Below are 72,089 nucleotides of genomic sequence, written 5' to 3' on the forward strand. Positions count from 1 at the left end.
TAGAGATGTAAGCCCATAATATGTTGAAGTAAACCCACAATATGGAAATGTAAGCCCGTAATATGTAGACGTAAACCCACAATATAGAGATGTAAGCCCACAATATGTAGACGTAAACCCACAATATAGAGATGTAAGCCTTCAAAATGTAGACGTAAACAAACAATATAGAGATTAAAACCTACAATATGTAGACGTAAACCCACTGTATAGAGATGTAAGCCTACAGAATGTAGACTTAAACCCACAACATAGAGAAGTAAGCCCCAAAGATGTAGATGTAAACCCACAATATAGAGATGTAAGCCCACAATATGTAGAAGTAAATCCACAATATGGACATGTAAAACAGCAATACAGACATGTAAGCCCATACAATGTAGAAGTAAACCCACAATATAGAGATGAAAATCTACAATATGTAGACGTAAACCCACAATATAGAGATGTGAACCCACAAAATGTAGACGTATACCCACAATATAGAGATGAAAATCTACAATTGGTAGACGTAAACCCACTGTATAGAGATGAAAATCTACAATATGTAGACGTAAACCCACTGTATAGAGATGAAAACCTACAATATGTAGACGTAAATCCACAATATAGAGATGGAAACCTACAATATGTAGACGTAAATCCACAATATAGAGATGGAAACCTTCAATATGTAGACGTAAATCCACAATATAGAGATGGAAACCTTCAATATGTAGACGTAAATCCACAATATACAGATGGAAACCTACAATATGTAGAAGTAAACACACATTATGGTGATGAAAACCTTCAATATGTAGACGTAAATCCACAATATAGAGATGTAATCCTACAATGTGTAGGCGTAAACCCACTGTATAGAGATGTAAGCCTACAAAATGTAGACGTAAACACACAATGTGGAGATGTAAGCCCGCAATTTGTAGACGTAAACACACTATATAAAGATGTTGGCCCACAATATGTAGGCGTAAACCAACAATATAGAGATGTAAGCCCACAATATGCAGGCGTAAACCAACAATATAGAGATGTAAGCCCACAATATGTAGGCGTAAACCCACAATATAGAGATGTAAGCCCACAATATGTAGGCGTAAACCCACAATATAGAGATGTAAGCCCACAATATGTAGGCGTAAACCAACAATATAGAGATGTAAGCCCACAATATGTAGGCGTAAACCCGCTGTATAGAGATGTAAGCCCACAATATGAAGAAGTAAACCCATAATATGGAGATGAAAACCTACAATATGTAGACAAATCCCCGAGATATAGGGATGAAAACCCACAATATTCAAACTTAAACCCACAATATTCAAATGTAAACCCTCAGTATGCAGATGTAAGCCCATAATATGAAGATGCTAACCCTCAATATAGAGATGAAAACCTATAAACCTACAATATTCAAACGTAAATCCACAGTATGAATGTGTAAACCCACAATATGAAAAAGTTAACCCAAAGTTCATGCTGGAAGTGGGGCAGCGGGGTAGCTCAAGGCGTTAGCTCGTCACGCTGAAGGCCTCGGTCCGATTTCAACATGGGTACAATGTGTGAAGCCCATTTTTCTGGTGTCCCCGCCGTGATTTCACTGGAATGTTGCAAAAGCGACGTAAAACCATACTCACTCACTTACTCGTCGTTCACATAAATTCAAGCAATTGTATCTTAGATCAGACATAAGATCGAGCTGTATGCTTATGTCCAGATGTAGGCGCATGGTAATGCAATCACTTCTGACTTTAAGTTGGATTATTTAAATTCCTAATATAAGAATTGTGCATGGTGAGGCGAAACCAGTTTAGAAGACTTTGCACGATATAGATTCACTTTGGTTGCCGAATCTGTGCCATCAGTTTCAGCTGTGAAGCAACGTTTGTGACTCTGATAGTGATTACTAACGATACAGATAACCTGATCAGGATAAACTTCATAGCAACATGCTTGTGTCATTAAACATCCGAACAACGCTATCATCATATCTGCTGCAGCGCCTCACTTTTGTTCTTACAGCCTTCGTATACAGTTTTGTTGATTTCCACTTCGTGTAGGTTTATACCATTCCTTGACGATTACGATACTTTCTATTTGTAAACGACGAGGTATGAATATCCGATACATTCACCAAGTGTTGATTGTCGAGCGGGAACACCGGCGGTGTCAATCACCGTCTTTAGGTCCAAGACTAAACATATAAAGATGTTCGATTTTTAAAAAAGTGTCTTTGCAGTTGTCTTATGTGGATATTTAATAATTGAGTGAAAGTTAATTCTTATCATTTTTTTAATCACAATTTCTTACCGCATTGTCATACAATCCTAAACGATAAAAATTTCCAAACACGTTTTTAATAAGCGTCAATACACACCGAAGGGGTTAGGATCTCACTACACTTCTTAACTACCGCTCAAATATTATACTCAAAGTATATGACAATAGTATGTCCAATGCTTACCATCAATGTGTTGAATGGGTACACGTCATACCTGTCGTACTCACACAAAGGCATTGGATTGGGAAGGTTGCCATTTGCATTAAAAGCTACACAGTGTTTTGTTTGTTGCAGTGAACGTTAATAACCCATGCGATGACGGTGTCGGACCGGAGCAGTTCGGGGAATCATACCTTGTTGCCTTTCCAAACGTGTGCAACCAATTCATTATGTGTGGAAACGGGATGCCTCAGGGACATTACTTCTGTGGCGAAGGGTTGCTGTTTGACACGACCAGCAATCAGTGCAACACTACGAGTAATGTCGACTGTACTGGTCGCGACATTATTGTTGAGCATCAGGACAAGACTGGCTAGACCAGTACTGTTACGTTTGGAAGCGATGCACTATAGGATGATTTAATGTACGTATTCACATCATATATTGATTACTGGAAGGTACTCATTGCATCCCAACATATTGTAAGGATCTGAGCGTCCGATCCTACTTATTCGAGGGAGTGATGAGACATGTCTCATAATAAAGTGATGAATAGAATTTCTTTGTCACCTAATGTTACCTGTACGTCTACTTCATGGTCAGCTACGTTTGTTGGTTAAAGTGCTCACAGAGCGGACACTTAAAGGCCTCAGGAATCAGTCCTCCATCATGCACTTCGAGTTTGATGTCAGTACCTTCGGTTTGGTGAAATATATGCCTGCTACAATACAGCATCACACTCGATTCAAGTATCGTGACTCAAACCACGTGACGAAACATTCCCAATGCAGTATGCTGCATAACTACTGCATGCATAACACCCTTTGCGATGGTTTTAACGAGTTCAACCTTGCTTTGAATTTGACCGCGCCTTTGGCCTTCACCACGTGCCAAGTAAATGTACAATAACTGGCATTGAATATTTTTTTTGACAATGACATTGGCCTTTGACGGACTCACCACTGACATTTATTAAAGTAACGGGTGAAGGTTTTGGCAGATACATGTACATGCATATTGGAAGATTTTACCTTGGATAAGTTTCCACGAAGACTTTCTCACAGCATTGCCTCATCCTAGAAAAGGTTTAAACCAAGATGGGTGATACAATGCGTCCAAATATTCACTTCCAAGTCCACAGAAGTACAACTTACAACGACATAACCATGTCTATAAACCCCTGAACGCTGACTTTCGCGCCAGCCGCTGTGAATCCTTGTACTTAGGAAGTGTACCTATCAGTGATATTTTTTTATCTCGTGAAATTTTACCTTCCTATGATGCTGTACCAAGAGATTTCCACAATGGGAAGGTTCCCTCAATAAAACCAATAGTTTTTGCATTGCCAATCTATCATTGGTGACGGTCAAATCCGACAAAACTTTAGTAGCCATGTCACAGGATATCCTTTTATCCAGGAGTGTGTTAAGCAGCAGAACATCTTCCAATGTTTAGATGGAGAATTATATTATACCTCAGGCTTTGGTTACAGTTCATATGGCATTTAACACAAAACGCAAAACCGTCGGGGATTTGAATACTTTATTTGTGAATTACGTTTCTCCAGAAACATACATGTACATACCAATGAAGTGACACTATGTGCATCTGTGTACGAGCTAGCACCTGGTGGGGGGTGGGAGGCATCCTCTACATGATGCAGCAGCCATCACATCACCCACCCACACGCTTTTCTGACAACCCTGACTGGTTAAAAACAGATTTATAAGACGTCACCCTGGGATGTGACTCTGTATATAATAAGCTAGACAGTACAGTAGGATGTTTGAAATAAGTATATATTATCATTTGCAATAGATTGTGTTGTTTTATGTACACATACTAAAGAGAAACAACACAGATGCAGTTTATTCTGATTCCTAAAACCCTAGAAACGCTACCAAGTAGCCTGAAGTAGAGGAAAGAAATTGCAAAAGCATCTTAAGTCCTGTGTATCATTCGTACACAGTGGGCAAAGAACTGGTAGAGAAGGATATGCAACCCTTATTAACAACAGGAGCATGACCTGTTGATGGTGTGAAACACGCGGTTAAAGGGGATTAACCCAGGACTTCATCTTATACTCTTTATGGCTTGCTCATGGAAACTTACATTGCTTCCTCCGCAGACAATTCGTGATAATCGACATGGCGACATGAACATCGCAGTAATGATTTGATAAATATTTGGCAGAAATCCTCGCTTTCGTTGCTTTTCTCTTTTTGTACTAATCAGGCAGTCCGGTTAGTACTGAAGTACTTCATCGTTTGATGACGACTTTATACCAAAGCGACTGAACCACTAGTGCCAGTATATGCTTTGTCAAATCACTCGATGAGAGAACCACGTTATTTAACAAGATCTGTTAATTCTAATTAAACATGGACACCGACAACAGAAAGGCACTTTCATGTGTAATTCCTATGACGAACTGACGTAGATGATGACAACCACGATCTAAATACTCATTAGAACATTTACTTTGTGAGAAGTGGCTCCAAATTGAGTTTTAATTTTTGACACTGATCATATAATGAATTCGATAACATAATAAACATGAGTTCTCGTTATTATAACTGATTGTCAGTTTCATAAATTTAGTTTTCGAAATGGCTCAGTTTTAGGACGTCAGATTTTGATGACTCAATAAACGGTAACGATTCGCGGGGATCTCTTGGCTTGTCAACAATAGGTTAAAATAAACAAACATACGACTAAAGTTGGCGACAAAGTTGCCCTTATTACGCAGTTTGTCATGGCATGTGACACAGGCGGGGAAAGACGCGTGTCAAAATAAGCTACTGACCACGTTGCAGCTGGTCTGTCCACTGTCCCGTCCCTTTGTCTACTTGACAAAGCCACCCACATGGGCTGCCGGCATCACTGACGGTTGCTAAAGACGTTTATGACTGAACGAGGAGGTTAAACAGCGAAATGCCGCCTTACGGTGTATACGTCGGGGTTTCATGGTGACTAAAGAGTCATCATTTGTGGAAAAATAACATATCTCTCGAAATACAATAAAAACAAATACGTATATATTCATGCATGAAGATGACACTATTGCAGAATCAACACACAGCTGGTTGAGTTGGATGGCATAAACTGGCATGACATATATTCAATACATGAATAAACAATGAGCGATGTTAACACATGGGGTATCAAACTGAACTTGTCCATAATATCCATTGATTAAGGGCGGTTGATGCTGTCGGCATGTGCGGGTAGCCTTCCGTCAGTGATGTACACTCCATGCTTCAAATCGTACAAGAATGCATACTCCGCTCCGAGGGTCGTTGTGAGGAGTATATATAGGCCACTGGTGTACACTGAACAACAAGCGCAAGGCACCGACATTTGACTGTGGTCTGGCGTGGACATAATGCATGAACAGTCTGGGGTTCAGTTGAATCTGGCATGAAGGCAAGGTTAGGACGGATGATCGATTTAAATACAGTAGAACACATACAGTGACGTGATGTGACAATATGTACAAGACCCTACCTAGCACCTGGTGCTGAAACCTGGATGATACCAAGCATATCTCAGCAAGACACGCTCTGTTACGGCAACCACGTTCTAAAGAGCACCATTTGCAAATTTATTCAACATATGATCTTCGAGCTACCATATAATAAGTGAGGCCTGTGATATCAAAAGACACAAGCACATAAACAGTGTTTACAGATCGTTCCGAATAGCACCAAGATCTCACAACTGTCCCCAATTGAGCAACTCACTGTGCCGCCATTATGAATGTGCGCATGAAGTGATGACATAGTACAAAGTGTAGTCCATTATGAAGGGGCACCTGTCTCACTGCGACATCTGGTGCCCGTAGGGGGAGTGATGCATCGTGTTGTATTCCTGCGCTTTGAGACGTAAACACGCTATACTCGAGCCCACATTGGGCGGGGGAGAGTAAGAATGATTTGCCAGCGCACAACTTGACGAAGTGGTAACTGGGCTGTAACTGGGTGGTGTTGGCCAGGACAGGTAATCGGAGTTCATAGGGGACGGCCGAGGGGTGATTGGTTGTTCAATGGGGGTGTTTTCGGGACTTCGGCCATATATGCTTTGTCTCTGAGCCATCAAATTTCGTTCGTTTCTTCTAAACTTTGCTCGTCGATTCTGAAACCACACCTGAAATGACCAAAACGTGTTTATGACGCAGACATTGAGCGACACGTTCAGACTTGTGACATTTACCAGACATGGAGGAGCATACACTGAACGCAGTGGATATAAGCTAGAATTGTTCTCCTGCATGCTTCAATTAATATGGCAACTTTTGTCGTCATAGAAATTCATTTCCTATACACCTGTTACAACCTGTTTCTGCCATGGATGTCTGCTGCCACCAGTGCAAATGATGTGCAGCATATGCACAGTACATATTGATAACTTGCCTGAACTCTTGCTTCGCTCAAATTGACCCGCCTGGCTAATTCCTCTCGAACAAAGGCATCTGGGTAGTGTGTCCTCTCGAACACTCGCTCAAGCGCCGCAAGCTGGGTGCTGTTGAATGTTGTGCGGTTACGTCGCTGTTTCCGCCGCCGTTTGCCGTCACCGTCATCCTTCTTGTCGTCATCGTTGTCGGCTGTAAGGAAAGATACTCTTTGTTCAACATATCGAGTGATTCATCTTCTCAACACATGACATACAGAGTGATGCACATCCCACAACTATACAAGACATACAGAGTGATGCACATCCCACTACATACATGACATACAGAGTGATACACATCCCACAACATACATGACATACAGAGTGATGCACACCCCACTACATATATTACATACAGAGTGATGCACATCCCACAACTAAACAAGACATACAGAGTGATGCACATCCCACTACATACATGACATAGAGAGTGATGCACATCCCGTAACTATACAAGACATACAGAGTGATGCACATCCCACTACATACATGACATACAGAGTGATGCACATCCCACTACATACATGACATACAGAGTGATGCATATCCCACAACTATACATGACATACAGAGTGATGCACATCCCACAACTATACATGACATAGAGAGTGATGCACATCCCGTAACTATACAAGATATACAGAGTGATGCACATCCCACTATATACATGACATACAGAGTGATGCACATCCCACAACTATACATGACATACAGAGTGATGCATATCCCACAACTATACAGAACATACAGAGTGATGCACATCCCACTACATACATGACATACAGAGTGATGCACATCCCACAACTATACATGACATACAGAGTGATGCATATCCCACAACTATACAGAACATACAGAGTGATGCACATCCCACTACATACATGACATACAGAGTGATGCACTTCCCACAACATACATGACGTACAGAGTGATGCACATACCGTAACTATACACGACATACAGAGTGATGCACATACCACAACTATACATGACATACAGAGTGATGCACATCCCACAACATACATGACATACAGAGTGATGCACATCCCACAACATACATGACATACAGAGTGATGCACATCCCACAACATACAAGACATACAGAGTGATGCACATCCCGTAACTATACAAGACATACAGAGTGATGCACATCCCACTACATACATGACATACAGAGTGATGGGACATCCCACAACTATACAAGACATACAGAGTGATACACATCCCACAACATACATGACGTACAGAGTGATGCACATCCCACAACATACATGACGTACAGAGTGATGCACATACCACAACTATACATGACATACAGAGTGATACACATCCCACAACATACATGACATACAGAGTGATACACATCCCACAACTATACAAGACATACAGAGTGATGCACATACCACAACTATACATGATGTACAGATTGATACACATCCCACAACATACATGACATACAGAGTGATGCACATCCCACTACATACATGACATACAGAGTGATGCACATACCACAACTATACATGACGTACAGAGTGATACACATCCCACAACTATACATGACGTAAAGAGTGATACACATCCCACAACTATACATGACGTACAGAGTGATACACATCCCAAAACTATACATGACGTACAGAGTGATACACATCCCACAACTATACATGACGTAAAGAGTGAATACACATCCCACAACTATACACGACATACAGAGTGATGCACATCCCACTACATACATGACGTACAGAGTGATACACATCCCACAACTATACATGACGTAAAGAGTGATACACATCCCACAACTATACATGACGTACAGAGTGATACACATCCCACAACTATACATGACGTACAGAGTGATACACATCCCACAACTATACATGACGTAAAGAGTGATACACATCCCACAACCATACATGACGTACAGAGTGATACACATCCCACAACTATACATGACGTACAGAGTGATACACATCCCACAACTATACATGACGTAAAGAGTGAATACACATCCCACAACTATACACGACATACAGAGTGATGCACATCCCACTACATACATGACGTACAGAGTGATACACATCCCACAACTATACATGACGTAAAGAGTGATACACATCCCACAACTATACATGACGTAAAGAGTGATACACATCCCACAACTATACATTACGTAAAGAGTGAATACACATCCCACAACTATACAAGACATACAGAGTGATGCACATCCCACTACATACATGACATACAGAGTGATACACATCCCGCAACTATACATGACGTAAAGAGTGAATACACATCCCACAACTATACAAGACATACAGAGTGAATACACATCTCACTACATACATGACATACAGAGTGATGCACATCCCACTACATACATGACGTACAGAGTGATACACATCCCACAACTATACATGAGGTAAAGAGTGATACACATCCCACAACTATACATGACGTAAAGAGTGATACACATCCCACAACTATACATGACGTACAGAGTGATACACATCCCACAACTATACATGATGTACAGAGTGATGCACATCCCACAACATACATGATGTACAGAGTGGTACACATTCACCTATAGCGTGGATAGATCCCACATACACAGTGATAAAGATCCACCCCAGAAACTACGGTCAACGGTGTGATACAGTGATGGTAAATTCGTGGTTTGTCAAGAAAATATTGAAGCGACCGTAAAATGTCCATGAAAGCGCACCCTCCCACACCTCCGTCAAGCAGATAATAATGTGTCCTGTGTTGTCAGTTGTTCTGAATCAGGGCGTCTTGAAGTGTTGGGGTCTATCTCACCCCCATCACCATCAGGGCGTCTTGATGTATTTGGATCATCTCTCCACCATCAGGGCGTTTTGATGTGTTTGGATCATCTCTCTCCGCAATCAGGGCGTCTTGATGTGTTTGGATCATCTCTCTCCACCATCAGGGCGTCTTCATGTATTTGCATCATCTCTCTCCACCATCGGGGCGTCTTGATGTGTTTGGATCATCTCTCTCCACCATCAGGGCGTCTTGATGTATTTGGATCATCTCTCTCCACCATCAGGGCGTTTTGATGTGTTTGGATCATCTCTCTCCGCCATCGGGGCGTCTTGATGTGTTTGTGTCTATCTCTCTCCACCATCAGGGCGTATTTATGTGTTTGGATCATCTCTCTCCGCCATCAGGGCGTCTTGATGTATTTGGATCATCTCTCTCCGCCATCAGGGCGTCTTGATGTGTTTGTGTCTATCTCTCTCCACCATCAGGGCGTCTTGATGTGTTTGGATCATCTCTCTCCGCCATCAGGGCGTCTTGATGTATTTGGATCATCTTTCTCCACCATCAGGGCGTTTTGATGTGTTTGGATCATCTCTCTCCGCCATCAGGGCGTCTTGATGTGTTTGTGTCTATCTCTCTCCGCCATCAGGGCGTCTTGATGTGTTTGGATCATCTCTCTCCGCCATCAGGGCGTCTTGATGTGTTTGGATCATCTCTCTCCGCCATCAGGGCGTCTTGAAGTATTGGGGTTCATCTCTCTTCCGCTATGGACATGGGTTTACGCTGTCCCCGACATCCAAATGACGTCACAGAGCATGTTTAACGAATTCAAGATAGACGGTATGTATCTCCAGCCTCTAGACCCGTCTACTCACAAAGTAACTTATTCATTAAGCATCAATCATTCCTGTGTCTCTCCTTATTTTAGAGGCTGCCCTCTCCAAACATAATGATGCTCTCAGTAGGTGCCGGCTATTGATTGTAGCTTGGTTGAGACCCAAATGACATCAACAAGCAAAACTGAGTACACTCAAGAGGTGTAATTAATGCCCGGCTCTCTTTGATGTGTGTTTCCAAATGCCAAGCTCTTCACCGTCAGTAAGATCTGTTTTCATCAAGGAGCATGGCAAGGGGATTGATGTTTTATACAAACTGTGTACTTGTATTAGACAGACTACGATGAATTATGGCCAATCCAGATTTTTGACATACCTTTTTAAAAGATTTATGACAAAAACCTGACGGCAGTGTTTGCGATGTTATCTAGCAATCCTCAGCGGCCATCTCAATTCGCGCGGACATACGAGTCGCTAACACAGGAAATCTACACTCAGATTACATTAAAAAGCATTTCTGAGCATGCTTTAGTCCCTTGCTTGTATTGATCAATACGATAGTAAGTAAACTATTTATTCTGCGTTAAGTGAGGGGAATCTGGGGAGATGGCTGCTAGCATATCGTCCAGCATCCACAGAACACGGCCCCAAGGAAGCCACACGGTAATGTGCCTTCATTGAACTCATCCGAGAGTGCGCTATGGAGCCTAGATTCCGTCAACTTCTATATGAACAATACCCAGTGAAATTGTCCTACCCGGCTTTTGTAAACGCCGAAGCTCGTTTTGCATAGGTAATACACATAATTTTAATATATTTAAAGAGGAACGGTGGACAATGATACAAACGGCCACCATTGTTTAGATTACAACACGTGTTTAGAGATGCAATCATTATCCCCTTACGAACCCAAAGTTGGACAGGGGATAGAGAAACGGGCTTCGTTCGTACATTTTGTTTAGCGAACATATATCTCTAACTGTGAAATATTTCTTTGCGAATTATATATAGATATCAGTGCAGAACTAGTGCTATTAATATTTCTAAGGCCACACGTTCAAAAGAAGGTATGGTTCGTTGATCGTCTTGAAACTTTGTATTTACATCAGGTATAGCTTTGTAATGGCGTCTTTTCCTGGTCTGGAATTTCTTCTTCTTCTTTTATGTTTCCGAGGTTTACACAGTTTAAATTGAAAAAAGGTAAAACGTATTCGGAGAGAGTCGTACAGCGTCTTCTTCTTCATTTATTGCATACATGCCATAACTGAGTATTGTATAATTACTCTGTAAACACACTTCAATCTCTTTCTACCGTTTGAAATAATGGCATTGTGTCTCCATTCATGGTGCCGAAGTAGACGCGATATGAATTTGCTGTTGCTTGGTACACCTATTGCCGTGATAGTGTTATCATATCTCAAAGTAGTAAACAATATTAACCACAATAACAGTTTTTTTTTTATTTTGTGCTGTTTGTTTCTTCCATCTATTTCCTTGTATATCCCTCATATGTTGTCATAGAATCAAGAGTCAAGAATGTTTATCGTACAGAACACCCTCGTAGGGCAGGCTACAAACTATCTACATATGGAATAAATATAAGCATAGACATGAACAATGATATATATCATGTGGTGGCTGGCAGCGTGTACTTTAATGATGCAGATACTGTATTGATAATACATAATAATCAGTTCTAGATGATGTCTATAAGAGAGGTTCTTTTAATAATAGTGTTCGAAGAAGTATCTGCCTTTCATTCTGATAATTTGGACAGTACAAAAGGAAGCGTTTTTCATCTTCTATCTTATTTAGGTTATCAGTGTTCACTTGGTCACTTTCAATGAGAAATATATTTTAAAATTTTGTTTGAAGAGCTTCATAGAATTTTGAGCAGGGGCATTTTCACTGTTGGGTTTTGGAAGTAGGTGTGCCATCATATATTTGATAGCGGATGTCCAGGACAGTTTTGGTGAGGCCAAGAGAATATCCTCTTAGTACGCAGCGAATAAGAGCCTGTCACATATTCCAGGTCACTCAGGCGCTGGTAATATCTATACAATGACATATATATTTGTAAACTAAGAGGGTACATTCCTAGTCATATGTCGGTTAAATCATCCAATCTTCATTCCCTGTAAATAATATCTACAGATATTTACAGTTTGTATTACGTATACGCGCATGCCCGGCAGAATCCCTATCAACATTGTGATGGGATTTCGGCAGGGAACAGGTTACCATATTAAGCCAGGTGGGCACTAATGTTAGAGTGACCACCTGCACAGGCGGATACACATACGCCTGTGCATCTTGTTTCATCATAACATTCTCCTCCCGTTTACCTCAAACATAGCTTTGAAATTAAAAGAGTTGTCACACTTTCATAAGATTATGGTCTTAAAGCTTATCCTAGCTTATAAATCCACATCAAACTATTTTGAGTAATAGGAAAAAAATAACATTTTCAATATGGCTGAACGGGGAACAAGGCACAACACGCTCACTTGAATACCTCAGATTAATAAAGAAGAAGACCATCATATTATGTAAGTCTTGTATACAGAAGCATTTTCACTGAAACATCCCAAGACACCTTATCACCCTCAACAAGTACTTGAGAGCATTGCAGATGTGTAATCACATAGCAGGAACAGACATTGGTGAGACATTGGGGTTATCTAACACCAGTTTCATGATCACATTTGCCGTATAGGAAAGGATTAAGAACTGAAATAATTATTGCTTTTATGGAGACTTGTGAGTCATCCCGTCAACAGCGAAAGGCGGAATGACATCAATCATTGAGCTTGGTTGTAAATCTTTGCCAGTGTCGTCCTCGCCATCTTGATGCCACACGGTGTGGCGAGCTATTGGCACTTCAATGAACAAGATAAGTTGGCATGTACTTGCAAAAGTCAGAAGCAGCCCTGTCAAATATAATTAAAAACATTTCTTTATTAATACAACTCCTTAGTAAAAAAATAACCTTTGACTCATCTTGACCAAAACCTTTTCAAGGTAGGGCTACACCCCAGAGAAGGCATGCAGTTCAATGATCATGCACGAAAGTAGCCACAAACGTTTTAGTGACCTTGACCTTTTCATGAAATTTCACGACAGGGCCATTTGGAGGGAGTATAAGTATGATTTTTAATGCGAATAATCTTTTGGGAGTAGTAGTAAGATTAATCACAGGTGGCTGGATAAAAAACGTAAAGGCATTCCCGTATCCCGGTGTCGGTAATAATCCCACTCGGAGGATGTTTAGGCACAAGATATCGGCAAGTTATGTGACTACGTCCGTTCTCAAACGGAAACATAGCCACGTTTTATAAAAAATATACTGATTTTGTTGTGGCTTCTAATAATATAAACAAAAAAGTATTACTCAAGATCAAGATTAACGAGAAAACAGCGTTATCACTATCCCCCGACATGAGGCACATAAGAATTTTGTTTGTTCATATTGTAGTGAAAATGAACTATAAAAATGACCCTAAAAACCCTTAAGAAGATATGGGCACTTGTGTAACTAATAACATCAGTGTATCAAATTTCATTTCTCTGAGTTGAATAGTTTTTGAGATGACATATCCCTGGTCTGGTGTAATTCAGAAATGGAGTTTGGCTACTTCTACCCTACTTTAGGTTCACTGCCATTGGATACCTTCAGTTCAGTGAAGAAAAAGATAATGCTCTTAGGTATTTTTCAAAATCCCAATCATCAAATCAGAAAAAAAGGCACCAGTTCACCACTAGACTGATCTGTATAGCAAGTTTCATTCAGAAATATTCAACGGTTTTGGAGTTCTGTCCCGAAAACGGAAAACAACTTGTTTTCATAATGAAATTATTCAACGGTTTTGGAGTTCTGCCCCAGAAATGTTCATCTAGTATTCTTCCCATATGTACTTCTACAACTGATTGTCAACATGCTCCAATAATTGTCGGTAAAAAATGATTGTAAACAGTTTATTTAGTATGTATAATTCACTGTTTATTCACTCAGGTCTTGTGTTGTTGAGTAGGTTGGTCGTGTACAGTGGTAACTCTGCTGATTCCCAAACTCTCGTTTTAATGCATATATTCAACTTGACCGCAACCTGATGCATATTTGCACTGCTTGGACTCAACCAAGTCATTTCAAGGAAGTCAACATGACATGTTCCACCGCCGGGGTACCAGGTCATAGAAATCATGACAAAAAACGTTGAACGAATATATTTCCCGAAAAGCATATTAAATCTCAGTATTGTTGTTATTTTGAAGTTGTATTTCTGTACTAGTTGGTTTGAAATAACTCAGATTCCGAATGACTATCTCCATCCCGAAAGAAACAGTTCTAACAGTTCTAATTACATATTGTACGAATCTAGAGCGGAGGACTCAGTCTGAAGGTTTTGCAACACGTGTCACCTCTAGATGGCATCACATCCGACTACCCGTGAAGGTTTTGCATCACGTGTCACCTCTAGATGGCATCACATCCGACTACCCGTGAAGGTTTTGCATCACGTGTCACCTCTAGATGGCATCACATCCGTCTACCCGTGAAAGTTTTGTAACACGTGTCACCTCTAGATGGCATCACATCCGTCTACCCGTGAAGGTTTTGCAACACGTGTCACCTCTAGATGGCATCACATCCGTCTACCCGTGAAGGTTTTGCAACACGTGTCACCTCTAGATGGCATCACATCCGTCTACCCGTGAAAGTTTTGTAACACGTGTCACCCCTAGATGGCATCACATCCGTCTACCCGTAAAAGTTTTGTAACACGTGTCACCTCTAGATGGCATCACATCCGTCTACCCGTGAAAGTTTTGTAACACGTGTCACCTCTAGATGGCATCACATCCGTCTACCCGTGAAGGTTTTGCAACACGTGTCACCTCTAGATGGCATCACATCCGTCTACCCGTGAAGGTTTTGCAACACGTGTCACCTCTAGATGGCATCACATCCGTCTACCCGTGAAAGTTTTGTAACACGTGTCACCTCTAGATGGCATCACATCCGTCTACCCGTAAAAGTTTTGTAACACGTGTCACCTCTAGATGGCATCACATCCGTCTACCCGTGAAAGTTTTGTAACACGTGTCACCTCTAGATGGCATCACATCCGTCTACCCGTGAAAGTTTTGCATCACGTGTCACCTCTAGATGGCATCAGATCCGTCTATCCGTGAAAGTTTGTAACACGTGTCACTTCTAGATGGCATCCCATTCGCTTACAGGTGGAGGTATTGCCACCTCTAAGTGGCGTCACATGCTCTACTTATGAAGTTGTCACCACTTTATATGGGAGCAATGAGGGACACGCAGACAAGCACCTTCCACCGACGTGCCTCTGTATCTCCATGTATGATGATGATGGTAATTAGAACTCTGTGGCGGGAGCGCATCTTGGTGTTGTAGAGCGGTGCCTCCCTGCCCGGGCGCATACAAGCTGCTGTAGACACACTGGCGCTCTCTCGGATTGAGACATGCATTCATTCATTTAGCAATATGGGAAAAAATCCGTTTCTTTGAAGAGAAAAAAATGAAGTCTCAAAGAGGAGGCGTGATCTATGAAAAAAACATGGGACGCGTAATGAAGTTTATAATAAGGTCGGCGGTCGTGTGTCAGCAAGGACTGGATGAAGCTCGCATCATGGAAATGCACCCTGTTGTGATACCACTTACGTTTGAACCGATCTAGTCACATAGTGCTGCCTGGTATTGTATCAGAACACATACAGGTAATCGAGGTCGTATTCGGGCATCAGATTTTGTTGCAATATAATGGTGAAGTTCAACAAACGTCTGACGTGAAACGGCGAGGTCCTTGTGGAAAGATGTATGTTGCACACTTCTCACAGAAGACGGCGGTCCCCGGCACCGTTGATCGTGGGGAGCAGACGCGGCTTATCGCGTCGTTGTCGGAGCCGTTGATGGCGCTAGCGGAAGCCTGGGCTTAATTGGCCACGTTGTTTAGTATTTGAGGTCAACCCATCACTCATCCCCTGTTCTAAAGTCCCCAAATGTTTAGAAAACACGCCACTTCCTACAAGACGAGGTCAGCCCGTGGACCAAGTGGCCTGATTGCTGATCGTTTTATTTCACTTGCCATAATCACCGTGCTGCTCACATAGCAGCCATTGTTTCAACAAGTGGAACATTTCATAATTGCGTTGTAGACACGTGGGTTGACATGGCAAGCTAATGTTGACTGCTTTGCTAAAATAATATATATGTCCTTGTGTCCGCCGGGTACCCACCAGTTCAGAATATATGCCAAACAATTCAATTACTACCGTCCAATATCAGTGCAACTGCAGTACTTCACAAAAGAGGTAGTTTGACTGATTCACTTAACAGGACTGGCTGGCTGAAGGTGAAGTCGACACAGGAGAATATACATCAAGAACAGGATGCTCTGATCGCTCCACTCTCACTATGCCTGCGCTCAACTGTCACAACAACGCCGCCTGTTTCCTAGTGTCCAAAAGTTTATCATATGAAGAAATGTCAAAGACTCTTGAAAATCACCAATTACGCATCATGGTAGACCATATTAACTTGTGAGTAAATGTATTTTTGGTTTCCTATCTGTTTCTTACTTTCTTGTTCTTTCATTCCTTTCTTGTTACAGAATATACCGTGTACACAACATACTCTCATCTATAGAGTTCACATGCAAAATAACGACAATGCAAGATCAGATAATGGTTTACAATATACAAATAATCAGCACAAACTGCCAAGGTTGAACAACAACAAACATATAGATGTTTTTCAAAATTTGAAAAAAAGAACAGGATGACAGACTGACTGTGAAGTCAACACAGGAGAATATACACCAAGAACAGGCCTGGTTGGCTGACGGTGAAGTCAATACAGGAGAATATACACCAAGAACAGGCCTGGTTGGCTGACGGTGAAGTCAATACAGGAGAATATACATCAAGAACAGGCCTGGCTGGCTGTCTGTGAAGTCAACACAGGAGAATATACACCAAGAACAGGCCTGGTTGGCTGACGGTGAAGTCAATACAGGAGAATATACATCAAGAACAGGCCTGGCGGGCTAACGGTGAAGTAAACACAGGAGAATATACACCTAGAACAGGCCTGGTTGGCTGACGGTGAAGTCAATACAGGAGAATATACACCAAGAAAAGGCCTGGCGGGCTGACGGTGAAGTCAATACAGGAGAATATACACCAAAAACATGCCGGGCGGGCTGACGGTGAAGTAAACACAGGAGAATATACGCCTAGAACAGCTATGGCTGGCTGACGGTGAAGTCAACACAGGAGAATATACATCAAGAACAGGCCTGGCTGACTGTGAAGTCAACACAGGAGAATATACACCTAGAACAGGTATGGCTGGCTGACGGTGCAGTCAACACAGGAAAATATACACCAAGAAATGGCCTGGTTGGCTGACGGTGAAGTCAATACAGGAGAATATACACCAAGAACAGGCCTGGCGGGCTGACGGTGAAGTAAACACAGGAGAATATACACCAAGAACAGGCCTGGTTGGCTGACGGTGAAGTCAATACAGGAGAATATACACCAAGAACAGGCCTGGCGGGCTGACGGTGAAGTAAACACAGGGGAATATACACCAAGAACAGGCCTGGCGGGCTGACGGTGAAGTCAACACAGGAGAATATACACCTAGAACAGGCCTGGTTGGCTGACGGTGAAGTCAATACAGGAGAATATACACCAAGAACAGGCCTGGCGGGCTGACGGTGAAGTCAATACAGGAGAATATACACCAAGAACAGGCCTGGCGGGCTGACGGTGAAGTAAACACAGGAGAATATACACCTAGAACAGCTATGGCTGGCTGACGGTGCAGTCAACACAGGAGAATATACATCAAGAACAGGCCTGGCTGACTGTGAAGTCAACACAGGAGAATATACACCTAGAACAGGTATGGCTGGCTGACGGTGCAGTCAACACAGGAGAATATACACCAAGAACAGGCCTGGCTGACTGTGAAGTCAACACAGGAGAATATACACCAAGAACAGGTATGGCTGGCTGACGGTGCAGTCAACACAGGAAAATATACACCTAGAACAGGCCTGGTTGGCTGACGGTGAAGTCAATACAGGAGAATATACACCAAGAACAGGCCTGGCGGGCTGACGGTGAAGTAAACACAGGGGAATATACACCAAGAACAGGCCTGGCGGGCTGACGGTGAAGTAAACACAGGAGAACATACACCAAGAACAGGCCTGGTTGGCTGACGGTGAAGTCAATACAGGAGAATATACACCAAGAACAGGCCTGGTTGGCTGACGGTGAAGTCAACACAGGAGAATATACACCTAGAACAGGCCTGGTGGGCTGACGATGAAGTCAATAGAGGAGAATATACATCAAGAACAGGCCTGGCTGACTGTGAAGTCAACACAGGAGAATATACACCTAGAACAGGTATGGCGGGCTGACGGTGAAGTCAATACAGGAGAATATACACCAAGAACAGGCCTGGCGGGCTGACGGTGAAGTCAATACAGGAGAATATACACCAAGAACATGCCGGGCGGGCTGACGGTAAAGTAAACACAGGAGAATATACGCCTAGAACAGCTATGGCTGGCTGACGGTGCAGTCAACACAGGAGAATATACATCAAGAACAGGCCTGGCTGACTGTGAAGTCAACACAGGAGAATATACACCTAGAACAGGTATGGCTGGCTGACGGTGCAGTCAACACAGGAGAATATACACCAAGAACAGGCCTGGCTGACTGTGAAGTCAACACAGGAGAATATACACCTAGAACAGGTATGGCTGGCTGACGGTGCAGTCAACACAGGAAAATATACACCAAGAACAGGCCTGGTTGGCTGACGGTGAAGTCAATACAGGAGAATATACACCAAGAACAGGCCTGGCGGGCTGACGGTGAAGTAAACACAGGGGAATATACACCAAGAACAGGCCTGGCGGGCTGACGGTGAAGTAAACACAGGAGAATATACACCAAGAACAGGCCTGGTTGGCTGACGGTGAAGTCAATACAGGAGAATATACACCAAGAACAGGCCTGGCGGGCTGACGGTGAAGTCAATACAGGAGAATATACACCAAGAACAGGCCTGGCGGGCTGACGGTGAAGTAAACACAGGAGAATATACACCTAGAACAGCTATGGCTGGCTGACGGTGCAGTCAACACAGGAGAATATACATCAAGAACAGGCCTGGCTGACTGTGAAGTCAACACAGGAGAATATACACCTAGAACAGGTATGGCTGGCTGACGGTGCAGTCAACACAGGAGAATATACACCAAGAACAGGCCTGGCTGACCGTGAAGTCAACACAGGAGAATATACACCAAGAACAGGTATGGCTGGCTGACGGTGCAGTCAACACAGGAAAATATACACCAAGAACAGGCCTGGTTGGCTGACGGTGAAGTCAATACAGGAGAATATACACCAAGAACAGGCCTGGCGGGCTGACGGTGAAGTAAACACAGGGGAATATACACCAAGAACAGGCCTGGCGGGCTGACGGTGAAGTAAACACAGGAGAACATACACCAAGAACAGGCCTGGTTGGCTGACGGTGAAGTCAATACAGGAGAATATACACCAAGAACAGGCCTGGTTGGCTGACGGTGAAGTCAACACAGGAGAATATACACCTAGAACAGGCCTGGTGGGCTGACGATGAAGTCAATAGAGGAGAATATACATCAAGAACAGGCCTGGCTGACTGTGAAGTCAACACAGGAGAATATACACCTAGAACAGGTATGGCTGGCTGACGGTGCAGTCAACACAGGAAAATATACACCAAGAACAGGCCTGGCGGGCTGACTGTGAAGTCAACACAGGAGAATATACACCAAGAACAGGCCTGGTTGGCTGACGGTGAAGTAAACACAGGGGAATATACACCAAGAACAGGCCTGGTTGGCTGACGGTGAAGTCAATACAGGAGAATATACACCAAGAACAGGCCTGGTTGGCTGACGGTGAAGTAAACACAGGGGAATATACACCAAGAACAGGCCTGGCGGGCTGACGGTGAAGTCAACACAGGAGAATATACACCTAGAACAGGCCTGGTTGGCTGACGGTGAAGTCAATACAGGAGAATATACACCAAGAACAGGCCTGGCGGGCTGACGGTGAAGTCAATACAGGAGAATATACACCAAGAACAGGCCTGGCGGGCTGACGGTGAAGTAAACACAGGAGAATATACACCTAGAACAGCTATGGCTGGCTGACGGTGCAGTCAACACAGGAGAATATACATCAAGAACAGGCCTGGCTGACTGTGAAGTCAACACAGGAGAATATACACCTAGAACAGGTATGGCTGGCTGACGGTGCAGTCAACACAGGAGAATATACACCAAGAACAGGCCTGGCTGACTGTGAAGTCAACACAGGAGAATATACACCAAGAACAGGTATGGCTGGCTGACGGTGCAGTCAACACTGGAAAATATACACCAAGAACAGGCCTAGTTGGCTGACGGTGAAGTCAATACAGGAGAATATACACCAAGAACAGGCCTGGCGGGCTGACGGTGAAGTAAACACAGGGGAATATACACCAAGAACAGGCCTGGCGGGCTGACGGTGAAGTAAACACAGGAGAACATACACCAAGAACAGGCCTGGTTGGCTGACGGTGAAGTCAATACAGGAGAATATACACCAAGAACAGGCCTGGTTGGCTGACGGTGAAGTCAACACAGGAGAATATACACCTAGAACAGGCCTGGTGGGCTGACGATGAAGTCAATAGAGGAGAATATACATCAAGAACAGGCCTGGCTGACTGTGAAGTCAACACAGGAGAATATACACCTAGAACAGGTATGGCTGGCTGACGGTGCAGTCAACACAGGAAAATATACACCAAGAACAGGCCTGGCGGGCTGACTGTGAAGTCAACACAGGAGAATATACATCAAGAACAGGCCTGGCTGGCTGTCTGTGAAGTCAACACAGGAGAATATACACCTAGAACAGGTATGGCTGGCTGACGGTGCAGTCAACACAGGAGAATATACACCAAGAACAGGCCTGGCTGACTGTGAAGTCAACACAGGAGAATATACACCTAGAACAGGTATGGCTGGCTGACGGTGAAGTCAACACAGGAAAATATACACCTAGAACAGGCCTGGTTGGCTGACGGTGAAGTCAACACAGGAGAATATACACCAAGAACAGGCCTGGCTGACTGTGAAGTCAACACAGGAGAATATACACCTAGAACAGGTATGGCTGGCTGACGGTGAAGTCAACACAGGAAAATATACACCTAGAACAGGCCTGGTTGGCTGACGGTGAAGTCAACACAGGAGAATATACACCAAGAACAGGATGACGAACTGACGGTGGTTCAACATTCAGACCATGGGGTTTCCTAGATGAAAATATAGCAGAAATAAAGGTGGAGTGTGCGTCCCGCGTTCACATAAGGAGACAGGCTGCCAGATGGTTCAGATCTAAACACGTCATCTGTCCATATGCATAAAAAAGATCAGACAATACATTGGTGTAAACATAAAACACAAACACCATGCTACTATGCAGAATAAAATAGTGTTACATTTGTTGTCGAATGATCACGCAAATATTTTGCCTCGACGTTATTGCGTAAACAGTAACACTACTGAAGACAATGGGATCAGTTTGCCTTGTCATGACGTGTGAAGGGGGTATACCTTGGTGTGTGTATTAGGAATATACCGACTGCGATTACTTCTTGAACACTGTGCAGGTGGAACCACTGCTTGTACAGGCACTGCTCATATTGGCCGCTTCATACACACTCGTCTGACCCCATGTGTAATGGAAGCGCTTAAATATCGCCTCTTTTATCCAGACAAAGATACAGCAGACGAACTCTGCTACTCGGCCACAGAAAACACATGAGGTTGACAAATGTAGACGGGACCGATACAACTTGTCCAGGATCTTATCATTTGTTTAACTCTCGACCTGGGGGCGAGCACTAATTAATCTAGCGGAATATGAAGAGCCTTATCACCTCTGGAGTACGTGACAAAATTACTCCGCCGTTTATCACCACTGCCATTGGAGCGGTGGAGTTCCTGAAGAGGTAATATCAATCTTATTGTTTCCATCTTGATGCGATGTGCGAACAACGAATTTGTTTGAGAGATAAGAGCAGGACTGACTGACAATTAGAGAACCAAAAAAGTCGTGGCACCTTCGACTATACGAGCCGACGTAGTTTGACGTCTGGCATGAGTGCGATTAGATGAAGATAGTATACAGTGAAAGCTATCGGTCTCTAGAGGCAGCCATGACACTGTGCCAAGCCGTGACTCCAACTACTCTAGTGTCTAAGCTCAGCCCGAGAACACAACGTCCTTCTCTCCCTTACACAGCAAGTTACGTCTTCCCTGCTGCATTGAGACGGCTGGGGACGTCATACTACTCGCGACATGCCTGACTACCCTTGGTCCACAACATATCACGCACTAAAACGCCTGGAAAAGTGATTGTACAGTTGATGTAAGTTACCTCGTCGGATTCAATGCAATAAGTGGTTTGGAATTTCTGAACTGCTTCTTAACAAAGAGTGAACAAATTTCAGTCGTCATAAACACGCCTTTTCAGCGGCGAAGCTCCACTGTACGATAGCACATTTAAATCACTGAGATTACGCCCGCCCCTTAGCCACAAATTCCGAGGCTTATCACCCAACAAGTCTCATTTCAAAAGCACCGTAATTAGTTGGCAGAAATATATGACCACCATCTGGACCAGAGTTTTTAGTAAAGGAAGTCGGTATGGGGATCTGAGGAAAGTCACTATTCGGATTTACAAAGGGAAGATTATGCGATATGTCTGTCTGAATACTAGCCGATAGCCTAGTAGCCCAGTAGCATGGGGCCCGTTTGTATGTTCTCTCAGCAATAATGTCCGCTTGTGTGTTCTCTCAGCAATAATGTCCGCTTTTGTGTTCTCTCAGCAATAATGTCCGTTTGTATGTTCTCTCAGCAATAATGTCCGCTTGCGTGTTTTCTAAGCAATAATGTCCTCCGTTTGTATGTTCTCTCAGCAATAATGTCCGCTTGTGTGTTCTCTCAGCAATAATGTCCGCTTATGTGTTCTCTCAGCGATAGAAAACTCTCAGATATAATGGCAGCTGATACATTACACTCTGGGCAAGGATGTCAGTAAGCAAAACGCTCTGAGCAAAGGTGTCAGTAAGCACCACACTCTGAGCAATGTCAGTAAGCACCACAATCTAAGCAATGATGTCAGTAAGCACCACACTCTGAGCAATGATGTCAGTAAGCACAACGCTCTGAGCAATGATGTCAGTAAGCACAACGCTCTGAGCAATGATGTCAGTAAGCACCGCACTCTGAGCAATGATGTCAGTAAGCACCACACTCTGAGCAATGGTGTCAGTTAGCACCACACTCTGAGCAATGGTGTCAGTTAGCACCACACTCTGAGCAATGATGTCAGTTAGCACCACACTCTGAGCAATGATGTCAGTTAGCACAACGCTCTGAGCAATGATGTCAGTTAGCACCACACTCTGAGCAATGATGTCAGTTAGCACCACACTCTGAGCAATGGTGTCAGTTAGCACCACACTCTGAGCAATGGTGTCAGTTAGCACCACACTCTGAGCAATGATGTCAGTAAGCACAACGCTCTGAGCAATGATGTCAGTAAGCACCACATTCTGAGTAATGATGTCAGTAAGCACCACATTCTGAGCAATGATGTCAGTAAGCACCACACTCTGAGAAATGATGTCAGTAAGCACCACATCTGAGCAATGATGTCAGTAAGCACCACATCTGAGCAATGATGTCGGCTGGTCAGGGTGTTGTGTCGCCCTGTAGTGACAAGGGACACCTTGTGACATAAGATAAGACTCCGTTTGGTTGAAAACATCAGGCCAATATTTCAAGTAGACTTTTTTTCTTGTTTTTATGTTCTTTATCCTATTTTTTTCTCCCTCGGAGGAAGTTGCAAGTTTGCATGAAGGTTTAGAGGAGTGGACTATGCATCATTACGTGTGACCTATATAAATCACTGTGATAGTGTCGCTCTAACTTCACTTTTTCTTCTCACTTCCGACGTGTGAGAAACACTTGTCCTATAAACATTACCGCGTATGTTTATCAAAGCAGGTATCGCTCGCCTGCTCCTACAGTTATTAATGACTCGTTCATTCTGTCCCGTAAATGTTCAATTTATGACCAGTTAGGTAAATGAAATGATTTATAACCTTTCTGCTATCCTCCACAAAGCACAGAGGAAATATAAGTTGTTGACTCCAGAATGCGTTCTACAGTTATCAGTTTTCAAAAGTGTTCGGATGTGCTTGAATGTGCTTAAATGAAATGCAACTTCAGTAAATAAGTATTCGGAGGAAATGTTACCCTGTTTAATTTGACAAACACTGATGTCTTTATCATGCTTGAAATTTTGTTGTGATGAGTCAGGTTCACTTGTAGCGACGTTGTCGAGTCAACAGTTGAGAACTGAGAGAAGGTATTTAATTCCTACCTTACATGTACAGGTAGCCTAGCTTGGCATCAGTGAGCGGCACTCGCCCCATCTTGCCATGGTACAGGCGAGGGAAGCAGCTTCACGCATCGCTGTCTGCGAGCCGTGGATGAGGCACGCTGTTTGTTCAGAGGCCGTTAGTGGCCAGTGATATGTGTAATATATCTTTAGAACGGTCATCACCAAAAGGCGGGACCATGTAAGTCAAAAGGCATCTGTTTGCAATTCTTGATTAGAGATACATAATTGGTATTGTCTTTGTTGTGCAATGCAATTCATTCCCTGGTGTACTTAGAAGTACGCGCATTCTGTCTTTACATAAACATCGATAGGGTTAAACCCCTTTACTTTACGCAGGCGTTAGAATTAAATACATGTTTATGACAAGTTTGTGATTCTATATATTCTTTTGTAGACAGAATGACTGGTTGTACTATACTCGGAGATCACCAAGAAGACAAACAACAAGATCAGTACTTCAAGAACACGCAGTGACAGGTCGTCTTGTCACTCAAACTTGCATCCCCCGCATCACTGACGCAAGCTGGTAATTTACTGACTAATATTTATGTGAATACCACATCATTACTCGTAATGTGAGGCATGCACAATTGGCATTTCCCATATGCAAGAGTGTGTGAGGGAGGGGGAGCGTTGACCACTTGGCCCATCTGGATGAGGGATGGCTGACCAGTGGCAGGGGGTCGTGGCTACAGGGTCTGTTAAGTAAACATTGAGTAACAATGAGTTGAACAGGAGGGTGGTGGTGGTGGTGGTGGTGGTGGTGTGTGTGTGTGTGTGTGTGTGTGTGCGTGTGCGTGTGTGTGTGTGTGTGCGTGTGCGTGTGTGTGTGCGTGTGCGTGTGTGTGTGTGTGTGTGTGTGTGTGTGGACAAATAGTCAGTATGCATTAAACTACATGATAATGAAGTGATTTTCCATTAGTGATTATGTTGCGCGGAATTGCACTAGTTAATAAAAACTAAAGTACCAAGGGTCATTTCTTCAAATGTCAAAGCGAAAAGGTCGATTTAGCGTGGAGGAAAGTTTAGATACAGCGATATCAGCGTGGAGAAAAGCACGGGGAACAGACTGGATATGACGTATTGTGTTCCTTACATGTTGAGGCATCTGTCTATTACATGTTACATTTTCATTCATAAAAATAATTTAGGACTGACTACCCTCGTACAACAATTACAAAGAACAATGTCTTAACGCCTTGAATCCAGCAGATACAACCACACGAAGTTTGCAAATATTTAAAGTATAAAAATGTTTCATGTCGCCACACAATAAGGAATAATAGAGTCATTCTCTTTCGCTCTAAAACAGAAGAAAGTCCTCTGTCGCCCCATCTGAAGGAATTATGAAGAAGGTTTCATATCGCTCTACAAAAAACAATTATATAGAACGTCTGTCACTACTCAACAGCAAATCATTTCGCGCACTCTTAAATATTTCCATGCATTGCAGTCTAAGTTAGTGTCATACTGTATTCACTAGGTGACCAGTTTTAGAATAGGAAATAGCAGGGGCAACTCTCCACTTCCCAGTGTGGTACCATGCAGTAGGGGGAGCGAGCTGCAGGCTGCGGGGTCCTGTGTGAGAACATGAAGTTGACAACATGATCTCCCCTGCTCAGCCGATAGGTCTCAGCGAGTGTCGAATATTGAGTTACGTTTTTAATTAACTTGTGAGGAAATGATCGCCTTGTGTCATCTCTACATCTTAATGTCCACAAATGAAATCTCTCACACCATATGCCTTCATGTGGTATGTGCGCTGTATGACCATCCTAAATAACTACGAGGGTTGATAGATACGTTCTCAGTCTCACATAGAAAGAGGTGCGTACTGGTGAAATGGTTTGTTGTGGACATGACATGATGCCATCTAGGCATATCCGCATGTGTTGAGCACATTGTTTCGCTGTGACAAGTCAGTGAAATGCTAGGGGTATTTGAGCTTTGGAAAATGGACAAATTTTAAGAATGTGCAGTGATCAAGACAAAAGGCAAAGGGATCAACCATTTGACATGAGTTTTCATAGATTATAATATATTGTCCGCGAAATGATCAAGAGATTACGCAATATAGTGATGACCGACCAGCGGCTGTGAGACTCGGAAAATTATGCCTTACAGAACAGTGTTATCCGTGAAAGACTAGCCCATGCATGAAGATGAACCGACTATCGTATTGAATCCCGCAACGGGTAACTTATATTGGGTAACGGTTCAGATTTCATATGTATATGGTCATTATTTGGGTCATGATCAAAGACGTGTTCAAGATTCACCATGAGTACAACATCCCACTAAAGTAGCAAGGGCACACCTTTGAAACTTAACAAGCAGCGTGAAATCTATGAGCTGTAAATGGTGCACTCTGTTATAACCCGGTCCCCCTCCCCTATTCAACCCTGTTGCAGACATCCACCGGCAGAATGATGATGTAGTGCCCTTGCGGGGTCGTCCACGTCCACAACGTTTACGTGCTGAGCGGCTGACACAGACTCTCTACGCGGGCGATCGCGACGTTCAAATGGCGGCGTGGCACGGCGAGTACGTTGTGGCCGACGTTGCGGCGTCGCTATGACGTTAAGGGAATAGATTTCTCGCGAGGGGCGTGTTAAAAAGCGGTGTTGGCACACTATTAATTAAGTGCACCGTCTGAATGCGAGGCAGAAATGGGCCGGGAAAAGAGATTGGAAAGATGGTCGTGCCGCACGGAGAGCGTGGAAATTGCTTTCAATCATCTGGCGAGCGACACAACTGTTTACACTCTAATATTTCTGAGCCGGGACCACATTACAGAACTTCGTCATTGACATGGCAAGGGTAATCATATGTGCTGCCTAAACAGGATTCAATGTATTCAGAATTCGAAACAAAACCATTACCAAGCATGACTCCCCATCTAGTCAACTATACGAATTCGTTTCCTGACGTATTGAACATACTGGTCCAGTATACTGAAGTGGAAAGATTGATAGCGAGCTCGTGTAACACTGATTGGTTTCCAGGCAGTTCCTTAGGTCCGTGTTGGCTGCCAGTCATGGTCTAGCCTGTCCTTAAGGTCCGTGTTGGCTACCAGTCATAGTCTAGCCTGTCCTTAAGGTCCGTGTTGGAGGCCAGTCATGGTCTACCCTGTCCTTAAGGTCCGTGTTGGAGGCCAGTCATGGTCTAGCATGTCCTTAAGGTCCGTGTTGGCTGCCAGTCATGATCTAGCCTGTCCTTAAGGTCCGTGTTGGAGGACAGTCATGGTCTAGCCTGTCCTTAAGGTCCGTGTTGGAGGACAGTCATGGTCTAGCATGTCCTTAAGGTCCGTGATGGAGGACAGTCATGGTCTAACCTGTCCTTAAGGTCTGTGTTGGAGGACAGTCATGGTCTAGCCTGTCCTTAAGTTCCGTGTTGGAGGCCAGTCATGGTCTAGCCTGACCTTAAGGTCCGTGTTGGAGGACAGTCATGGTCTACCCTGTCCTTAAGGTCCGTGTTGGAGGACAGTCATGGTCTAGCCTGTCCTTAAGGTTCGTGTTGGAGGACAGTCATGGTCTAGCGTGTCCTTAAGGTCCGTGTTGGCTGCCAGTCATAGTCTACCCTGTCCTTGAGGTCCGTGTTTGCGGTTAGAGCGAGTCCAGTCTGCCCCTACGGCCCATGTTAGTGGTCAGTCTGGACCAAGTCTACCCTTACGGTCTATGCGAGTAGCCAGTCAGGATCTACTCTGTCCCTACGGTCTCTGATGTCTGGTGTGTTTGTCCTGGCGATGTCTCGACATGCACGGTAATACGCCATGTACATCGGGGAGTAAGAGGGCTGTTGCACCGTGTTCCTGCTCGTGTTGCCTTATTTAGGCAGTCTCTTACGAATCTAAATAGTCCATATACAAAATGTTTGTAAGCTTAATACCTAGACATTAGATGCGTATTTCATTGGAAATAAGATCTACCGAAAATACGTGACGCAGACAGCCTCGTCCCCGTTGAAAAGCATGTTTGATACAGTATGTTGTGGCAAGGTGCCTCCACGCGAATAATCATATGCAACATACACGTATCACTGACACTGCACTTGTCACTTGAGTCTGTGAGATCTCGGGAGCGTCAAACGTGAATGAAGACGGTTTGCTTAAAAGTTTGGAGCCTTTCCTGACATGGCGACGGAGCCGGGGTGTCACAGTAGGAACAACTTCAGACATTTCCCTTTGGCACGGTGGGAATTCGCTGAAAAAGTACTTGGGAACATGTCAGCTGCCAAGCAGATTATTTGGCAAATTCCTCTGTCAAGCGGATATGTGTATCAGGAAAAATGGTAAGAAGGCGAACAACAAGAGTACAGTTATAATGTCTAGCCCATCTTAGATGTGTACAACATTACTGAAGACATATCTACATTCATCTAGGGCATCGCTGGAGGGAATTTGTATCTCACACAGGGAGGTTCTTTATTCTAAACAGACAAACTATGACAAAATGAGTACATTTGACGGAGAGGGCGGGTTGCATGATGTGCGGAACTCTCGGAAAACGTTTGGCAAATAGAAGTGTGTACATGCTGTACTGGTTTGATAGTACCTTTCAGTGTGTATGTGGGATGTGGCTGTGATGGATATTCTGTCCTATTAATATTTCATATTATAATACTTAGTTACTTTGTAGTGGATTCAAGTGTATCACTACTATTTTCACCTTTTTCGCTGTAACTCTACTTGCGCGACTACAAGTTGTGTTGCTACTTCACAAAATACAACCAAGACACAATTTCTTTTTATTGTGCTCATAAAAGACTCCATGCTAAAACAACACGTACTGAACAAGTTCTGTATTGTATAGGACATGAAAAATTGCCGGGAAAAGCAAAACAAACAATGGATATGTTTTGACATCTGGGGGCCGGAAGATGCACAATTTGTCAAGTTAATTCCGCAGCAAATGAAACATATGTGTAGAAGTGACAGGCGCGAAGCCGGGCCGCCCCTGGTGCACATGGGCCGCTCACATCACATTGCTAGGAATTCCTATTGTTTCACAGGGAATCTTGTATACATATGCGTGTAAGAGGCAGACATACTGAGGTTTGTTACACGAATGGACAACAATTTGTCATGCCTAAACTTATTTCATCGTTAAGCACATTCGACCTTTACCGATTCGGTGAAATATTATTAATATCCAAACATTATTTCATCGTTAAGCACATCCGACTTTTACCGATCCGGTGAATTAATAACAATAATCATTTCATCGTTAAGCACATCCGATCTTTACCGATGCGGTGAATTAATAACAAACATTATGTCACTGATTCTATCAGTGGTCAAATAAGAAATCATTGCAAAAGACATAAACTCTAAAGAGCTCACTGACTGGCTACATATGGAAGGTCACTAGTAACTAGTTACATTTGTGTATGAGAGGAGTAGCTCACTAACTGGCTATATTTGGATGTCACTAGTAACTAGTTACATTTGTGTATGAGAGGAGTAGCTCACTAACTGGCTATATTTGGATGTCACTAGTAACTAGTTACATTTGTTTTTTAGAGGAGTTGCCCACTAACTGGCTATATTTGGATGTCACTAGTAACTAGTTACATTTGTGTATGAGAGGAGTAGCTCACTAACTGGCTATATTTGGATGTCACTAATAACTAGTTACATTTGTTTTTTAGAGGAGTTGCCCACTAACTGGCTATATTTGGATGTCACTAGTAACTAGTTACATTTGTGTATGAGAGGAGTAGCTCACTAACTGGCTATATTTGGATGTCACTAGTAACTAGTTACATTTGTGTATGAGAGGAGTAGCTCACTAACTGGCTATATTTGGATGTCACTAGTAACTAGTTACATTTGTGTATGAGAGGAGTAGCTCACTAACTGGCTATATTTGGATGTCACTAGTAACTAGTTACATTTGTTTTTTTAGAGGAGTTGCCCACTAACTGGCTATATTTGGATGTCACTAGTAACTAGTTACATTTGTGTTTGAGAGGAGTATATGCAACATACTTCTACCAACGGCGTTGGCGATTCTCAGGCAGTTGTTTGAGCAGGGTACCGTTGTACAAACCAACCTTAGCGCTACGACTGTCGTAAGTCTATGTTAAGGCATGGGAGTTACGATCACCTTAGCACTAAGATCGCTCTGTACAACGACACCCAGATAAGCATTATACTTGCCATAAATGGTCTGACCTATCAGAAGGTAACCATAACAGATGATGAACCTGGAGCGTTTCTGATCAGGAGTCAGAAGCTTTGGAACCCATCATGTTCAAATCTTTGTCATGCCAAGTCCATTCCTTTGAATGTTATCAACTCGATCGTGAGAGATGCCTACTGTATTGGCTATGTGACGAGTGGTGAGTGGTGAGTGGTGGAGTTTTAAGTGGTAGCAGTTGAAAGTGTCTCTGATCTTGTATCATCTTCGATGCTCTCTCTTACCCTCTTGTCCTCCACTGCCCATCTCCACTGCCCACTGAGGCATAAGAGAGAGCGTCATCCCTTAAAGTTCACACCATGTCTGCATGGATGGAAGATGAGATACTTGGTGACAGCACGGTAGCCATTTTTATTCATTTTCATCTACTACGAATACCTAGTCACTTTGACCCTTGCAGATATATGCTGCCTGGTTGTATACATGGTTGGAATGCAGCCTGTGAGCACAGACAGTATTATACTTATTACATGCAAACTGTTGAGAGTGTACTATACATCCTGCGTGGTTTGGCTCAGAACTCTTAAGCCACAACTCGGAGGTCCGATTGTATTGTTGAGTGGTAGAAAATGATTGGGCACTGGAAGGAAAAACAACTCCACCTCTGATAACCCAACACCCCGATGTTTCCACCTCTGATAACCCCACACCCTGATAATCCCACCTCTGATAACCCCACACCATAACAGCCCCACCTCTGATAACCCAACACCCTGATAATCCCACCTCTGATAACCCCACACCCTAACAACCCCACCTCTGATAACCCTACACCCTCATAATCCCACTCTATGACACTATAATCCTACTATGACAAACCCAACTCACACAACCGCACTGTTTCGGAACTGACTGCGTCGCAAAATTCAGGCAATAATCTGGTAATCTGCAATCCCTGGTAAAACCACTCTCTCGACAACCCAACACTTAAAAATCATCATGGCGAGGTAATTCTATAACCTTGATTCCTCTCACTTCAACTATCATATCCTACCTACCCATCCAATCAAACACACTACCCTTACCTCTACCTACAAACACACTACCCTTACCTCTACCTACAAACACACTACCCTTACCTCATACCTCAAACAGACTATACTTACCTCATACCTCAAACAAACTATCTTTCCCTCATACCTCAAACAAACTATCTTTCCCTCATACCTCAAGCACATTATCTTTCCCTCATACCTCAAACACACTATCTTTCCCTCATACCTCAAACACACTATCTTTCCCTCATACCTCAAACACACTATCTTTCCCTCATACCTCAAACACACTATCTTTCCCTTATACCTCAAACACACTATATTTCCCTCATACCTCAAACACACTATCGTTACCCCATACCTCAAACACACTATCTTTTCTTCATACCTCGAACACACTATCTTTACCCCAAACCTCAAACACACTATCTTTCCCTCACACCTCAAACACACTATCTTTCCCTCATACCTCAAACACACTATCGTTACCCCATACCCCAAACACACTATCTTTTCCTCATACCTCAAACACACTATCGTTACCCCATACCTCAAACACACTATCTTTCCCTCATACCTCAAACTCGTTACGGTATGGCTGAAATATTGCCGATGTGACGTAAAGCATAAACTCACTCACTCATACCTCAAACACACTATCTTTCACTCATACCTCAAACACACTATCCTTATCTCATACCGTAAACAAACTATCCTTACCTCATACCTCAAACAAACAATCTTTCCTTCAAATCCTCAAATAAACTATTCTTACCTCAAATCCTCAAATAAACTATTCTTACATCATACCTCAAGCGAACTATACTTACCTCATACCTCAAACAATCTATCCTTACGTCACAAATGAAAACACATTACGCCTTCTGCTTACCCTATTCCCCTCCATTCAAACAAGCTAACCATCACTGATTTGGTGGTCGGTGCATATAATCTTCACCGCTGTTTTGCCGAATGGAATCTGTTTCGTCGCATATGGAGACTGGTTATTCTCTGGCATTGACGTTTTATATGTATCCCTAACCTGAAACACACAAACTTTACCCCTTACGTCAATACTACTACCCTCGCGCACCCCTGCACCGCACCCTCCCTATTCCTCGCCCACACTACATCCCCTTAGTCTGGCCCCACAGCACGCGGCCGAGGTAGTATTCTAGTCGAGACACATTTTTCCGCCACATTTCCAAATGAACCTGGAGCCGTCAGTGGTGAAGTGCCGTATGTTACTGGGCAGGCAGTGTACACCTTAGGGGAGTAGTGAGGCGTCGGGGTGCAACGCAACTGAACACCTGTCTCCTTTATTGTCAGTATAATATGGTAAACGCTGAACATAGTCGTAAGTGAAAAGCTGATTACATATCATCATATATCGTGTATATATATATAGTAATAATTAAATAAGTGGAGTAAGATTGAATACAGTTTTAATTGGCAAGCGCTTTCAACTCGTACCACAACGAGTCTCATCAGGCCATAACTGAATAACGGACATGCAGCTGTATTGACAGTAGCGGGTGACCCCGCCTAGATGAACCCTACGAAGCTGACCGTCGTTCATTTCCCGATGAACGTCAGTATGTCACGTGATTACGTTGTCAATCAAGCGGAGACATACAGTACTACTTTAGGGAATTCCTCAATGTCTTAAAATAACAATAAAAAACAGGGGAAACTGACGACATCAATTCAGGTTATGAATGATGCAGGCTTTGAGGCCAGACACATCATGTATATGTCTGGTCACCGAAATGAAACGTCCATTCGAAGCTATAACAGAGAATGCTCGACTTACCAAAATAAATCACAGAGCTCCACACTGTCGTGTATTGCTTCGGGAAATCCAAACGCGCCGCCTCAAGCGGTAATCCCCGTCATCAGCAGCCGTAGTAAGACTCAAACACACAACCAAAGTTCACAGAACGTTAATTTCAATCCATTTTCAAAATCAGCCGGGTCTGGATTTCGGAATTTGCTCACGTGAGGCACTGTCTTCATCAGCTGATGAACGTCAACAAATACAACTTCAATCCTTAAGTAAAATATAGTTATGTAACGTGATAACATTTATGAGAACTATGACGCCCCAATACCAAGGTGACAATGGACAAATAACTTACGCCTTTAAGCCTCCGTTACACTATCAAAAACTTTGATAAGAAACTTGGTCAAAGAAAACTTGGACCAAGTTTTCTAGGTTCAAGTTGGACTGGTTACATTCATCAGGCCGTCAAAGTTTTGGTGTGAATCATCTTGCCAAGGTGGATGCAACTGACGAAGAATTGTTTGCCGTTGTCATATGTATTTTGTCTATTGTCATGTTGAGAAGGCGGCGTCGGGGTAGGCAAAGGCATATTTGTTCCCGAGAATGGCTGCTTTTTGTTGAAACAAATCAATTAATTCTTCCCACATCTCGTCAGTCCAAAGTAGTTGAGTCATTTTTACTTGACTATATGCACTTCCGGTTGAAAAAGGGTAAATGTTCCTTGCAGTCTGATTGGCTAAAATAAATCAACTTTGATCAAAGTTTGACGAGAAATAGGATCGGTTTCTATTCCATCAACTATCATACACTATCATAAACCTGGTCTAAATGGACTTTGACCAAGTGTTTTATCAAAGTTTTTGATAGTGTAACGGGGGCTTTACATTTAACTTGTAAGGCGTGTATTTATGAATGAAATTGTTGCTCCTTAAGAAACAAGGTAGGTTAATGATCAAAATTTAGCTTATATAGCGGGAAAACTGAAAAGTTGCCGTTTCCACATGCTTCTAAATGTTCACTGAGTGGAATCGTGCGGTTGTGTTGCTGCTTTATTTGTAAACGGTGAAGATTCATGCTTCTCTTTAATTTAAGTTCTGTCTTTCCGATATACTTTTCATTGCATCCACTACAAACAATCAAGTAAAGAACATTTCTAGTATCACAAGTCATATTTTGTTTAACAGTAAATTTAGTGTCCTTTGTAATTTGGACTGAACAACCTTCAATTAACTTGCTGCAAGTAAGGCAACGTTTGTCACCACACTTAGAAACCTGTGGAGTGATGACAACAGAATCAAATTTAGAACTTGTCAAAATCTTTCTAAGATTTTTGGGTTGTCTTTTGCTGTTGATAATTTTGTATTTGCTCAAAATCTTCTCCATTTCAATACTTTGATTCAAAAGGGGCAGATATCGTTGAACCATGGACAATGTTTTTTTCATGATAAGGGTTGAAGGTAGATACTAGAGTTAAATTATTCCCCATATTGTTTTCTTCAGTCTTTCCTCTCAGTTTTAGTTGCTTGATACTTAGCGTCTTCTGTTTGCTATCTTCAATTAGCTTTGCGGATAATTTTGATGCAGTAGGAAACTCTTAAGTTCAGCAAGGCGGGTAGTTTTAACATCATTCCCGGTAACAATGGTACAAATACGTCTTGCGAGACAGTGAGGGATATTTCATTTTGTATGATACGGGTGACATGTTCCAAAATCCATGTATTGGTGCGTATCAGTATCTTTATAAAAGATATCAGTTTGTACAAATCTCCCAGATTTTAAATTGATTCTTACATCGAGAAAGGTTAAACTGGGTTCGCTTTTTCCATAGTGAAATTGAGTGACGCATAAAGTGAATTTAGAATTTCATGAACAGCTGTAAGCTGACTTTCACTGGTTTTTAATATGATAAAACAGTCGTCTAAAAACCTTTTCCATGAATATTCAATTTGTTCTTTCATAGATTCACCAAGAGTATCCTCACCTTATCATAAAACTTATTCTCTAAAAATCCCAAAACAAGGGTTGGATGAGTTGGGGCTACCTTAGTACCCATGGCTACTCCTTTCTTTTGGGAATAATAAGATCCATGAAAATAAAACATGTTATTGGTAATAACCAACTTCAATACATCAATGATAAACTCATCCGAAAATCTATCTGGTATTTCATGGCGGTGTTCTTTCAGCCAGTATCTGTCCGTTATTCAGTTATATATATTTATTCCAGATATGTCCAAGAGCACAATCTCTTGCCTTTGTTATCGGTACCACAAACATGGTACATCACATGACAGACCAAGATCAACTCGACCCATTACATACAACTGCTGCCCATCATTTGGGGCAAAATATATACATATATACATATCAACGACATATTTGGTGGTGGCAGCTTAACTATGTGGGTGGTAACCAAGTGGGTCCTGAACTGGTAGCTAGGCAAAACATGTCGTTTGGTGATATTGACTGATGTGAGCGCTGGTATTTCATTCCACTTTGCTGCTATCCGAAAACAAGTGTTCAGTCGTATCTTTGCCTGTGACGCTGAGATTACATGTCTTACAGTCTACATATCCTATTTAGAATCATGTTAAATATACATAGGCTAGAATGGATTGATATGGTTATAGAATTGTAAGAAGTAGGGCTCAGTTAGGTGCATGGAGTCTTCGTGCTCGCTAATTTAGTACATGAGTTTATATGTGCGGTTATCACACTTACCTACCACTGAGTCAAAACAATCTCTGTATATGAAAAGAAATGGATATCTAATCAATAGTATGACACTATGTACACTCTTTGCCTTATTTTACAAATGGCGACTGAACAATATCGCAGTATCGCCATGTCTATGTATCGCCTTATCGCCATGTTCTATTATGATATCGCCATATTGCCATATCGTGTGGGACTATCGCCACATCGTTTCGTCTCTCGCTACATCGTTTCGTCTTATCCCTTCTACTCGCTGTCGTTTGTGGCTGTGTCGTAATATCTTACTATCGCTGTGTAATGATATCGTGAGGATATCTCGGGGCGCTTTGGCGATGGCCTTGCTCGGGGAGCTTTGGTGATGGCCTCTCTCGCCACCATATATTTTATTAATTCTGTACAGACTCATCAAAACACGACCATCGATTTCTAAAGTCTGCACACACCAGTACATCAAACTTCAGTCAAGTCGTGGTGCTACACAACCTACCAACATGTCATCCCTTTAGTTTGAAAAACAACTTCCTGAAACATGTTTGTTTTAATAATACCAGCCGGGTGGATGTCGCTCAGTGTCCTACGTTACACCTTCAGCTCTGGTGAACGGCGAGATACATCTAAAAGACGTGATTAACTGTAAACTAAAATCATTTGAAGTCAATCTACTGTACACAGAGTAACACTGATGCACACCTTACTGACACAGTAAGGCTTTAATGATAATTTGTTATCGATGTAATTTACACTACAAACACAGCGACATTGGTTTAACAATATTCCCTTACACAGACCTTAATGGAAATGTGTATTTGCAGTTGCGCTTTTTAAGGCTTTAGGTAAAATAAACAGGGCGAAGTAGGGCCGGAGTAGAGTGGTGCCCTGCACGTGTCCCGGCAAGTACTCACCACGCGTGGGGAAAGCTGAGACAGTTAATGAAAAACAGATGCGTTAATTTCCCCGATACGTCGTGCGATAGGCGCATGTATTGGACATGTGTTTATGCAGACGAGACGCATGCTGTTTTCGCCCTGGATGATATGTTTAAATTGAGACCTCTCAGGCCGAGAAAACTCAGACAAGCAAACATACTGTATCACCAATATACATCGTGCAATTAGTTTACACAATAACATGATACCCTTGACTTCCTCATAATACGTTATCGTCATTGTTATATATGATTATAGTTATATACTAAATATTATATACCATTATACTATCTATCTCTAACTATCTCTAAAACGAACTGGCACTGCAGCAATACAATACCCCGTGTCGCGTCTAAAGATGTTTTTAAATCTACCTATATAAACCGTTATGTCATGTTTGCAGTACGTTACTTGTCACGTGGAACATACTTTAGAGTAACCCATGCGTCATGGTGACAACATATTTCAAAGTAACCCAAAAGTCGCGGTGACAACATACTTCAAAACTAATCACTGATCGTGGTGTGGTGGCAGCATACTTCAAAGTAAATAATGTGTGTTGATGGCAGCATACTTCAAAGTAGCCCACGTGTTGTGTTGGCAGCATACCTCAAAGTAGCCCGTACGTCGTTGTGGCAGCATGCTTCAAAGTCCTCCGTGTCGTGGTGGCAGCATACTTCAAAGTAGCCCATGGGTCGTGGTGGCAGCATACTTCAAAGTAGCCCATGGGTCGTGGTGGCAGCATACTTTAAAGTAGCGCATGTGTCGTGGTGACAGCATACTTCAAAGTAGCCCATTGGTAGTGATGGCAGCATACTTCAAAGAAGCCCATGCGTTTCGGTGACAACATACTTTAAAGTAGCCAAATGTGTCCCATGTGTCGTGGTGGCAGCATGCTTCAAAGTAGCGCATGTGACGTGTTGGCAGCATACTTCAAAGTAGCCCATGGGTAGTCATGGCAGTACACTTTAAAGTAGCACTTGTGTCGTGGCGACAACATACTACAAAGCCGCCCATGCTGTGGTGACAACAACCTTCAATGTACCCAATGAGTAGTTGAGGCAGCATACTTCAAAGTAGCCTATGTGTCGTGGTGACAACATACTTCAAAGTAGCCCATGTGCCGTGGTTACAACATACTTTCAAGGTAGCCCATGTGTCGTGGTGGCAGCATACTTCACAGTTGCCCATGTGTCGTGGTGTCAACATACCTCTTTCTCTGAGGTGTCCGCGTATCGCGGTATACCGAAGCTACGTCAAAGAGAAATTGTCAATATTTCTGGCACGTCTGGAAGCGATTATGTTTGATGGAGATGGTGATGCAATGCTAATGATTTATACCCGGGATTTACACAGACGATAAATACCAGACAGAAAAAGAGGGCTAAAATGCAAGTACACGTAAACAGTAATATAGCAGTCTCTATACGTATCTAGGCCTGGCCCTCTCGGCGACGGGCTAATGTCTCTATTACTGCGTCTAACGGTTTCTAAATAGCCTCTAATGATGTTTCCATCTGTGTTTGTTTTGGTGCTTATTCCGCGAACACACATCTACATGTTGCGTGGAGTCGTTTACAAACATCGACAATTTGATCTGGAAAAAGAGAAAATAATGACACGGGTTGGAGCGTAAGCCACGGCGGAGAGAAGGCGTGCATGTGGACGTGAATGTCGCCTCTACACACATCCAGTCAGTGTTAAACACAGCTCGAACACAATTGCATGCTGCTGGAAATATAGAGAAAGATGAATTACTTAATTTCATCATCAGTACAATTGAAGTGGACCTAAACGACGGGAGGCCCGGGGAACATACCTAGAAAGTGTATATCATATTAGAGTTGTGCGCTGTCTTGCCCCTTTAGTGTCAAGTTCAACTTGTGCAAGACAGTGTTGTCCTTGGACTGATGCACCCATGTCAGAGGTTCCCCTTGCGTCTAGACGTCGTTGGGAGAAAGGATAGGTCACAGCTAAAAAAACAGGGTATGTCACACAGGGTATGTCACACTAATTACACGCAGAATACATCACACAATATACATACACACGTGTATATAACTCCATCTACATACACACAATATACATACACACGTGTATATAACTCCATTTACATACACACAATATACATACACACGTGCATATAACTCCATTTATGAACACACAATATACATACACACGTGTATATAACTCCATTTACATACACACAATATACATACACACTTGTATATAACTCCATTTACATACACACAATATACATACACACGTGTATATAACTCTATTTACATACACACAATATACATACACACGTGTATATAACTCTATTTACACAAACACACAATATACATACACACGTGTATATAACTCCATTTACATACAAACAATATACATACACACGTGTATATAACTCCATTTACATACACACAATATACATACACACTTGTATATAACTCCATTTACATACACACAAAATACATACACACGTGCATATAACTCCATTTACACACACACGATATACATACACACGTGTATATACGTGTATATAACTCCATTTTAATACACACAATATACATACACTCCAGTTACACACACAATATACATACACACGTGTATATAACTCCATTTACATACACACAATATACATACACACGTGTATATAACTCCATTTATGAACACACAATATACATACACACGTGTATATAACTCCATTTACATACACACAATATACATACACACGTGTATATAACTCCATTTACATACACACAATATACATACTCACTTGTATATAACTCCATTTACACACACACAATATACATACACACGTGTATATAACCCCAATTACATACACACAATATACATACACACGTGTATTAACCCCATTTACATACACACAGAGTACATCACATTTTTATTGGTAATATGGTGCATAATTTAATCTAAAACCCGACCTGATGCATAGATGAATATCTAAAATAGACCAACATGACGAATCTGCCTTGAAGAGGCGGTACATAATGTTGATAAGGGCCGATATGGACATAGTTGAATACATACAAAAGACCGATATGATACATCGTTGAAAAAATTCGATAGACCGATATCACGCATAAATGAATATATAAGATTTCTACGCAATAAATCGCAAAGAACAATGAAGAACGAAGCGTGGTCAATTTCACGATAAAACATTGTTATATCATGACGTCATTTCTAGAGACTGAGCTCGCAATTTGATGACGTCATATACTAGTATTGGACGCTATATTTGAGAGGGGAGTGTCTGGTAAGTTGTTTCCTATAGATATAGCTGGACTATGCATATAAACATACTGGCCGTTGAACGATTGCACCAACAGTGGGAGAGATATGACAACCGGTATTAGGAGAAAAGGTACAGATAATCGACGTGAGGATTGTGAGAATCTGCGGGATATACCAAACATAACCCTTCTGTTCGTAAAACAGATTCTATTCAGGGAGTCATCATTATTAAATCTGAGTAAATATTTTTAAAGCTTGTACATTTTATCAACATCCTTAAAGAGGCGGTCCATATGTTGATAAAAACCGATATAATACATAGATGAATATATACAGTAGACCTAAGGAACATAGTTGAAGGTATACAGTAGACCGATATGAACATCGTTGAAGGTAATACAGTAGACCGATATGAACATAGTTGAAGGTATACAGTAGACTGATATGAACATAGTTGAAGGAATACAGTAGACCGATATGAACACAGTTGAAGGTATATAGTAGACCGATATGAACATAGTTGAAGGAATACAGTAGACCGATATGAACATAGTTGATGGAATACAGTAGACCGATATGAACATAGTTGAAGGTATATAGTAGACCGATATGAACATAGTTGAAGGAATACAGTAGACCGATATGAACATAGTTGATGGAATACAGTAGACCGATATGAACATAGTTGAAGGTATATAGTAGACCGATATGAACATTGTTGAAGGTATATAGTAGACCGATGTGAACATAGTTGAAGGAATATAGTAGACCGATATGAACATAGTTGAAGGAATACAGTAGACTGATATGAACATAGTTGAAGGAATATAGTAGACCGATATGAACATAGTTGAAGGTATACAGTAGACCGATATGAACATAGTTGAAGGTATATAGTAGACCGATGTGAACATAGTTGAAGGAATATAGTATACCGATGTGAACATAGTTGAAGGTATATAGTAGACTGATGTGAACATAGTTGAAGGAATATAGTAGACCGATGTGAACATAGTTGAAGGTATACAGTAGACCGATATGAACATAGTTGAAGGAATACAGTAGACTGATATGAACATAGTGTAAGGTATAAAGTAAACTGATATGAACATAGTTGAAGGAATACAGTAGACCGATGTGAACATAGTTGAAGGTTTACAGTAGACTGATATGAACATAGTTTAAGGTATAAAGTAGACTGATGTGAACATAGTTGAAGGAATACAGTAGACCGATATGAACATAGTTGAAGGAATACAGTAGACCGATGTGAACATAGTTGAAGGTATACAGTAGACTGATATGAACATAGTTGAGGGTATACAGTAGACCAATATGAACATAGTTGAAGATGACAAAGGTAGAATGATGCGGAGATGACAGCAAGGCTCTATACACGTCTTGGTATTCTGCTTCACGCGAGCTCATAGATGAATATGATGCAATTCTATCACAAACTTTTTCACCTTTTGTTTTATTAACATGTATCAACATATGTCATCCAAGAATGAAACAATCTGGGTAAGTTGGCAAAACGGGGAGGGGCAGACTTGGAACCAGTGTCACTCCCACAGTGTCAGATGGGATTTATGTGCTATTGAAGGATACCAGGTATTCATTCATTACTACTCATAGGTAGGTTTAAGTACATATCACAATGTTTCTTCTTGCGATTGTGTTCTGAGTAACCGATAGACAGTTTACCGAGTATGCAAAGTCCACTCATGTCCACAATGCCATGTACCAATACAACCTGCTGTATATTATATATCCAGTAGTGGCCATAGGTACTTGATTTCCTATACATATAAGCAATGATATATAATAGATTCAAAAACGTAATTATAGTAAAAATATTCACAACATCGTTTGCTATATATAGATAGATCGCAGGAAATGAAGGACGAAGCCTGGTTTATTTCACGATAACGTCATGACGTCATTTCTGGAGATTCGAACATGCGCTCGCAACATGAAGACATCGTATATATAGAATATTATATAAGTGTTCATGTCATACTATTTTAACGACATGAGTGTCTAAAACATAGTATGACATGAACACCCATATAATGTTCTATTTAATACCGTCTAAATGTAGAGACGAATTTTAGCGTTTACCAAAAAGGAAAGCAAGTCGCAACAGCAGCAGAACCACAATTTGTCGAATGACGTCAACAATCTCAAGCCATGACGTCGTTTCCGACCTCACGTCACAATAAGATTCGAATGACGTCAACAATGCCGTCCGGATGACGAAAACAATTCACTGCTGTCTCGTGACGTGAAATGACCCTAGGGCACATACTAATTTTCTGAACCCCGACATGCTTGCCCTCGTTGGTAATAAATTGGACGACGTTATTTTGGAGATGGAAGTATCTACCGAGTGGTTCCCCATAGATGTACGTGCGCAATAATAAGGGCAATAGCAAAAGGACAACATCCAATAGTGGGAGAGATATGACAATCGGTATTGGGAGAAAGGGTACAGATAATCCACTTGAAAATTGTGACAATATCTGGGAAATACCAAATAGTAGGTAGGCATGAACCAATTTTAAAGCAAAACTCCCAACCGAAGGCAAATAACGAAACCAAAGACAGTGCATAGCATATGAATGATCTGCTGATACTTGCGGGTACGTATATCACCTGAACTCGGAGTCCAGCCAGCCCGGGAGAACATGGTAGAACTTGGGCATCAGAGTGACTCCAGCAGGGGCGACAACCTTGTTCCATGTAGGCAATATCCTAAGCGACAAAATCCTCGTCTTCCTTTGGCCCGGAACTTTTGTGAGTGGTTCGTGAGCACGGCCACATATCTCCCCGAGTCTGGCTGTCACCGTTGTAGCATGGCATATTAATCACTGCCTCGGAGATCACAGATAATCGGCAGGAATTTGAACTATTATTGAGAGGAGACTAGATGGCCAAGATTTCTCAACACGATCTTCTATTATGAGATTTGCATTCTAAGCAAATTCTCCATCTCAATATTTTAAGTACATTGTCCCATGTTTGCCAACGGGCGTGTGTGAACAAAAAGGACAAATCATTTTGTTTCCACATTTAAAGTGGGCCGTGTGTTTTCTTGGTGAAAAATTACTATTTGTAGAGCAGTAACTAATAATCATCATCTGCACAAAGTTTCAGACTGTCCTTGGAACAAATGAAAACCCTCATGCAAAAACAAATCTGGACAATCACTAAGTTGGTGCACATCAAATCAATGAGTCCGAACTTGGGGTTCTTATAAAACTACAATTAAAACCCTCACTTTTCTCAATTCCATACCGTGAATAAATCCCACAATTGACATTACGCCCTACACATCTTCATAAACTTTCAGATCTCTGTGTATTATCTTTCCTGGAAGAAGGTTCTGAACTATTTGAATAATTTGTGTTTTTGTTTATTTTAAAGCCATGAGCAAATCACAATGGGAACATGATGGTGGAAATAAGGAGGGGCGGGCAAAGGGATACAGGGCGAACTTGGGAGTTTTATGATTATCATAAGAAGTTTCAATATGTCAGCGTGTTCTATTGAGGTATTACTTGTCACGTAAACATTCTCTAAACTGATGGCGGAGTTTGGGGGATGTTCAGGCGGACTTTGGCGGATGTTCAGGCGGAGTTTGGGGGATATTCAGTCGGAGTTAGGGGGATATTCAGGCGGAGTTAGGGGGATGTTCAGGCGGAGTTTCGATGGGTCAGTGTGCCCCAGCAGAAGGCGATTTCATCATCTACCACGTTAGGAGACTGACAATTATTTGGACGCAAATGTGGGAAAATTGCCGACAACCGATGAGCAAAAGAAGAAAGGCGCATAAACAGTAAAATCTCGACCCTCTCTTCTAAACATATCTTTGACAGAAAAGTGACAGCCATGAAATCTCTCTTCATTATAAACTGAGAAAAATCAAAGGGCGAACGACGTCATAATGGCGATTGATAAAAGGTGTTTAAAGTGACATAAAAACACACAAGAAGTTGTCAAGAAAGTTGTCATTCATCATAAATTATTTTGTGATTATGCCTGTTGAGCGATGAGCTGTCTTTAGACTCTCGGGTCAGAAAGGCTTTTGTCCATTGTAGAGATAGGTTCCTCCATCATCGCCTAGACTGTGTAGTGGGCTGACAGACAGAGCACATCCCTGTCACGGACAGGCACGAGGTGGTCACGGACAGGCACGAGGTGGACTTGTCCGTGCTTCTTGAATGACGCTACATTGACGACATAACACATGACCAGGCAGTAAATAGAGAGGAGCATGATAACTCTCACTGATAAAAATAACGTATACTGGTTACAGAAAGTATAAGCAGAAGATGGTGGCGACAACTTCAGTTTTTGCACACATATATATGTGTAGTATTGGTATGTTAATGTCACCCCAACTCACTGCGTCTACAGTTTGTTTGAGGTCAGTTCAATACTATAAAAATAACGTTACAGGTATATTCGTCTTTGAAAACTTTCTTATGCGTATATTTGCAATCATGACATAGCCTGTACTATGGAGGTGTCAATGTGCACCTTGTCTGGGCCCAGTCGACGTCTATATATGATCAACGTCTATGTTCCGCTGTGTGACACGATCCAGCTAGTCAGTGTGTACTACAGTATGGGGTACGCAGTTAAACATAGTGTGTACATAGCACGAGCTCCAATAATGATGCCACCACATCCAGCAATACAAGAATCGGATCGGCGATAAGGAGTTAATCTTACCCTCGGAGGGTGACCGGGTACACGACGGACTAATGAAGCGAGGTGGCTCTCATCACATTCTGTGATGGATCAGACACGCATAGTTGGACCTGACTGTCTCTGCATGTTGGCCTTGCTGCTACATACTTAGTCATGGTCGTTGACAAACTAGAAGGGTGAATATATCTACGCCATGGGAGCGTTGTTAGCTTCACAAGGCAAGGTCCAAAGATTGAACTACGTCCCAGATAGGCTATACAAGGCCGCTTCATGCCACCTCAAACTACAGTGAGTCAATAGACAAAGAGGACTGGTTAGACGTCAAAAGAAAAACACTGTAAGTAATTTCACTGTAAGTATGGAACAGACTCCAAATACAAATCAGAATGCCAGGATGAGAGTTATTAAACGGGCAGAAATAGCACTAAATCAGTCACTTCCAAATGCATTCCAAATGTTGTCATCATCGCAACAGCGGGGGTCTTCCTTCCTCCGTCCAGGCACCTCCTTGGAAAGGGGGTGGTGGTAATGTGGGGTCAGGGGCGAGGAGCGTTGGGTGTGGGACACGTTGACTAGGGGATGGAGAATGTAGTGCACACTTTCCCCGACATGGACATGACAGCACTAGATATCACATAGGCCTAGTGAAACATTTTGACGTCCTGTAACTTCAAGTAAAAGTATTACGACGCACTGTCACTGGCGGTTCATAATACAGATTACCCATCCAAAGCCGATATCCGAAACGTTATTTGTTGTAACAAATGAAACAAATATGTTATTTGTAAGAGCATTTTCAACATACATACGTTCATGTCATCTCTCGTTTTGAGGAACTTTATTATTCCACGATACGTCTCAGTGTAACCTGGAAGTCACACTACTAAATGAAATGTGCATACATCCTTCGAGGTACAAACAGGGGAATGAACAACTAATAAGCATTGCCTTTCACATTGTGCGAGTCTATAAAAGTATGGACGTCCATACAATGTTTAGCCCTCACTCTATGACGGAGAGGCAATGTCGATCAGGGGTCGCGCGTCTATATTATCAGGAGGATGACCGATCTGGCCCAGCGCTATCAGGGCCGGCCCCCGCCAAGGTGACCACTTGTAGCCGTTTGGCTAGCTAATTGAAAGAGACAGACATATGGCCAGTGGCTTGAGTAACCAATCCGCCCTGAACATACGGCAGTGGCCATCCCGTCCACGCCAACAGCCTCTCTTTGTGGGCAGTGCTCGGATGAATGCAAATATGCTAGTCTTCGCTACAAGTAGATCGGAGAGAACTTGACCATCATTATTATAGTTTAAAGAACATTAAACGTTCTTATCTGGGAGCGGGGCTTACCAATGCTATATGTATCAGAGCTTGGAGATACAACAGTTCCAGTTGCCCCATTGAACCTTGGGGAACGGGTCATTTTAGTAGGTAGTCAGCTTGTTTTGCGTACAGCTTCGAAAGACGATAGCATCTGGCGGTATATTTTTTCTTGTCAACTATCTCCCAATGTCAGTCATGAGCATGGCGGTTGACAGGAGGCAGGCAGGTGGGTAAACATGCGATGTTGTTTACACGCGGAACAAGCTGCTGTAATTTCATAATTAACATGGAATTATAGCTTCGGTAAACACGTCTTCGTGTTTTGTGCTTTCTAAAAACTTGTCGAATGTAGGCAGTCGTAAGAATGGCAGTAGCAGATACAACGCTGACTATGTGTAGGGTAGTTTCTGGTAATATGCATCCATCATGGGTGTCCTCCAACACAGTGCTGCTGAGTGGGTTGTACCACAACACACGTCAGTATACAGGACTTGGACCACGACCCGTCAACGGATATTTGCACATTCAGCATTTACTCGGAAAACATTCGGCAAAAATTAATACTATTTGGTATATTAATTGTTTTATATATATGTTTGGTATACAATTGTTTTGATACTCGTGTAATTCCCGCGTAAAACCTGTTTAAGTACCGCTCAAAAACGTTTCAAATGACATAAAATGTAAATCATCACTAAATCCTATTATCTTTGAGTGTGGGCAAGTGCAGCACGGGAGATGAGTGCGTCGTGACTAAATACAGGTACTTCCACGCTATCACGACAACGTTGGTGGAATTGTCGTTGATGAAGATAGCGCGCTAAGCCGTTATACAACCGTTATTCAGGTATACGTGACATACAGCACCCTTTGACATCTCATTACTAGCCCGTCTGTATCCAAACACTGTACATAGGCACACATGGACACATAAATAAATCAAAGTAAATATATTAATAGCTGTTAGGGCGCAATAGTCATACCCAGTGGATATCGCTAGATTTTTTATGAAGCACTGACAGGGAATATAATTTGATATTCTATGAAATTACAATTTCCAAATATATCAAACACATGGGCTTGGTTTTGTTGCCATACTGATTAGTACAATAAGATATTTTATATTTAATTGAATACATGGAAAATGTGCCAACGTTTTCATTTGTGAGTAAATGCTCATTCAATTCAATTCATATTCAAAGAATTAGTTTGCGATTTTCTTTCAAATCATACAGAAATCGGGAAAATGATATTTAAAAATGAATAATAGTCAACCCCCAAAAATGAATCTCATAATGTAAGAAAACTGATGTATCAATGGCACCAATTTCAGAAGAAGTTGGTCTGAAAGTCACGCGCCGATCTGTGGAGCATCTCGTGAACTGTTTAGCGGCAACTAGATAGCAGAGTATCGTCCCCAGCTGATACCCAAGAGTATAATTAATTTGAAAAGTAAACCGTTCTTGTTAAGAAGTCCGATCAAACAGTGAGCAAAAGGGCTTATCAGGTAATAAAGCAACTGATTGTGCGTCCCACAGGGACGATATCAGGGGCAGATACACATGCCGGCCAATTTACTCAGTTGAGCGACACTGCCAAATTCATATGCAATCGATCTTGAAAGAAATTTGTTGCATTTATGGTGCCGTTTAACTGATAACACATTCGTTATGTTTGTAAGCTAGTGGGTACCGCGGAACAGATTAACACAGATTTGGAGCTCAACATTTGCCAGAAACTTTATGAAATTATTTGAAATAGGCCAATTATATACTTGCTTAAAATAGACGTCTGTTAGTAATAAAACCATTATTACAATTAAAACATTTATGCAGATATACTCTTTGTTCCTAAGGTGGGTCTGCCTGATATAGTGTGTACATTCCGGCACGTGGTATCAAACGTCGTTGTTTCACACGGGAATAAGGAGAGCACGTGGTCATGTACTTCATGTTACAACAGTGTCAGATATGACATCGGTTCTCAACACGCATTCATTACACTCCTAAAATATACATGCATGTCATTGAAACTCAATACGAACAGATTTAAACAAGCTTAGCTAATACGTTAATTACCCATTGCTTTTGTAAAGTGATATCTTTATTACTCTGAGGGGGCGGACCTCTGTAAACTCAATTACCATTCAAAACAACCAACACAAACATGAGACGGTCTGTTTCTCCTTAAAAGAAAATACACATATGTGAAATATAACCTCCCAACACAGTGAACGCAAACTAGTCCTCGAGAAATTATTACACAATTGTTGAAGAGCATTCACTTATCTCCTGTTATAATCATGTTATTTGGAAAAATATATAGGTTCTTTCAAGTTACGTGACAATTTAACATCACAAGTCCTGTACTTATATGGAACCAAACATTTGATCGAAATGTGATTGATGTCTCATACAGACAATATATGTTTAATACTTTACATTATATATGGGGGCTTGTCAAGTTGGGAATTGTATATTTTTCATCATTAATTGATTACAATATTTTAACTTTCAACCCTTTTGATGTGTTGAGACAATTTATCTTCCAACAAAACAATAACTCCCCTATGTTGCCCCCTCCCCCCTTGGTTGCCCTTGTCGTTCCTAATCTGCATCATGTACAGAGCAGGATTCTGTCGCATTTATTTTCTCCCCAAATATCCTTGCACACAAAATTGTCAAAACTAGTTATAGTGTATTGCTACAATCAAAACAGTCTGTGTGCGATATAAGAAAATATCAACAAATTGAAAGCTTCGAAATCCACCATGAAAATAAACACGAACTTGATATATCTCTCAGATATACGCTTGTTATGCTATCATTTAGATATTTAAGAAATGTTATGAAATTTTACATGACTCGACGGGTGAAGTTTCTCACCTTAATGCTGAGATAAAACCCCTTCAAAGTAGGGGTATTTTTATAATAAACAAACAAGCATGCACACTTTGACCTAACATAAACGCGATGACAGCGATGAGAGTTTTCTACAATTCCTGGAGTTATATCCGTTTGGATAAACTGACACTGTCGCCGACTGGGCAGCAGCAGTGCTGTTTACACATACCCATAAATCATATAAGAAAAATCTCTTTCAAGAAATATAGAAAATAAATGGGAAAAGTTCAAACGATACGAAGGTTAGTTTTCGCATAGTCAGATTTTATCGCTGGAGTATCTCATTTCCAGCAGCACGATTGATTCGTAATTTATTTTCTTTCCTTATCACCCTCATTAATGAAGCTCTTGATACGCTCACGGAACTCACTCAATTTATTTCTTGCCTGACCCTGGTAGAGTTTCATTCGGTTTAATAGCCGTAAAATCTTAAGAAAAAGAATCGCTATGTTTTCTTCTTCCGGCCTGCAAATTAGTGCGAAGGATCTTAATTATATTATAGACTTGATGACCAGCCGTAACAAATGTGATCCACAAGCAAAGAATAACTTGCGCCAAGCCGAGTGGAAAGTGTGAACACATTAGCGCTAATTTGTGAAGAGAGTACTTGTGAAAATTCTCACAAACAGATCACGGGAAACTAACGCAGCGGCCTTCCCATCTATGTTTTATATAAGCTCTTGTCTGTGATCTCCCGAGTTCATTTGGGTTGCCGAGTGTTGAGTGTAGTCTCCGACATATGGTCTGCGTGAAATAGGGGTGTATACACTATGGGATAAGAAACAAGGGTAATGTCAACTTACAGCTATTGTTCCTCTCTGGCTGGTGGTGATGACCCTCAGGACTGCTGCCCGGGGGGTGGGGAATGTTGCCATTTAAGGTCGGGGAACACCCCTGTGGGGTGGGTAGTCCGTGCTGTGAGGGATCGGTGTTAGCAAACATTGCACAATTTTCACTTGGTAATTCTTCCAAGTCCAACAAATGGCTGACACTGAAGTTGGCTTTGTTGTTGTGTAATGCTGCCGCAGTGTAGTGGTGAACTTTGTCAAAATTACTGCCAAACTGGTGATCCGGAGTTGGAGCTATACCGTAACTACTCATCTTCCACCCTTCCTTCCTTCCTTACTTCTTCCCTCGATCTCTCACACTGCGTGTTCTGAATTCTCGCGGCGCACCTGCTGCTGACCACTGACCGCCCCTATGTGGAAGATACTGACCACTTGCAGCCTAGCCAATGGTGCAACAGTTGATGTCCCTTTATACACAAGGGAGTAGACGAGTAAACACGAGTGCCAACATACAGTCCTCTAGCTAGAATGCACTCCCCGACGGAAAGTGGGGACGAAATGAATCTGCTGTAAACTGATCTGGTCCTTGTAAGAAACAGGCATAGTTTTTTGCCAGTTATTCCCCGCTTGTTGAGCGACAGGCGCCAGGATTCCGCCGTGCCATTGAGAACAGCTAAGGGGGTGGTACCATTTCTGGGTCCCACGATTTTGGTTGGTAGGATATTGTTTACGCCGTGCTCCCCCCAGCAAGAGTGGGAGAGATGAGCACTTGACTGATGGGTTTTGACATGGAAACGTTCTCCAGGCAATTCCACATCATATCCTACCATGCGCCTATCTCCAAATTCCTGATGATGTCAGGGCAGATTCCAGCATCTCTCATTCTAATTAACTCGCCTGTGTTACTTGCTACATACGATGGCACAAGCGAAAAAGGTTGTTAAACACGATTTATGAAGTAAGTAAGACATCGTATATAAAGATGATTTAGTTATGAATAAGGACCTTCGTATGTTCTAACATTGGTCTCCATCGTACGTGGAGATGGTGCGTCCCCTTTCCCCACTCAACTAAGGTGGTTACATTTCAAGATGGGGATGAAAATCTTCACTACCTACTCTATCTCACAAAAGAAGGTTATTACACCTGTGGAGCATATGGACCAATACCTTAGTTGTTCGTCATTATATGTGTTGCTACTGCACGCTTTCTAATGTTTAGGCGCTGTTGTTGATCAGAAAAAACGAAATCTTAATCCGGGTCGAAACCTTGTATGACAGGATCGACTGTATAAGCTTTTGTTAGTTAATGAAGACTACGTTGTATTTCTTTACTTTCCTTTACGGGTATATTCTGCTAGATGTCAACAAACTATATGTCTGGTGTGCCTTTTCTATTTGTAACATACGAGTAATCTGGGGACCCTCTGCACAGGAGAGGGAGGGGGCTGTGTTCTGATCTGTTCAACCTTTGCTCGAGGATGAACTACTCATCATGTCCACAGTGAAGATATCATATATCACAATAGGTTTTTCGAACTTTATTGACTATTCATTTGACGCAACATAACTTCATGTGATAGGTTTCCCTTAGCTTCTGAGCGTGTGCTTGCTAGTTTCCCATACATCACCTCTCTGTCTGCCCGATGTCAAAGTTACCAGCATCTCAATACAACGGCCCAATAAACACTTCTATCTTCATGTACTGAACACTGAAAATAAACACATATATCTTCCTATATTGAGCGCTGACAATAAACATATATATCTTCCTATACAGACCCCTGACACTAAAGATTATATGTTCCTACACAGACCACAGACAATAAACATGTATATCTCCTATACAGACCACTGACACTAAACACGTATATCTCCTATACAGACCACTGACACTAAACATATATATCTTCCTATACAGACTGAGTCCAACAAGAAAGCAGCTGGTTACCGAGAACACGGACACCCGTGAGTCTATGAAGTCAGTCTACCCGTTCATTTTCAAATAAATGACATGTTTTATTTATGAAGCCTTTATTTCTGTATGACAGAAATCAGTTTCAGAAATACTTTGCATGAACAAAGTGGGTGGGTGTTTGTGATACTACACAAGATCATGTTTTCTCAAACAGAATCAATTTAAAGATATGAACACGGTGAAAATAGTATTTCATTCTGAAGTGCTTGTGGCGTGGGGTAAATAATGAAACGTGCTTGACGCCAAACCTTACTTGTGTTTACTTACTGCTTGGAAGATTTGCAATTTCAGGTGTTTCATAAAGACGATGGTAAATTGTGGAGCAGGGAGGTTAAAACTATGTTACAAAACTTTCAGGAATGTTCTTTGTCAACTAGTAAGAGCAGCTAAATAGTTCGTTATAATTGTTACATATTATCAATGGACTGTGATAAGTGACATATTTTATCTGACGATATAAGTCTTGAAGAAATATACATTGCATTAAAGTCTGTTTACTATGGAAAGACCACCGGCTATATACCACAAGACGCACGTATTGTTCTTCTATACATGGATTGATATTCAATGTTATTTTGGTGAAAAGGTGATTATTCACATCCCAATATTTGTTTGTTGTTAGTTTGTACTGAAATGAGGCTGAAATATTGTGTATAAATAACGACACAAAGCTGAATAACAATGCCTATTACGAACGTGCACTCAACAATTGATAACGCATTCGTGCTTCAGATGTTGCTTCAAGAAATGACCAAATGTATATATATTTCTTAAAATGGAAGAGGGCGATATGACCTTTTTGCATTTTGATCAAACAAAAGCTATGCGATAAGAACACTTTGTATCCACCGACAAGTGGAGTGGGCACGGTCTCATTTTGAGTCATGAACATTTTACTTTTCATGTAGCTTTGTTACAGAAGTAGCAGTTCATCAAATAGAATTGTTGTGAAGGAAATATTACCTCTAATCAAACTGCTTTTATCTTCTGATCATTCCCATTTTTGAGTGTCTATTGGAGTTGCAAAGACCGTATTTTGTAATGTGGGGCATGGAAGTAAATATTGGTGAGTGTCTATTGGAGTGGCAGAGACCATATTTTGTGATGTGGGGCATAAAAGCAAATATTGGTGAATGTCTATTGGGGTTGCAGAGACCGTATTTTGTGATGTGGGGCATAAAAGCAAATATTGGTGAATGTCTATTGGGGTTGCAGAGACCGTATTTTTTTATGTGGGGCATAAAAGCAAATATTGGCGAGTGTCTATTGGGGTTGCAGAGACCGTATTTTGTGATGTGGGGCATAAAAGCAAATATTGGTGAATGTCTATTGGGGTTGCAGAGACCGTATTTTTTTATGTGGGGCATAAAAGCAAATATTGGTGAATGTCTATTGGGGTTGCAGAGACCGTATTTTTTTATGTGGGGCATGAAAGCAAATATTGATGATTGTCTATTGGAGTTGCAGAGACCGTATTTGGTGATGTGGGGCATAAAAGCAAATATTGGTGAGTGTCTATTGGAGTTGCAGAGACCGTATTTTGTGATGTGGGGCATAAAAGCAAATATTGGTGAGTGTCTATTGGGGTTGCAGAGACAGAAACATATATTGAACAACCAGACATAATAAGACAAAAAATAAAATAAATAACATATAAATACTCTGTATATTAAACTAAATATCAAAAAAGAAATAAGGGCTAAATGTTCCCCCTGTAAGTGCAGCTATTACTATGCGACATACATATGAAGGTACGTACTATTTCCCGGAAGCCGTCAATACTAAATACAGAATATCTGCTTCTCACAATAACAACAGAAGCGTTTTCTGTTATTGAGAAAACCTGACAAAGTGCTTCATTCGAGACAGTGACTGTGGGCGGAGTTACAGACAGGAACCGGTGGGCAGCTGGCTGCAGTGGAACACAGAGGTGGAACCAAATACCATATTAAAGAGCAGCAATTGAATAACTGAGGTGGACTTCAATCGGTATTTGGAATCCTTCTTATCCGCTGCACGAAACAATAAAATTCTGCTACAGTCTAAGAAAATAAACATAGGAAGAAGAAAGGCTAATGTTATCTGCTGAGGACGCAACAAGATAAGTACGGGGGAGGCCTGAGGGCGTGGGGGTAGAGTGGACAGGCACGGAGGATGGAGCTCGGAGGTAATTAGGGAAGACCTGCAAGATGGGCGATCAGGGCCACGTGGCGTTGACGCCGCTCTGGCGGGTGGGTGAGAGAGGGGTCGGGAGAGGGAGGGAGAGTGGCGGGGCCAGGAGGGCTGGGTCTTAATAGGTATCAACTTCAGAAACTATGATTTTTACCTTGAAGAGAAACGAAATATTACTCCGAAAAACTCCCAAGAAGAAAACATAAACACAGAAAAAAAATATTTACAAACAGTTTATATGCTTCGTCGACAGGTTTTCGCAACAATACGAAATGTTTTGATGTTTTAGATGTGAATGATTGGCGAACAAAAGATCAGAATCGTTGCAAATATGGACTCACGGAATGCGGATCCTTGTAGCCTTAGAAACACAATTGAGCGAGTTGACCGCTCACAACGCTTGGCCACCAATGCTCAAACACTCTGCGAACTTTCTGTCGTGAAAATTCAAATCTCTTCGAAAATGTTGTGATATTTGTGGTCGTTTGCTTGAAAGGATGATAATATCATAAAATATGGTGCTTTTTTACATTTACGTGTCAGGTTTTGAGATACATGCAGTGCATATAAACTTGTTAGAAAGTGAGATGAATGTGGCACACATTTATATGTGATGACGTCAGATCGATGTAGCGCATATATACACGCAAGGATATGAGATAATGAAGCGCACATATGAATTCCAGGAAGTTAGTTAGTGATTGTGGTTTTACGCCGCTTTCAAGAATACTCCTGTAATACCACGACGGGGGACACCAGAAATGGGCTTCACATATTGTACCCATGTGAGGGAATCGAACCCGGGTCTTCAGAGTGACGAGACAACGCTTTAGCTAGACTAGACCCCACCATCAGTGCTAGGAAGTGAGATGAATGTAGCGCATATATACAAGCCAGGAAGTGAGATGAATGTAGCACATATATACAAGCCAGGAAGTGAGATGAATGTAGCGCATACATACAAGCCAGTAAGTGAGATGAATGTAGAGCATATATACTAGCCAGGACGTGTGAAGAATGCAGAGCATATATACCAGCCAGAAAGTGAGATGAATGTAGCGCACATATGCAAGCCAGGAAGTGAGATGAATCTAGTACATATAAATGCTAGGAAGTGAGATGAATGTAGGACATATAAAGCTAGGCAGTGAGATCAATGTAGCACATATAAAGTTAGGAAGTGAGATAATTGTAGCACATATATACAAGCTAGGAAGTGAGATGAATGTAGCACATATATACAAACCAGGAAGTGAGATGAATGTAGCACATATATACAAACTAGGAAGTGAGATGAATGTAGCACATATAAAGGTAGGAAGTGAGATCAATGTAGCGCATTTATACAGGTCAGGAAGTGAGATGAATGTAGCACATATATACAAGCTAGGAAGTGAGATGAAAGTAGCTTATACATACAAGCCAGGAAGTGAGATGAATGTAGCACATATATACAAGCCAGGAAGTGAGATGAATGTAGCACATGTATACAAGCCAGGAAGTGAGATGAATGTAGCACATATATACAAGCCAGGAAGTGAGATGAATGTAGCACATATATACAAGCCAGGAAGTCAGACGAATGCAGCACATAAATACAAGCCAGGAATTGAGATGAATGTAGCACATATATACAAGAAGAAAGTGAGATGAATGTAGCACATAGATACAAGCCAGGAAGTGAAATGAATGTAGCGAATAAATACAAGTTAGGAAGTGAGATGAATGCAGAGCATATATACAAGCCAGGAAGTGAGAAGAATGCAGAGCATATATACAAGCCAGAAAGTGAGATGAATGTAGCGCACATATGCAAGCCAGAAAGTGAGATGAATGTAGCGCAAATATACAGGTGAGGAAGTGAGATAATTGTAGCACATATATACAAGCTAGGAAGTGAGATGAATGTAGTGCACATATATACAAGCCAGGAAGTGAGACGAATGCAGTACATAAATAAAAGCCAGGAATTGAAACGAATGTAGCACATATATACAAGCCAGGAAGTGAGATGAATGTAGCAAATTTATACAAGCCAGGAAGTGAGATGAATGTAGCACATATATACAAGCCAGAAAGTGAGATTAATATTGCACAAATATAAATGCTAGGAAGTGAGATGAATGTAGCACACATATACAAGCTAGGAAGTGAGATGAATGTAGCACATATATACAAGCCAGAAAGTGAGATGAATGTACCACATATATACAAGCCAGGAAGTGAGATGAATGTAGCACATATATAAATGCTAGAAAGTGAGATGAATGCAGAGCATATATACAAGACAAAAAGTGAGATGAATGTAGCACATATATACAAGCCAGGAAGTGAGGTGAATGTAGCGCAAATATACAGGTGAGGAAGTGAGATAATTGTAGCACATATATATACAAGCTATGAAGTGAGATGAATGTAGTGCACATATATACAAGCTAGGAAGTGAGATGAATGTAGCACATATATACAAGCTAGAAAGTGAGATGAATGTAGCACATATAAAGCTAGGAAGTGAGATCAATGTAGCGCATTTATACAGGTCAGGAAGTGAGATAATTGTAGCACATATATACAAGCTAGGAAGTGAGATGAAAGTAGCATATACATACAAGCCAGGAAGTGAGATGAATGTAGCACATATATACAAGCCAGGAAGTGAGATGAATGTAGCACATGTATACAAAAAAAGGAAGTGAGATGAATGTAGCACATATATACAAGCCAGGAAGTCAGACGAATGCAGCACATAAATACAAGCCAGGAATTGAGATGAATGTAGCACATATAAATGCTAGGAAGTGAGATGAATGTAGCACATATATACAAGCCAGGAAGTGTGATGAATGTAGCACATATAAATGCTAGGAAGTGAGATGAATGTAGCACATATATACAAGCTAGGAAGTGAGATGAATGTAGCGCATTTATACAAGTTAGGAAGTGAGATGAATGTAGCACATAGATACAAGTTAGGAAGTGAGATGAATGTAGCACAAGTATACAAAAAAGGGAGTGAGATGAATGTAGCACATATATACAAGTTAGGAAGTGAGATGAAAGTAGCACATAGATACAAGCCAGGAAGTAAGATGAATGTAGAGCACATACTATACAAGCTTGGAAGTGAGATGAATGTAGCACATATATACAAGTTAGGAAGTGAGATAAATGTAGCACATAGATACAAGCTAGGAAGTGAGATGAATGTAGAGCACATAATATACAAGCTTGGAAGTGAGATGAATGTAGCACATATATACAAGCCAGGAAGTGAGACGAATGCAGTACATAAATAAAAGCCAGGAATTGAAACAAATGTAGCACATATATACAAACCAGGAAGTGAGATGAATGTAGCAAATTTATACAAGCCAGGAAGTGAGATGAATGTAGCACATATATACAAGCCAGAAAGTGAGATTAATATTGCACAAATATAAATGCTAGGAAGTGAGATGAATGTAGCACACATATACAAGCTAGGAAGTGAGATGAATGTAGCACATATATACAAGCCAGAAAGTGAGATGAATGCAGAACATATATACAAGCCAGGAAGTGAGATGAATGTAGCACATATATACAAGCCAGAAAGTGAGATTAATATTGCACAAATATAAATGCTAGGAAGTGAGATGAATGTAGCACATATATACAAGCTAGGAACTGAGATGAATGTAGCACATATATACAAGCTAGAAAGTGAGATGAATGTAGCACATAGTACAAGTTAGGAAGTGAGATGAAAGTAGCACATATATACAAGCGAGGAAGTGAGATGAATGTAGCACATATATACAAGCCAGAAAGTGAGATTAATATTGCACATATATAAATGCTAGAAAGTGAGATGAATGCAGAGCATATATACAAGACAAAAAGTGAGATGAATGTAGCACATATATACAAGCGAGGAAGTGAGATGAATGCAGCACATGTATACAAAAAAGGAAAAGAGATAAATGTAGCATTTATATACAAGCCAGGAAGTCAGTCGAATGCAGCACATAAATACCAGCCAGGAAGTCAGACGAATGTAGAACATATATACAAGCTAGAAAGTGAGATGAATGTAGCACATAGTACAAGTTAGAAAGTGAGATGAAAGTAGCACATATATACAAGCGAGGAAGTGAGATGAATGCAGCACATGTATACAAAAAAGGAAAAGAGATAAATGTAGCATTTATATACAAGCCAGGAAGTCAGTCGAATGCAGCACATAAATACCAGCCAGGAAGTCAGACGAATGTAGAACATATATACAAGAAGAAAGTGAGATGAATGTAGCACATATGTAAATGCTAGGAAGTGAGATGAATGTAGCACATATATACAAGCCAGAAAGTGAGATGAATGTAGCAAAAGTATACAAGCCAGGAATTGAGATGAATGTAGCACATATATACAAGCCAGGAAGTGAGATGAATGTAGCAAATGTATACAAACCAGGAAGTGAGATGAATGTAGCACATATATACAAGCCAGGAAGTGAGATGAATGTAGCACATATATAAATGCTAGGAAGTGAGATGAATGTAGAGCACATATATACAAGCCAGGAAGTGAGATGAATGTAGCACATATATACAAGCCAGGAAGTCAGACGAATGCAGCACATAGATACAAGCCAGGAAGTGAGATGAATGTAGCACATATATACAAGAAGAAAGTGAGATGAATGTAGCACATGTATACAAGCCAGGAAGTGAAATGAATGTACCACATGTATACAAGCCAGGAAGTGAGATGAATGTAGCACATATATACAAGCCAGGAAGTGAGATGAATGTAGCACATAGATACAAGCGAGGATGTGAGATGAATGTTGCACATATATACAAGCGATGAAGTGAGATGAAAGTAGCACATATATACAAGAAGAAAGTGAGATGAATGTAGCACATGTATACAAGCCAGGAAGTGAGATGAATGTAGCACATATATACAAGAAGAAAGTGAGATGAATGAAGCACATGTATACAAGCCAGGAAGTGAAATGAATGTACCACATGTATACAAGCCAGGAAGTGAGATGAATGTAGCACATATATACAAGCCAGAAAGTGAGATGAATGTAGCACATATATACAAGCCAGGAAGTGAGATGAATGTAGCGCATACATACAAGCCAGTAAGCGAGAAGAATGCAGAGCATATATACAAGCCAGAACGTGAGATGAATGTAGTGCACATATGCAAGCCAGGAAGTGAGATGAATGTAGTACATATAAATGCTAGGAAGTAAGATGAATGTAGCACATATAAAGATAGGAAGTGAGATCAATGTAGCGCATTTATGCAGGTCAGGAAGTGAATTAATTTTAGCACATATATACAAGCTAGGAAGTGAGATGAATGTAGCGCATTTATACAAGCTAGGAAGTGAGATGAATGTAGCACATATATACAAGTTAGGAAGTGAGATGAATGTAGCACATAGATACAAGTTAGGAAGTGAGATGAATGTAGCACATACATACAAGCCAGGAAGTGAGATGAATCTAGCACACATAGAAGCTAGGAAGTGAGATGAATGTAGCACATATATACAAGCCAGGAAGTGAGATGGATTTAGCACATATATATATGCTAGGAAGTGAGATGGATGTAGCATATATATGCAAGCCAGGAAGTGAGATGAATGTAGCACATATGTAAATGCTAGGAAGTGAGATAAAGTAAAGTGCGCAGGCACTGTCCAAGTTATGTCGTTGAAGGAGGCACGAATCACCGTCGGCTCCTTCTCCTATATGTCCAGCCAGCCCTCCAGAGACTGCTATATTGAAACGTCTTGAATCGACAACATCCTATACTGGGAAGGAGTATGGTTTTACGCCGATAGCAGAAACAAACAGGCAGCCTCGTCAGTGCTCGTGTAGAAAGCTCTAGAATTTCAGGATTATCAGCATGTGAACAAATTAACTGTATACCAGAGACTACAAGGCCAGCTCGCTCTCAGTTGTAATTATCCTGAAGAGAAGGATTGATGAAAGTAGATCATAGACCTTTAGATCATAAATAGCATCATACTCGGCTGCAGTCGTCACTTGGCATATCTGGTCAGCCGGAGAACGTGTCACAGCACATGAGATAGATATACCTGGAATGTCTTCCTCAAGAGTTTTCTTGAGGCCAACTTTCACCAAACCGACACCAAATCTGACTGAAAATCATCAGAATGGAGCTATGCATCAGTGACTCTCTAATACTCTCTAATAAAACATTTAGTCAGCAGAAGACTCATCAGAAAATGGCAAGACATCCTCTAATAACAAAGACTGGACTGTCCCTGGGCCTGAAAATCCAATATAATTTGTGACTGGTCAACGTTTTGGTTGTGTTTTGGAGACTGGACACAAGAACAGTTGAAGAGCTTAGAGCTAAAAGGGGCCAAAATGCACTTTGACCCTTTTTGCTTATTATTGCATAAATAGCATCTATGAGTTCTTGTATACCTGTAGAAAAAATATTGTATGTTTTCATTTATGCGTTTTTGAAATATAGCTACTTAAAATTGTATAAAAGGGCCAAAGTCAAGTTCCAAAAGGGCAAAAGTCACTTTGCCAGATTTTGTCCCTTTTAGCTCTCATTTCCGTGTGTGGTTGAGAATGGTTGTCTGAGAGAGGTTTTGAAAGTTTGGACACCTTATTATTATCTTTCAACTATTTCAACAAAGTTGGCCTAAGTTTAAATCACTTAAAAGTACTTCAATAGTATGTGTTTGTACTTTCAGTAGTAGTTTATCAATCTCACATGTTAAATAACATAGCCCTTAGGGTAAAAAAGGGCCAAAATACAGACATTGGTCCCTTCCACCCTTACACAAATTAAAAACGTAAGTTTATTTCCTTTTTTGAATGTTTTTTTTTATAACAACACTATATCTCTGCTGTCAGAATGCTTTAATATCTTGGAATTTATCGGTAAAAAAAAGTTCATTACCATACATAATATTATGTGTTTTCATCACTTTTCTCAAAACAGTCTCCACATGACATTGACCCTTATGCCTCTAAACTCTTCAGTTTTTGGTTAAAATGTGGCAAATGTCAAATGTCAAAACGCATTGACATTCTGTGATGTCTGTGGATATGCTGCCCAAGACCCAGATCAAGCAGAGGTGAGGTCTGTTACGTCATTCGGACTGCTTTACGCCAAAGGTTCATAACAGCAGAAGCATTGCGTCTCAGAGCTGCTGATATCACTCCAGGCGTCCAGTTGTGATACCATCTCTATAAGTATGTCACAGAACTGCACGTCATGCATAGTGTCGAAATCAGTGTGTTTTGAAAGTCAGGGAACGGGGCCGGTTATTCCTGGCTCAGTGATGGTATTGGGATGCTTCAGCTTGATTCACAAAACCCTACTTTATCTTGTCAATGGAAATCCCAGGTATTCGCTATAGGGACGAGATTCTTCGGCAACTTGTTCTCACTGCTGTGACTGCCATTGGACCTTGCGCCACACTCCAAGATGATAATGCTAGACCTCGCCGGACCCGTGTGGCCATCAGCTTCGTCATCCGAAATGGGATCGTCAGAACGCAGTGGCCTGCCTACTCCCCAGAACTGGCAACGGTCTGCATGCAAATCACCCTCCCTAATGTCAACCCACAACAACTCATCCAGTACCTGCAAGTTGAGTAGCCAGCAATACCTCGGGCAACTAACTGTAAGGACTCTTGTCAGGTCCACGAGAGAGCGGTGCTGAGACTGGGTCCATCCTAGGGGCTGTCATACACTTTATTGACACCGCTTGTCATTCTTGAGACTTTTTATGAATGACACTACGGGTTTTGAAGGCGATATTCGGATTACCTTGTTCATAGATGTGACCACCTGATGTCAAGACTTGATCGCTATTGGATGAATTCTAGTAAGATGATCATTTTCTATCGATTGTATTTTGTCTTTTTGTATCCCATACCTGAGTATTCCGATACTTGTTTGAAAGAGTATAGTTTGAACTAATATCAACGAGTGTACTGAGTAAACTACTTGAGCGTGTCCTTCAGAACTGCATTCATATAAATGATCCTGTTGACAATCCAAATTCGTTGCGATCTTCTCAAAGTGTAAGAATATATGGTTAACTTCCTTTTCTTGAAAAGGAGGGACCATATTGACATGTCTCACATCAAAGGAATTGTTATCACGTTGGGAGGAATTATGTGTGCTTGCAATTCCAATCTTTTAAGGTGAGCTCTCTCTCTCTCTCTCTCTCTGAAATCATAATGCTTTAATATCATTTATTTCTTTAACTCCTATTTCTCTCTCCTCTTTCTCCTTTTGCAATTCTAATTCTGTTATTTTCAATTTTAGCTGTCTTGTCTCTCTTTCTCTCTTTGAAATTTTTATTCCAGCTTCTTCAATTAAAAACTTTCTGACTATTCTTTCATACGCAATCACTCAAAAGTTTCCCCTTAACCAAAAATAAACAAATTTCTTAATTTCACCTTTCTAATTGCAGTCTTGGCATCAAGATGTTATAACACAGCTTCAGATTTCATCAAAACCTGATTTGCTCCACATATTTTACCTTGAAAGGCAAGTAAAGTCAACATAGCAACTTTGCAGATTTTAATACTTTAGAACTTACTTAATCATCAACGTTTGACCCAAATTACATTTGAAAAACGGAAATAGCGTAAAACAACGATAAAAAACGACAGGCGAATTTGCCCCCAAACGAAAAAAACGCCACCGAGGGGATTCCACCTACTGGGGTTAAAACGGGTTCCCGGTGTTTGACGCGCTGCAAAATTTCAACGATCAGGACGCCCAATCTGCTTTCTTCTGCCTCGGGATTTTCAATACTCTACGTCTTTTTTCAACCTGTCATGCGCCTTCCGTTATTGACAGACTGAGTACTGTTTAACAGTGCCCGCTAGGACTCATTAGCAGCTGTGAGCTGGCTAACGCAACTGAGCGTGACAAGAGACGTGAGGACAGAGGAATAAGCTTTGAGGCAATATCCATTGTTGTCACTGATATGTTCACTGAGTAGATATGTTTAGCCTCATAGCTAGTTCAACGACTGCTTGGTAGTCAACTGGGTCGACGATGATGCCAGATTCCGGGTACCACCATGATACTGAGGCCCCAGGACACACCATCTGGAAGGTTCCACTATCGGCTGAACAAGTTTCTTCACCCCAACATCTATCGTCTGAATGAAGTCATTTACATTGACGTGGAAGTAAATATTATTATATTCTTAATGATTGATGATCACTATATATTGTGTATATGTTATGTATTATACTTCATGTAAATAATGTAAAACTCCTTTAACTGTGCAATATATTCCCAAGTATAGAGCAATAATAAATCAAGAACAAAAAATGATTTGTGTAAATTTTGTTTTCTATTGTACCAGTTGTCAGGCAGTTGTTGACGACAGGACTAGTCGATTCGGATTTCAGGGAATATACTGTACAACAAAAGTTCCTGTGACATTGAATATTAAGATTTAGTGCAAAGTTATGTTTTTAACCAAATCTGAAACTATTTCGGTTTGCAACAGGTAAAAGACTCCTGTAAGTGTTCAAATGGTTTAATTTGTCATACTGACATTCAGAAAATGCGTGATTTCATAAATTATTTTTATAAAACACGCCAAAATGTCAACTGACAAATCAATAGCGTGTGTGTCCACCTCTGGTTGCGATGCAAGCAACACATCTACGTCTCATGGAATGGACCAGGTGTCGCACAAAGTCGTGTGGGATATCTGTCCATATCTGCTGCAGCATGTTTCGAAGTTCCTAGAGTGTCTGTGGAACACGTGGTTGACGTCGAAGGCGCCGATCCATCCCACATGTGCTCGATTGGTGAGAGATCAGGGGAGCGAGCCGGCCAGGGGATGACATTCACGTTGTTTTGTTGAAGTGAATCCTGAGCAAGTCGAGCAATATGAGGCCAGGCGTTGTAATGTTGAAAGGTAACGCCTGGGCCATGACGACGCAAAAACGGTAGAACAACCGGGCGGTAGCGGTAGCGCTGTTCATTAAGATTTCTCTCTACCACTATCAAACGGGTCCTCTGTCTTGCTGTACTCCCACCCCATACCATAACGCTGCCGTCCCCGAACCGATCTTCTTCCATGACACAATGATTGACGTAACGTTCACCTCGACGTCGGTACACTCGAATCCGTCCATCGCTGTGGCTGAGGTGAAAACGAGACTCGTCAGTGAATAGAAGTTGTCCCCACAGCATGGCCGTCTAGCGTAGACGCTGCACCACTGTAGACGTGCTTGATGGTGGTTTCCTGTCAAAATGGGACGTCTGGCGGGTCTTCTGGCGACAATCCCTGCACATCTGAGGCGACGGTTTGTTAAGATATTCGTCGAAGGCCAGGGATGCTTCTGGCAGTCACTGGTGCTGGCTGGAATCGATTTCGTAGGTATGTTGTTCGAATCCAGTTGTCTTGTCGATTATTGGTTACGCGTGGCCTGGCACTCCGAGGATGGTCTCTGACTTCATTCGTCTATTGCCAACGTTGCCATAAACACCAAATGGTGTTTCTGTGGACGTTAAATTGTCTTGCAACATCACGTTGACTCGATCCTGCTTCAGGCATACCAATGGCTCATCTTCGGCGTGGCATTTCGTAATGTTGAATAATTGAGTAATTGTGTTGTTTTTCTGAGTGGTTGTTGTCAGCACGATGCTAAACAATACATATGGACTTTCGTTAACGCACATTTTTTTATACCCATTCTTGGATAGTGAAATGCATAGGGCTTGCATAAAAGTCCACTTTTGCATGGAATGCATGCTCTTCTGGAGTAGTTGCGTTTTTGTGACTTGATTCCATTCATGTACTACAATATTGAAAACCAAACTTTACTTGTTTGAAAAATACACTAAAATATTGGTGTCACAGGAACTTTTGTTGTTGAGTTTATATCACACACCTGATGTGCCCTCAACCATAAAAGTTGTTGTTTTAAACTGTCTGACAAATGGGAGATGACCCCAATACGCATATCTGAACACTGATTAGTTACAAGTCATCTAGGAAGATATCGATATAACAAAGGGCACACGTTATCTAATTTCTTCAACATGAACAAAAAGACAAAAAGATCTGTGGAACCTCATCGGATGCCGTCACTGGAAATACCCCTGATGGTTATAGCTTAATAAAAAAGTACCCCCTTTTGGATTTCTCATTGCGTGGAAAAGATTTGGTTTTAGATTGATTTGGATCCCATTTCTGTGTTTCAAAGATTGATATTTAATCATGTTAGATAATAATGTCATGTATAATAGTACACATTTGAATTATTTGAGGCTGTAAATGAAACTGCATTTTGCCATTGCATGTGGTTATTGTATGCTATCGACTATCGGATGTAAACTAAGCAAGAAGATAAAGTCATCTATATCCCCAACGTTTCAAATATGTACTCAGGTCGAACATTGTATATGTCATATACACCATTATACCCTAACATGTTTGTTAGTACAACTGACATTGTATGTGTCATATACACCATTATACCCTAACATGTTTGTTAGTACAACTGACATTGTATATGTCATATACACCATTATACCCTAACATGTTTGTTAGTACAACTGACATTGTATGTGTCATATACACCATTATACCCTAACATGTTTGTTAGTACAACTGACATTGTATGTGTCATATACACCATTATACCCTAACATGTTTGTTAGTACAACTGACATTGTATGTGTCATATACACCATTATACCCTAACATGTTTGTTAGTACAACTGACATTGTATGTGTCATATACACCCTTATACCCTGACATGTTTGTTAGTACAACTGACATTGTATGTGTCATATACACCATTATACCCTAACATGTTTGTTAGTACAACTGACATTGTATGTGTCATATACACCCTTATACCCTGACATGTTTGTTAGTACAACTGACATTGTATGTGTCATATACACCATTATACCCTAACATGTTTGTTAGTACAACTGACATTGTATGTGTCATATACACCATTATACCCTAACATGTTTGTTAGTACAACTGACATTGTATGTGTCATATACACCCTTATACCCTGACATGTTTGTTAGTACAACTGACATTGTATGTGTCATATACACCATTATACCCTAACATGTTTGTTAGTACAACTTACATTGTATGTGTCATATACACCATTATACCCTAACATGTTTGTTAGTACAACTGACATTGTATGTGTCATATACACCATTATACCCTAACTTGTTTGTTAGTACAACTGACATTGTATGTGTCATATACACCATTATACCCTAACTTGTTTGTTGGTACAACTGACATTGTATGTGTCATATACACCATTATACCCTAACATGTTTGTTAGTACAACTGACATTGTATGTGTCATATACACCATTATACCCTAACTTGTTTGTTAGTACAACTGACATTGTATGTGTCATATACACCATTATACCCTAACTTGTTTGTTAGTACAACTGACATTGTATGTGTCATATACACCATTATACCCTAACATGTTTGTTAGTACAACTGACATTGTATGTGTCATATACACCATTATACCCTAACTTGTTTGTTGGTACAACTGACATTGTATGTGTCATATACACCCTTATACCCTAACATGTTTGTTAGTACAACTGACATTGTATGTGTCATATACACCATTATACCCTAACATGTTTGTTAGTACAACTGACATTGTATGTGTCATATACACCATTAAAAACCCACCTCAATAGTAAAACCCAACCAGTTCAGCACTTTAATTATACAAAGAAATGAGAAGTTATGCCCTGGAAACGATCCCTACCCTCGTATGTAGTCTAGCGTTTTGACATGGAAATGCACAAAATAATCTTTAAATTCTTGAATAGCACACGACATCAGTTCAGTGTATGTCATGTCTGATGTATATACAAAGTTGCATGGAGAAATAGTGAATTGTTTGTGAGTTATGCTTCGGAAACGAAACGTGAAGGACGGACCACGTTTCTACATCCGGTTTGTCCTCACTTTGCCATCTTTTAATCTTGAATATTTAGTTTGTTTTACAAAAAGTGTCTTTTGACTAATGCAAACAAATACGGATTTATAATGTCAAATTAAACACGTTTTTCAACGTTGCCCCAAACCCTCTACCATATGCTATGTCGCCGTCGCGCATTAATCTATCATTGATAGACATGTATCTCCAGTGTCTTAGTGACTTTTATACGCACTTATATTAAACAGATATTTCTACTGTCATGTAAAAAGGGTATTGTTTCTTTAATACTCGTTTCTGGCTATGTACATTAGAGATAAATACAATATCTGTCTCCCAAAATTACAGCTTAAAACATTAGGATGGTCCAGTGCACAGCTAATCCCTTGCCACTTCCACTTCAAGAAATGAATTATTTAATGTATCTTTCTCATCAATGTTTTGTTTTAAGTAGATATTAGAAACACAGAATAACTAGTACTGTTCCATCACCTAAATGCCTCTCGTAGAAACACATGAACCTTTTGGATCACGTGTAATTGTTGACTGTAACTGTGAGCTTCCACCGCTTTTCTTCTAATCCCTTCTCTTGGGATGTTCGGTGTACTAAAAAGTTTAAGAGAAAAACATCACATGAGATTAATTATGATAGAAGTAGAAGCTAAAAAATATATAATTGTATATTGACTTTCGTTTTCCTTTAATCATATCATAATCATATAACTGTTATATAAAAAATAGATAGGGAGATTTTTTAGTCCGTTTCTAAAAAAAAAAATTAATTGCTTAAGTGAAAAATTATTCAGTTAATTTACACATTGACTGTAACATATACGCACGATATGATAGGCAATGCTCAGATGAAATCATTAGTTTGCGTTACAAGTGAAAATTGTGTAAATCGCAGAAAACCATTGGCAAGCAAATGACCGATTACCGATGCGACCCCCAATGATGCCAACATTTCCTTTGAACTCCAAGTTGTTGGTACTGATTTCAAAATAATCCTGTAGAAAGTAATCATAATAGAATGAAAACTGGCAAAATTGATACTGAAAAAGTTTTAGTTATGTGTCCATCATCAAGAACGTCATTTTCAATAGTGCAAATTTCTAAATTACAAAATTTAGAGTTGTCAACAATTTCAATTTTGATCGAAGACAAGCCCACTATGGGATGCATGAATGTAGCACATATATACATGTTAGGAACCGGAATGAATGTAATGCATATATACATGTCAGGAAGCAGGATGAATGTAGCGCATATATACATGTTATCAACCGGAATGAATGTAATGCGTATATACATGTCAGGAAGCAGGATGAATGTAGCGCATATATACATGTTATCAACCGGAATGAATGTAATGCATATATACATGTCATCAAGCAGGATGAATGTAGCGCATATATACGTGTCAGGAACCGGGATCAATGTAAGGCGTATATACATGACACGAAGCAGGATGAATGTAGCGCATATATACATGTTAGGAACCGGGATCAATGTAACTCATATATACATGTCAGGAAGCGAGATGAATGTAAAGCATATAAACATGACAAGAAGCGGGATCAATGTAAAGCATATATACATGACAGGAAGCGGGATAAATGTAACTCATATACATGTTAGGAACCGGGATCAATGTAGCGCATATATACATGTCAGGATTGTCTCAGATGAATGTAGCGCATATATACATGTCAGGAAGCGGGATGAATGTAGCGCATATATACATGTCAGGAAGCGGGATGAATGTTGTGCATATATACATGTCAGGAAGCGAGATAAATGAATGTAGCGCATATATACATGTCAGGAAGCGAGATAAATGAATGTAGCGCATATATAAATGTTAGGAAGTGGGATGCATGAATGTAGCGCATATATACATGTCAGGAAGCGGGATAAATGTAACTCATATATACATGTTAGGAACGGGGATCAATGTAACGCATATATACATGACAGGAAGCGGGATGAATGTAACTCATATATACATGTTAGGAACGGGGATCAATGTAACTCATATATACATGACAGGAAGCGGGATGAATGTAACTCATATATACATGAGAGGAACCGGGATCAAGCGCTGTTCTAATATTTGATGTGCAGCGTAAATTTATCTGCTCTCAATCACTGTACTTGGGCAGTATGTGTGTTCCACTTCAGCAATTTATAATATATGCAGGTGTCAGGATTAGCTCTGATAAGTCTTCCTTAGAACGAACACAATTAGCTTGTGAAAAGTTAAAAATGTTAATAAATAGTAATAATGATACTGGACTAAAGTTTGGAGGCATGAATCCAATCCCAGCAAAAAGGATCTGGGAACGAGTGATACTCCCATGCGAACTCTATGGATGTAATGTCTGGGGGCTATTAACCCTCAAAGAATACGATATGCTGGGTGTTATTCAATGTTATTTCAGTAGAAAAATACAGGGCCTTCCAAAATGTACATCAGGTACTGTTGCTGTGGACAACATGGGTTTGATATCTCTCCAATCCTATATTGACAAACAGTCACTGTTACTACTTGGACAACTATGCCGATCCAGTTACAGCTATGTCTTTAAAAGGGTATTCATTACTCGCCTTGGGCAGTTTAGATACGAAATAGCGTTGGATAACCTCAAAAAACGATGTGCTTTGTCACCTGTATATAACATGCTCAGACTTGTCAAAAAATACAATCTTAATGCAGAAATAGAAGATTATCTAATTAAATGTAGCTTCCCAAGTAAAAAGGCATGGTCTGATATTGTTAAGGAAAGGATTATTTCTGCAGACCAGGAAGCTGTATGCTCTAAGCTGCTATCTAGACTTAACTTAAATAGATATGTTTCGCTACATAATGATAAAGAACACAGACTCTGGCTACTTGCACTTGAACGTCCTGAACAGTTCCCAAACCTGCGGGATGAATGTAGCGCATATATACATGTCAGAAACGAGATGAATGTAGCGCATATATACATGTTAGGAAGTGGGATGCATGAATGTGGCGCATATATACATGTCATGAAGCGGGATGAATGTAGCGCATATATACATGTGAGGAATCGGGATGAATGTAGCGCATATATACATGTTAGGAAGTGGGATGAATGTAGCGCATATACACATGTCAGGAAGCGGAATGCATGAATGTAGGGCATATATACATGTTAGGAAGCGGGATGAATGTAGCGCATATATACATGTTAGGAAGCGGGATGAATGTAGCGCATTTCTCTATGTTTGGAAGCGGGATAAATGTAGCGCATATATACATACATCTTAGGGAACGACCATTTGGTAGTTTTACCTGTATCAACAGCCCTGACAATTTATGAAGGATAGAACACTTATTGCAAACAAACAGGTCCACATTGGACAGTCACGTGTGAGAGGTCCACATGGGACAGTCAAGGGTGAGAGGTCCACATGGGACAGTCACGTGTGAGAGGTCCACATGGGACAGTCACTTGTGAGAGGTCCACATGGGACAGTCACTTGTGAGAGGTCCAACAATATTCGGTCATGCGATTCAATTTCCTCAACGATAAACTGAGATTAGATATGCCAAGATACTAGCTATACTATCTGTTGTCTCTTCTTATTTCTCAACACAAACTGTGTACACTTACGGATAGTTGCGCTCTATTATTGATCCGTGGTGATCACTGTTTAGAATAGATACCCAGCAACGTATGCCAGAGGGTACGACACGGGTAGTCAAAGAGACACCCCGGCTGCGGTTTACGTTGTTCATATCAAACTGGTCCTTGGGTGGACGCCGTGATCGCGCTGACATAGGTGTCAAGGATGTACTGTTTGTACTTTATGAACTGGTAAGAAAATAGTATATTGGAAATAGTGTCCCAGCCCGAGCAGAACCCTGCGTCATGGGTGATAGGCCCGACGTGTCAGATGCGAAGAGGGTCATGACACACGCCTGACCCACGTCACTTCCGCCCCACAGCGTGTGCGTGGGGTTGGCAGCTGGGAGTGTGTTAGCACTGTGTTAACTCATGTTATTGACCCACGGAGAGGTCGCCTACAGGAGTTTTACAAGACTGGGTAGAGTCAAACCGCTGAATGGAAACTGGTATAACACAAACACAAATTGACCGTAGTTGCCCCTATTGTCCACAGATACATTATACAATAACTGAACAAGATATTGACATGAGTAGCCCCTATTGTCTACAGATACATTATACAATAACTGAACAACATAATTGCAGGAT

At 41.2% G+C, this 72,089-nt stretch overlaps 2 protein-coding genes across 2 annotated transcripts in view; one reads left to right on the top strand and one right to left on the bottom strand.

Moving 5' to 3' along the window:
* The window catches only part of LOC139459501 (uncharacterized), a 9,001-nt gene extending 6,112 nt beyond the window's left edge, over positions 1 to 2,889 (top strand). The window contains exon 3 of the mRNA XM_071240956.1: positions 2,579 to 2,889. Within this exon, the coding sequence (XP_071097057.1) occupies positions 2,579 to 2,820 (242 nt within the window). The 3' untranslated portion in view covers positions 2,821 to 2,889. The remainder of the gene's footprint in view (positions 1 to 2,578) is intronic.
* Positions 2,890 to 4,013: 1,124 nt separating this feature from the next.
* Positions 4,014 to 51,227, bottom strand: LOC139459494 (paired mesoderm homeobox protein 2-like). The gene is made up of 3 exons (XM_071240948.1): positions 50,729 to 51,227; positions 6,856 to 7,046; positions 4,014 to 6,589 (listed from the first exon to the last, which is right to left on the bottom strand). The coding sequence occupies exons 1-3, from the start codon at positions 51,024 to 51,026 to the stop codon at positions 6,263 to 6,265; spliced, it is 816 nt and encodes a 271-aa protein (XP_071097049.1). The 5' UTR covers positions 51,027 to 51,227; the 3' UTR covers positions 4,014 to 6,262.
* Between the last annotated feature and the right edge of the window lie 20,862 nt (positions 51,228 to 72,089).

Source organism: Haliotis cracherodii, unplaced genomic scaffold (assembly GCF_022045235.1).
Source record: "Haliotis cracherodii isolate W230 unplaced genomic scaffold, xgHalCrac1.p SCAF_13, whole genome shotgun sequence".
In the NCBI taxonomy this organism is placed as follows: domain Eukaryota; kingdom Metazoa; phylum Mollusca; class Gastropoda; order Lepetellida; family Haliotidae; genus Haliotis; species Haliotis cracherodii.

Bases quoted from the DNA above. Each gene is read 5' to 3' on its own strand.
- LOC139459494 (XM_071240948.1), bottom strand. From the start codon at position 51,026: ATGAGTAGTTACGGTATAGCTCCAACTCCGGATCACCAGTTTGGCAGT. The intron at 7,047-50,728 runs GTAAGTTGACAT...CTTTCCTTACAG, and splicing joins GCCAGAGAGGAACAATAGCT to CCGACAACGATGACGACAAG. The intron at 6,590-6,855 runs GCAAGTTATCAA...TGGTCATTTCAG, and splicing joins TGAGCGAAGCAAGAGTTCAG to GTGTGGTTTCAGAATCGACG.